Consider the following 72,089-nt stretch of genomic DNA (forward strand, 5'->3'; position numbering starts at 1 on the left):
GGGATATAGGTATGCATGGGATTATGATGAATAGATGTATTTGACACTTTCTGTGTGTTCATGTGGAGGATAGTGCGAATGGCAGTATTTTGAGCCACTTCAAGTGAATGTAGCAATATTTCGTAAGTAATTCCATATATAGCTGCACAGCAGGCTAGACGAGGCTGGATAAATGCATTATATATGGTTAGCAGTGTCGTTAGGTGAGTGTCTTTAGGCAGGTTCAGGGTAACACATTAGCAGAAACATGTCGCCCCGGAAGACACACGCTTATAACACTGTGACATCGATCAGTTTGATATAATGGTCATTGAATGGTCCTTCATATTTAAAAAAAAAGAAACTTGTCTCGAATATGTACACGATTAAGCAGTAAATAATGTCATGTTGGCGACATGGCATGTGATACCATCACCGAACAAGAGCATGTCATGTTGTACAACACTTAACGTATTTTTTTATTTCTTTCAGAAGCACATAAATTGTGGATGGCAGTTCCTTGCACTCGTTCCTGTGGAGCAACCTTTTCAGAATGCACACCAGTAGTTTGCTGACAGAATCAATCCGTATATGAGTAGCGTGGTATAACGACCAGGAGGCTGCTTTTCTTGGTATTGAAACAAGCACATTGCATGAAAAAAAATACAAAATAAAGACATTTTTACCAGACACACCAGCACGTCCGTATTTCCAAACTCTGAACTTACAAAAAAAGTTTTCGTTAAACAAAACAGCAAAGAAGAAACACACACACACACACACACAAAGAAACGGTATCTTTCTCGTAGCAGGTGCGCTTTTCTGAAACAGCAGTATACTTGGTTGTCACACATTTCGCTCGCCACAATTGCCCTCTGATGCCGTTTGCCTTGTATGCATTACAAGCACCGTCAGACACACCATACTGGCACATTCACCTCCGGGACACATTGGGACATGTACGACACATTCATCGCAAGCATGACTAGCACGCCGAACCATATTCTTTAACGAAATGGGAAGGCTTTTGAACGCAATGAGACACCTTTGGGCGAAGTGAGATTTTGAACGTAATGAGACATTTGGGGATTAAATGATTATTGGGCGTAATGAGACTTTTGATGGTAATGAGACTTTCACCGAAATGAGATGCTACCATTTTTATGTGGTAGGCCGAGAGTGGGAGGTGACACGGGTTCGAATCCTGTCACCGGCTGTGCTGTCTGAGGTTTTCCCTGGGTTTTCAGAAGACTTTGCAGACGAATGTCGGCACAGTTCCCCCTGAAGTCGGCCCAGGACGCATACTAACCTCCCTGTCCCCCACTCCTTCCTGCTGTCCTCTCTCCATCTGTCCACGCCTGTACGCCGCTCATAGCCACAGTTGCTTCGCGGTGCTAACACGAAATTAAAAACATTATAAATAAAATAAATTGATGTGGTAGGTAAATTGCGCCTGTAATTTTCACAGATTGTGGACAGCTACGAGTCTGTTCGGGGCACACGTACGAAAGCAAATGCAGAAAAATACACACAAAACTATGAAATACTACGAAACACGATACAATGTGCAATACAAAAATGCATTTCGTACTTGTGCCATCCAAACTCGAGAAATTAACTGTCGCACACGGGTTATCAATTACAAATAACAAAAACAAGAGGAAACAGCGGCATTGCATAAAGCACACATGAGAATGTTGTACACAACCGAATGGAATGCAACGAAAAGGTATTCCAGATTTCTAGTCACTGGCTACACCGCCTCGACTCCTAAGAGGATAACGGCAGGGTGGAATAAGTCGTGCACTCCTATACGACAGACGGACCTCGATAATTTCATTACAGACATCTAACCGCTGCTGTGCGTCCCCCAGGCCCAGCTCCTCTTCGACATGGGCAGCCAAGTAGAGCTGTAGCGCGTCTGGTCCGAATCCCGGGTGAATGCGAGAATCAGAATTGCGGACAACGAGATGGTTTATCCTGTTGCATCGCATTCATCATCACAAAGTTTTTGTTGTTTTATGTAGAGTGCCTCGCGAAACAGTGTGGTGGATAGAAGCGTGGCGCTTACCAATGTCGCCACATTCACAACTGTGCATTGCATCAGGTGGCATCACGTTGCGTGCAACGGTCGTGGTTTTGGTGGTGGTTAGTTAGGCGGACGCCGCTGGTTTTCGAGGCGGTTTGTCCATGGCATTGTCACATCGCTGGCATTGTGAAAGGCCGCTGTCTAGACTGATGGGCAGTATCAACGCATCGTTGATATCGAACAACTGTCACCGAAATTGTCAGTCGGGGCATCCGTGCACAATTGGCATCCGCTGATCAGTCATGAAAATGCCGATAACCATGAGGCAGTGCATTGTATACCTTTTCGAGCACGTTTACGAATTGACCATGCTTGCCTTAGGCGAAGACAACGAAGCTCTGCGCGTCTATACGAGTGATTCACCTTTCCGTGATTACGTTTGTGCGTCATGTTACACTTGCGCTTAGTTTTCCTCGGTGTGAAACTTTTCTTTCTTTCAAACTTTACTGGTGACACTCCGCCCTCCAAGTACACAGGGAGTACACTCTGACCTGAATTTCGGGTAAGGAAATTTCGAATGATTCGTAGCAGCCGGTGTTCGTTTGTGACCGCTTGAAAGTAAGACCGTATCAGCTCGTGTCTATGCCCCACTGTTTAATTCTTAATAACAAATTACGAAGAGAGGCACATGAAGACGATAAAAATCACGACGCTTGAATGTAGAAGAACATGAACATATGAAAGAGAGCGTGTCACAAGTTATTCGAATAATTGTAGAAATGCTTGAATGTCCGCAGTGACTGTTTTCACAAATCTGGCTGCATAGAGACACGTATGCAAAACATAGATCCCTCTTCTTGGGATCTCGACGAATGTGGAATCACCTGCGAACTTGCATTGTAATGGACGACACACACTTTTTTCCGTGCCATCATATTTTGGCGACTTCACGGTCGCCTACTTCATTTGTGTGTAGTGGCGTTGATAACTGCACTCTTAGTTCGCTTGACGATAATATACTGAGAGATATCATATTCACTGCAGCCCACCAGAGTGAGAATGGACAGGCAATCATACTCAAATTGCTTTTATCATGGTGGCCCTTGTCCCTCAAGTTCAATTGAACAAGTCCTTGTATGTTGAAGTGCCTCATCCACTACAGTGTCCTTCAAGTTCATCAGAAATTGGTGCTCCTGGTACAGTACTGTTACCTGCTCTAAAACTGCTTTGTTGTATCAGCAAGGGAACGGCATGTTCAGACACGAAATTGTTCTGCTTAATGTCTCTTGCTGTTGTATCTAACTTGCCATATCGGCAATGCATTTCGATTCACGCATAAAAAATTGAGTATTGTTCTTCTGCATCGCACATGTTTTCACCAAGATCGCCGGCAAGAACCGCACGCGCATTGCTCTAATATAGTTCTGCTGAGAAAATCCAGTAGCTTAAGAAAATAACCTGTCTGGTCAGAAATACACCCGCAGACCTCATATAGGCGCCAAAAGTATTGGTGCTGTGCATGATCTTTGTGTGTCGTGTGCAGTGTCCTACATAGCGGCGCTACTAGTAGCGGCTCTATCGTATTTGCTACTTTTTCGGCAGCGGAGTAGCGATCCCGCTACATTTTAAATTGGTGACGGGAAAAGTATTTCCGCTACAAACATGGGTAGCAGCAGACTCTTCCTCTGCTACTGCTACCGCTACTTTTCACAATATGGAAGACGTGGAACACAGAGAGGGAGGGAAATGAGTAGATAACGGCGAAGCAGATTTTTTTCTTGTTATTCCGTTCAGTTACTTGTTAATCAGGCAGACTGATGTGACAATCTTCCTCAATTTCACAAACACTCATTAGCTAAGCGCATTGAATATTTATTCTGTGCATTTTAACTTTTTAGCTCATATTTGCGAAACAGAAACATGTATATATATAACATATACTGTATATATGGGCTACGAAGCTATTTTTCGTCATGAATGCAGTTGCAAAACTAGTGTGAGCGTGTTGATAACACATTTCAAACTGTGTCTTGCAACTGTATTGTTGGGAGCAGAAAACAAACCATCGTATCTTTTGGACCAGGAACACGAAACTCTCGGGAACGCAGCGAGATTTCGATAGTGATTGCACTCAAATGACTTTGTTTTTGGTGTTTGTGCCGTAGTTGAAGCATTTCTGGCAAGATAGAATTACCATTCGCGAGGAGAACCTATGATATCGGCACCACGCGGGGTTTAGCGGGAACCGTCAACAGTGTGGATCGACGCGGGCAATTTGCATTACATGGTTTACGTTCGGTGAGTTCACCTCTGCTGTGTGGCCTTTGGTACCAACATTGTAAAAGAAAATGAACACTCTGTGAGAGGTAAAAGACGCTATATCAGTGAACACGAATTCCTATATTGTGTCGTGCGCAGGAACAACGGGTCCTTTTGACGGCACGAAATTGTAACACAATAGCGTTTGCTTGCTAGGTACTTCGAGTTCCTGAATGACGGTGACCGTGTTTATTCCTCCTCGCAATGCATTCCTCGAAGCCTTTATAGTGCATTAATTCGGTACATGAAGTCTGAGCGATTACACAAAAGAACGCGCCTAGCCCCGTTAGTGGCTCACAAAATTCATCGAGTAATCGTCTCTGGAATTCGTTGAATGTGCTGTTCACTTTGCCGTTTACTTCCATCGCCCCTTTCATTGCTCACTGTAATGGAGCACTTGGGAACAGCAGCATCTGGCGGCAGGTCATATTATCGATTGTAGTGTGCTGTGTTTTGCGTATGTTATCCAAACGTTCGGGCTCCTCAGTGACCCTTATTTAATTAGCCTACACTTGACTAGTACCGGTGAAATACGTACTGAAGCTGGTGAGCACCCGTCCCGAACGATCTTTATCCCAAACAGTGCAGATTGATTAACTGAGTAACTGTACGAGAGGTGCCATCATACGGCTACCTAGATAACACGAACTTAAAATGAGGCAGCCATATGCTAAGCTGTTATGACGTACCTAGAATAATGACCCCAACAATTTTTTGCAACACCCCTCCGTGCTTCCGATTCTGGATAAACCACTGGGTTGCACGGGTTGCACGTAAAATGTATGGCAGTCGTCGAAAAAGCCAGACAGCGGCGGGATTTGAACCACGCATCTCTCGATTGCCGATCTCTCCCTGAGGCTTGTGTTGTGTTCGTCTGTTTCTGTGTTTCAGCCTCAGAGCAGTTACTTACCATCGTGCTAATAGTGACAACTGAGTAACACCAGATTATCTCAGTATTTCTACGAGCCGCACATGCGTTGTCTTCCTTTACTGTCCTGAAACGTTCGTTGGTGATGTGTTTCTTAGACATCGTTACATATTTCGTGAGCCGTTTCCCAGTCCTGAGTTTGACACACCGAACTTTTCATGGTTTCTTGTCCGATCCGTAAAGCATAAAAGCTAATTCCCGGTCCAGTGCAATTTGTATCGCACTAAGGAACATCCCGTCGCTCTGATTGTCTTTGTCGACGTCTGCCATCTTTCTATATTAAATGTTTTAAGCTAGCTAGATGCTTTGTAGCGTTCGTCCCTACGTGTTGCAGTCTCCGAACGGAGCCCCATCATGGGGAACACAGCAACAACGGACACTTTTTCCGCAGTCGCTTCGAACGCTGCGGCAGATCTAACGCGCCATCCACACTATTCGAAGCGCCCACAGCGCCACCCATAGGCCGTTCTCCTCGCCAATAGCATACACAGCTTGGCGAAAGCGATTTAGTTATTTTTTCACATTAAATACGTTACGCTGTAGGTATGTGAGCCAGATAAAATCGAGAGATAATAACATTATTCGGGAGTCAGTGTATGGCAACATGCTTATTAATGCTGTTTGCATAGTTGCTTGGTCGTTTGATGTCTTTTCCACATGGTACCTACTGGACTGATGACTCGATGATTGATTTGGTGAATGATGGCTTATGGCGGCACAGAAAAACGTGATCAATCGGTCGACATGAAGCAGACGGAAAACTTTGAGATTGGGATTCGCGAACACAGTAGTTTATACGGAATCGCAAACATGGGTGTGTAGCAAAAAAAAAAAAAAAAAGGGGGGATCATTGTTACAACTGTGCCGTAAAGAAAAAAAAATTGGGAGTCTCGCCAGAAATTTGGGGGGTGTTGTGGGGGGGGGGGAGGGGGTCTAGATATATCACTGCGCGAACATATCGAGCAAAATACTGCAAAATAGCAAAACTTTTGCTATTTATATCTCAAAATAGGTTCCCTGGATGGAATAAAAAGGACGATGGATTTCAATAACGGCTTACTCCAATTCTGCTAACTCGCATTTACCAGAAAACATCTAAGTAATAAATGCATTAAAGGGGCAATAAGGTGACATTTAACGTCGCTCGAAATCCTGCCTCATCTGTCAAGCTGTCCACCAGGAGTCACCAAAATATTTTCGTTCTGCGGTACGTTATAGCTGTGCAATCGAATTTACAAAAAAAAAAAAAAAATCGGAGAAAGCAACTGCAGACGGCCGACACGATTCTCGCGTGACGTATTGGAGGCTCAGTGCCTTGTTTCTTTTTTTTTCTTTCTTCTTCTTCTTCGCAGCTCCCGCGCCGCTTAAACATGCTTGAGCTGCGCCGCTGTGCGTCACTTGTCACATGAGGGGAGTAGCATACGTCACGACATCCTCTCGTTCTGAGATGCGCTCTGTTCACGTGGAGAAGAATTTTTAAAAGGTTTGCGGAACAGAGCCCTCGCGCTCGCTCTGTAGGTCACCTACCCTCGTCATTCTTTTGCAGGAAGTCATTTTGTTCGTTGGAGAACACTCTGTACCGAGAGAAAAAAAGGGGGGGGTCGCCTCAGTGTTCCTTTAAACTAATTTTTCGTCCAGTAGTCACAAACGCTTTTCGACAGGGCGCCCGGCCGTCCGTGTAACCCGCATGCAGAAATGGCATATTTGCTTTTCTCGCGGCTTATTCATAAGAAATCTGTAACGCAAATAAGACAACACCCCCGTATATCTTGACTAGAAGTAACGGTATACTTTGTGCTGCATGCTGGCTGTACGAGGGAACATAAATATTGCACCGTCTTTAGACGCATTCAGCAAGTTGCCTATAAAGAGGAGGGTACAGTGGCGGAAAAGTACCGGTATAGTAATTACATTACTTTTATTTGGTAGCGGAAGCGGTATCGCATTACTTTTTCAAATATGTAGCGACGATAGTATTCAGCTACTTTTTTTGCGGAGTAGCGCGTAGAGGTATTCCGTTACTTCGTTTGGTATCGGGTACAACACTGGTTGTGTGTCAATAAAGTTGTACTGAATTTGCTTTCCATACAGGTTTGTGAAGTGTGGTGATTGGAGACATAGCGTTGTTGAAGTAGCGTATGCTGGTTGAGGCGAATAAAGCGCGCAGCACATAACACTGGGGGCGTATAGGGGCTTGGTACTGGCTTGGTGCCACTTTTGGTGTGTGCAAACGATGGAAGTAACGTCAGGTCTCTTCGGAGGGGTGTGTCGTGCGGCCGCTCGTCTCTTTTTTGTCTTCCTTTACATCTTTTTTTGTTTGTCTTTGCGCGTGAACTGCATCCGCATTGAATGCAATGCGGACGCAGCATTCAATGCGGAACTCTCCCCATTGCTCTAAAGAACTCAGAATTTACTAGATTTCTTCACGGTCCGTATAACTTCTATGAAACTGTTAGCCCTGTGCCCCTGTCTTATGTTTTTATATTGGAGCTTATGTCGAAATGCAGTGTCCACATATTCTGTCAAATCCTGTGGCTTTCCTATATGCCAATGTTTGAGTGTGCCCTAGTACATTATATGGCCCGACGAGCGGACACGATACTCCTCCGTTGATCATTTTTCTTCACTGTCTTTGGCGTGGGGGTCCTCGCCACGAAGCATTTATCAATCTAATGAATTCTGGATTTATTCAAGAGCGATTGAAATTTCAGGCACGGAAGTGCTTCTATAGCCAGTCTCTAGCGTCCGAGAAAAGACATGCATCATCTAATTAAGCACCTCCTTTGGTAATTATTCCAGAGCCGATTCCACAGTATAATTGCAGTAATGAGGGTCCCATGTCCCGCTTTAAACGGGGGCTTAAGCTGGGGCCTTCCAATTAAGGCCTCTTGCGAGTCACGTAGTAATGCCTTTCTTAATTCTGAAAGATGAAAGACAGGAACGGAATAAATTAAACGGACCGAAGTTAACTGCTGGGAGGTGGCCTAAGATGTTAAGTGATAACTATGTTCTCCGACACGGTTAAGCAGTATAGTTTCGCCATATCAACGAATGCACATAACTGACCGTACGCTTCCTAGAAAGAAAATTTACTTCTAAGATATAAAATCGCGCGCTTGTATAGGGCGCAGGACCCATTAATGCGCTGTGTCAAAACCTGTGTTGTGGATAGCACCGATACCGTATTCGCTACGTTTCCTTAGCAGCGGGGTGCCAGTTCCGGTGCGTCTTAAGTTTGTTACGGAAAAGATATTTCCGCTACAAATTCGCTACCGTCACGTACCAAAAAAAAAAAAAAAAAAAAGAAAGAAACACGCGAGCGTGGGAGACAAAACTCTTCCTGTTTCTTTAATTTACCATTTTTAATGTCGATTCGGAAAATTTGTGCTGTCTACATTGATTTCAATTACACTCACAAGTTAAGTACCACTAAATGCAATGCAATGTAATGCAAGTTGCTTGTTACCTAATATCTCAGCAATATAGCTGAATGTCTTTCACGCCTTGTATCCGCGCAGTTCCTATAGGATTTCCGTGTGCCGGTTTCTTTCTGGAAGACGCGCTGAAACATACGGAGAAGCCGCAAAATATCACCATGGTGATTCCACGAGAAAAGTAACACCAAGTTTTTTTTTGTTTCTTTTTAGTTTTCGTAAGTTATCGATATCAAACATACGTGGGTGTAGCGCTTACGCACTTGTGACGGGGTCGAATAGACCTTTTCCACAACTGCTTATGCGCATGCGCTGTGGCGCCGATGACCTTCAGTGCGACGGACAAGGCTGTTTCCGTGTTCAATAGATGGCGCTAGATGGGGCCGCAGAGGTGGGGAGTAATGCATTACAAAGTAATGCATTACCGGTAATGCATTACTTTTGAGTAATGAGTAATGGTAATGAATTACATTTTACCAGCAAGTAATGAATAATGGTAATGCATTACATTTCGACTGAGTAATGCAGGGTGGCATTACTCATTACTTTTGTCGAATGTTCATTGCGCCATGTGAAGATTGGGAACACATCCAGGTTTTTTCAACCCGCCTTTAACAACGAGATCAGGGCAACAAAGAGAGAAAAGGGCCCAGCCTGGGGAATTCTACAAGAGTTCAACAGTCGGCAGTGTGTATCACAAGTGTCCATGATGGTATCACAGATTTTCTCCTGTACGCATTTGGAGTAAAGGATAATCAACGAAATAGAAACATAGCCTCTATTAGGGTAACAAGTGACAATTGCACTAGTGATTCGCTGTTTTGGTATGGTACCGTGTTAGTTTCTCTTGTGCTGTCAGAGGTCGTTTTTCTGCAAGACAGAATTTGGGGGCTGGGCCTAGCGAAAAGGCATCATGGAGCCGGCGGGTGAAGACTTGTCCCATTCGTAGGTCGAATTTAGTGCGTATATTGAGCCAGTTAGTTGCGATGGGAGACATTTTACGGTTCGGTGAAAGCTATAAGGATCGCAGCAAAGAAACCTCTAGACGGGTTCCCGAAAATGAAGAGACTGTTCGTGCAGTACAACACAGAAATTCAGTCATTCGCTTCCGCTGAACGAGTGTTCAGTACGGCAAAAGATGTCCTGTCGCCGAAGCGGGCGAGGCTAGCGGATGACAACTTTGAGCGCTAACTCCTACTATGCTGCAATAAATCTTTTCAATAGTTTTTGCCTATCAGACTCGCTTCTGTCGGGATTTAGTAGCACTGATTTGGGGGATACTCGGGTGGCTATTGCCTATAACAAAAAAAGCAAGGAGGAAAACTTATGCGTAGCATCTTTGAGGCTTACGTCCTAAATTGTAAATGTAATGCCAGAGTAACGCCATTACTTCGTTAAAGTAATGGCATTACTAATGCATTACTAACATCGAAAAAGTAATGAGTAGTGTAATGCATTAGTTTTTTATACAAGTAATGAGTAATGGTAATGCATTACAAAATAAAAGTAATTTCCCCACCTGTGGATTGGGGACCAGTGGGGACACTGTGCGAACTCGTCACGTTAACTCCAAAACCGGTTTTGGTCCTTTATGACCAAAGTTGGTTTGTTTTGGCGCTCGCCCAGGGTGTTTCGCTGGAGAGCAGGTAGGATACGACGCAAATGTGAAAAAGGTCCATTACTTTGGTGGATATATGCCCGCTTCACCGACTGTATGGTAGGCTAGAAAGACTGGTGTGTCGAATGCAAGCTGTCATAGGTACCCGCAGATGTTCCTGCAGAGGGATGGCGCCAAGCGTATTTCGGCGATATGCGATCCGATTTCCTCTATAACGGATTATTTCGGTGCTACTCATCACGTGATTCATCACCTGCCGTTAACCCATGAGCGCGCCTTTTCTTCGCCCTGCATGCAAGACGCACCTCGAGTGTCACCTAGAGCCACAATCGAATGGCACACTTATGGTGTCATATATGGGTCGTCCCGACACTCCGAGCTGGGGCTGGTAAGCGTGGTATAACATCCTATGATGTACCGCTTTCAATAACTGGGAGAACATACCTCATATAAATGGAAGCTCCCGCTTAACCGAAACAAATGTAAAACCACGTGTTTCACTAGATCGATATGCCGTACGTTCTTACAGTGTCTCGTACATGTTAAGTAACAAGTGCCAGGAAAGAGTTGATAAATATAAATATTTATGTGCCATGTTTTCAAAGGTTTAAAATGGAACAGTCACATCAGATCTATAGCTGGTAAAGGCAGACGCCCCCTGTGTGTGCTAACTACAAACTTTAAGAATGCCCCGCCAAACGTTAAAGAAGTCTTGTATTTTGCGTTTGTTCGTCTAGTACTAGAATACGCCAGCGTTTTATGGGATCAGAACTCCTTGACTCTCGCCAATAAACTAGAGAAAGTTCGCCGCCAGATTTGTGTGTAATCGGTACAGATACGGCGATAGCGTTGCAGAGATGAAAGTTGTGCTTGGGTGGCATCTATTCTCTACACGCAGAAAGAACAACAGGCCTAAACTCTTTTATAACGTATACCATAGTTATACCGCCTTAAACCCCTAACGATACTTGTCATCCCCTGTCCGCGAGCATAGATAAAGGTCGGTATCCACATGCGGTAGAGACGTGCGCAACCGCCTGCCGCTTGCAATCCTTATGCATGCCGCCCAAGCTATAGGGACGACGCGCTTGACAGGCGGCGCTCTTACTCCTTGGCGTTCAGCGCCTCTTGTGGGAAATATGTGCAAACACTGCCTGTAGCGTGCCGTTTCGTCGGTATGGTTCGTATATGTTTGCGCGTCGTTTGGGCGCGGTGCAGAGTGTTCCTACTTAAATTGGTGCGATTTTTCAAGGCACAATGTCGAAAAGCGAAAGAGATTACCGGTATCCGGACACGTTTATAATGTAAAAGAAAAAAAATCTCCGGTGAGACATAGCGATCTCAGGAAAGCGCGTGGCACAGACAAGCCGACATAGTTACCTGCTACACACAACTGCAGCTGATAATGTATATCACTGCTTCTATGCATATTCAGCAAAGCAGCCTCTATAGGATCAAGGTCATGCTAGAATGACGATTCGTCTGACCATGTGATTACACGATAGACAACGCAGAAATCAGCGAAAAGGCTTAGTCCATCAACTTAATTACTCGGCACTCGGATCTTTCAACATTTCTTGCAGCATGTGCCACATTACCTTAGTTAGCTAGATTAACAGCAGCCTATACCCTGTAAGCATCGAATCATCTGCCCCCATGGTCTGCACTTTGTTAGTCATACGCGGATCCCAGATGTTATATATATGGAGAACAGAATTGCCGTAATTTACCAGCGTTAATGATTTCAGCCAGTTTTCATCGTTCGTATTGCACATTTGGCAAGAATTTGATATTATGAAGAATGATGGGCATGTTTTTGTACAATTGACCTTCGTTTTATGGCAAAGTATCGAAGTTTGAAGAGTACTGAGTACACAGCACACATGAAATATGTTGTCTGTATATGGTATGAATGTCTAGGGTATATGAGTATACTTAGCATGTTACATATCTTGGTGCACTGTTTTGCACATTCACCGTGAATGCAGACCTGAGCTATGTGGTATGTTGTTTCTAATTCTATTCCGGCGGCAATCCAGGGTTCATACCGTTTTGCGCGGCATCGAAGGAAATCCATACGTTGATAAGGAAAACAGCCGAACCAATCGACCAACATTAATCCGAATAAGAAAAAAAAAAAAAAACAGCACTCGTCACGAGCGCTAAAATCCCAAAACTATGGTACCAAAACGCCCGGCATTTCATCGTCCTTTATTTACAACATACGTGGATCAACGTTGCATTAGTACACTACTTATTAGTACACCAAAATACGTAAAAATATGTTCCTTTGCATGTCTAGCACGATCTGCAGTTGACGTTTTCCATCCCGCCGGCATGGAGTCAACCCAAAGCGTAGTGCGGTTCCTATAGGTTGGTTACGCCCGCTAGTGCCGTGCCGTGGCGTTAGTGGTACTCTGAAAGCTGGAGTGTGTCTTCCCTATAGTGCCTCCGCCCGAGACTCTCCACAGCGAGATCTCGCCCAACGCGAGAGCTTCTCAGGCCGAGTTTGAGAAGATGGCGAACGACAGCGAAGTCGAGTTATTGACTGTAGTGAACGGTTCCGTTCTTACATCTGAGCTTTTGCGAAATCAACATCACAGACGTAAGAAACGCAGGCTTTGGGTTCAGTCGCTGTGGCGATAGCGCATTCTTTTCTTGTGAACAATGTTTAGCTTTCAACTTCCTGACACTATGACAGTCAATATCTTACACTTTCCTTACCTGCACTCCCAAATTTTATTTCGGTGTCGACCCAAAAAGTCATTTGAATGCAACGCTCTATAATGTAGGCAGCAATGACAGTTTATTTCCTTCATAAATTCGACGGCTGAAAAACGTGAGCACAGCTGCGACATACCTTCCAGTCAACGACACCTTCAATGGTCTCCGTGCAACAGGCCGGAAGAAAACAAGAATGTCACGCGATTTCCGTTTACTTCCTGATTAGCCGAGCATGTGTGAATGCCGCTAAAAATCGTGCACTGCGCAATCGCCAAAAAAGCAGAAAGCGGAGGTGGCTTTTCCCGCCCAGCGGCAAGAGTTTACCGCGCTGCGTTCGCGTTTCCGCGCAGATTCTCCGCATGTGGGTACGCGGCTCAATGGTAAAAATGATAGAGAATACGGTTGCCGAATTGATGCCTTTACGTGCTCTTTTTTCCCGTGGACAATAACCTAGTGGAATGGTCTTCCTCACAATATTACCAGCCAACCCAATGTAAATTTGTTTTTTTCTTTAGTAATATATCTGATATTAAAATGAAGTAACAGTATATGATGTTCTGCGTTATTGGTGCTATTATAGCATATAAGTGCATGTCGTGTATTTGTAATGTTCGTGCGAATTTTTGTGTGATTTATATATCCCTACTGTAATGTCTTCTGGCGCTGTAGGTACACAAATAAAACGAAATAGATATGGTCGAACTTATAGCGAACAGCGCGCTGCCTAAATAATAGTTAAATAATTGCAAAGAGTTTTGTTTTATGCTTAGAATGTACCCACCTTCATGTGCAGTTCGGTAAAGCCTAACAAATGCTACTATAATTAAATTTGCTCATACAGGATACGTACTTGCGCGATATAAGCGTATTTACAAGCTCGTTGTCCTTCAAATTCCTGCAATGGAGGGAAGTCACAGGCAGAGACAAAATTGTGTGCTTCATTCGAAATTCAGGACATCAGATGTATGAAGTTCAAGTTGAACAAGCCTGCCAACCTGTTAACAACGTAAAAGAAGGTAACGAAAAGTTTAACGACGTTTTAACCTATTACAGAGCAGCGTATGCAAACTTCTTGACGCACAATATACTTTTACGCACAGTATGGCGTCGAGGAAATTGCTCTTCCGATGTCAACATGTTCGCTAGGTCATATAGCAGGCACAGCCGTAACTCAGCAGGACCTCGTTTCTTTTTAGTGAAAGTGAAGTACTACTCCGACATGCATGGTAGAAACTGTTCAGTGAGGCAACTAATTTCCCTTCAGCCACAACAGGAAATCTGCGTTTCGCGTACAGGAAGTAATTACACGATCGGATTATTGGGGCTTCTAGTTCCAAGGAGCAATAACTTCCTCTGTCAACACCAAAGTGCGCAGTAGCCCGACAAATGATGTCTTTCTGTATGTTTGAGGATGCTTTTCTTCTGAAGGACACTAGAGGATATCAGAGCTCTTGTGATGTGGGCCCCCCTCTTTTTCCTTGTTTCGCATCTGCTGCTTGTCGCTGTGTTGCACATTTTCAATTGTATGAGAAACATAGCAGTAGCTGTGGCAGATCCTTATCTATATTGAGAGGCGCCATATGGCAGCTACGCGTCTAACGTCGGTGATTTTAACTGAGAATATGCCCCTTTAAGAAGCAAAGCACCAAGCATTCTCAATCATGCAGAAAAACATCATTTGTCTGGCTACTGGTGCTGATAGCCGAAGTTATTGCTCCTTGGAACTGGAAACCCGTATAATCCATCTTGTAATTACTTACCGTATGCGAGACCCAGATTTCCTGTTGTGGATGAATGGAAATTAGTTACTCCACTGAACAACTTCTACCATGTATTTCGGAGTAGCACTTCACTTTCACTAAAAAGAAACGGTCTCCTGATGAGTTACCGCTGCGCCAGCAATCTGACCTTTCTTCGCGAAGATGTTGACATGGGAAAGGCAATTTCCTCGACATCATACTGTGCTAATAGTTTGTAAAGCTGCACAAGATAACTTCCATTGTATGTATGGTTTGTATTATGCCGTGTTATATCACTCCTACGGTAGCACGCACAGGTACGCGTAGTATTTCAAATCAACGAATAAAGAAACAAATCTCGTTTGCATGCGCAATGAAGTCTGCATACTCTGCTACGTAGTAGGTTATCAACATCATTCAACTTTTCGTTACCTACTTTAGCCTGTCGTTAACAAGTTAGCGACGGGTTTGTTCAACTTTTCAAATATCATACATCTGATGTACCGAATTTGGAATGAAGCGGAATTTGTGACGCAGGGAAGATATTTTGAAAATATATAGTCGCAGGGTTATTGTCAGTGTGGACGAGGAGACCCACGCTTATCGCGAACCGCCGTCAAATGACCGAAGCCACCATGTTGTGACCCAGAGTCGGCCCGGAATTGGTAAAACCCACTATAGTCACAGGAAAGAAATCCAAATGATGTGATCGCTTCATGGTTATTATGTTCCAGTGGTCATATAAAACGAAAGTTTCTTAAATAAGTGAATAAAACGACAAAATATAGCGACCCTGATGATGATGATGATTAACGTTGAGTCGTGTGGTGTGCTTTTTACTCTTCGGTGGGATCTTTAAACCGTTTAAACCGATCGTGAAATGTTCTGGCTACGGCGGCTGTCATTCAGATTGGACTTGGATAGGAGTCGTGGCACACTGCAATCCGCTACGAGATAGCTTCGGAGCGCAGTGTATTCAGACAAGTTTTACTTCGACCCAAATTTGAGTGGGCATTTTAGATGTTCATAACAATGGGTGAGCGTATAGCTGCCGTATGGTGGGCTAGAAAGACTGGTGTGCTTACCGCCATATTCAATACATGGAATGCGCGATGCCCCTGTTTTGAAGCCAAGCTCCTGAGCTCCGGCGCTATGCGCTCGCTGCGAACCAAGCGGATTCTCGTTGAACTAGTCCAACATGTGCCGTGTGTGACGGTGTATGTGTGCTTGACTATTTTTATAGCGAATATATTTGGACCAGCACTACGTTGGTTTGCCGCACTGACTGTTTACTAGCATCCGCAGTTCTTTGTAACTAAACCACGTGACATTTGCTACCGTCACGCCTGCCTAGCCGACGATCCCTGCAAGCGAAAGATATCGGAATGTTGCGAAGCACGTGACCGCATGTCTTATCTTCGTTGGATGATGACAGCCGGGTTGAAAAACAAAATAAAGGGCGGCTACTGCGTCCGAGAGCTCGCCTCCTTGATGGTTTCTTTTTCTTCACTCTTTCTTTTCAGCCTAGATTATCGAGTTGCTGTGTACAGGAAGCTGGGAACACTTTGTCACGGAACATAGGCCGATGGTAGATTGTTCAACTAAATTGTCATTTAGCTAAACTATGGCGCTTTCTATACAGTGTACCTCGCCGCACATCTTAGTTGTTATGTAATTCTTTTGCTCCCTATGTAACTATAAAGGAACATGGTATCGGCCATAAAAAACGAAATTGTAGCACCGCAGTAGTATTCTCTCTGCACGCACGGTTTTACTGTTGACCAGTAGAACGACCGAGTCATATATATATAGCGCGAAAGATATATTCCTTATTACCTTGCTCCTTCTTCCTTGCTCCTTATTTTGTATATATATATAGAGAGAGAGCGAGAGAGAAGAAAAGAATGCACACTTGTATTATTAACCGAAAAACCTTGAATGGAATTGATGTTATACAAAGGGTTCCTAGAACATCATGTTAAACTCATTTTATCCACTGATTGAGCGGCCTAAGAGCGCTGCTAGCGTGACATTATGCAATAACAACGAATACACTGATGATGATAAATGTTGAAATTCGCCACCTGGGTTTGTGGTCCACAACCGACAGTCATTATAGATTATAAAGATTCAAGTTGAAAAGCGTAATATACATGTGCCCTATGACTTGCGAAGTGCCCGCTTGGTGTGCCCCCCCCCCCCCCCCGCCATATTACTTGTGTGGTACTACCCTCACCTTTGTCCTACATTTTGCAATTGATCCGTTCACCGTATGTGCATCTGTTTGCATTTTCGTCGCTTGTAGGCGTCCTGGGGTGGCCCCGACTCTGTCGCGACTCATATCCCCATCTTTTTCTGTTACCTCATCACCGCCATCATCAGGTTATATTAAAAAGGGTGTAACATAGTTACAAATGAAACCTATTGACATTGAACACGGTTAAGGATATAATGTCATGATTGTTCAGTATATGGTCCCATGTTGAAGTGTAAATTAGGAAACCCCAACCGGAGTTTGAGACTTCATAAATGAAAATGCACTACTTGATATTGCCTTTTGCTATGAGGTACACTAGAAGTCAGGAGTCTTCTGCTTCAATACGTGATCTGTTCCTGGTGCCTAACACCCTTCACTGGAAATGGGACTGCCAAGTACTTGGTTGACATTCAGATCACAAGATGGTTCTTGAGATGCACCATATAAAATTTAAGCATAACAGACCTAAAATCCAGATATTCCACGATATTCCTTGGGCAGATCCTTGTACAAATTTTAACTGGATCTGTAGCATCTCGAGAAATGTTAATATGGCCTGAAATTTTTTCAAGGCCACTGTACACATATCCACAAGAAAGTTCGTGTCCCAGGGGAGGGGGGTAATATGTTTATTAAGAAAAAAAAAGAAGTAAAGGCTAGTCAGGCAAAGAGCCGACTTGCTATTCAAAAAAAAAAAAAGGGAAAAACGGAAAAGAGAAGGAAGGAAAGATAAACGAAAAAACGGGAAAAACGAAAAAGACAAGGTTTACACTCAAAGACCATGGCTGACACGCGAAGCTTAGCATCTTAAACGTCGCATAAACAAAATTAGACGGCGATGGAAACTAACCCTGGTTTCAGGTTTGACGAAGGCACTGAAGGAGGAAATGAGAAAATTAAGTGAGACTAAAAAGTAATATTATAGCTACGTCTTTGTTGCGTACTCCCAGCAAATTTGGCATATGACTACTCAAAGTATCGAGCAAAAGAGGAACAAAATGACGCACAGCAGAGAACAGATTATATAGAAGATGTGGGAAACTCCTAATAGATCTATCACCGTTGTCGCACAACTTAAACTTCCGAATTATTATTAGAATGACATTACTTTAAAGCAGCACTTGTATCTCTATTTCTTATTATGCCACTGTGGGAGGTAAATATGAAGAAGTCTTCTGCGGGTAGATTGGCAAAGGAAAAAAGTGGATATGCTAGTCCAAAAAGTCTCGGGACTGATTACTTCAGGACGCGATATTGTGGTCTTCTGGGCAAGACAATATTCCGAATGGTTTTCTTAGAAGGTACGCCGAGTAAGCTGTGCAATTCCTCAAAAATTATTTTCCAGATATCGCTGGACGAAGGGACTGTCCCGAACGAATGGAAATGCGCTCGTATAAAACCGATACGTAAGGCAGGAGTCCCGACTTTGGTTTCGAATTTTCTCTTCTTTCCAGCTTTTGTGAATTGCTAAAGCACATCTTTTCCAAACAATTAACATCATGATCAAGTAACAGCATTCCTTGCAGCATATCTTTCGTGAGGGCTACTCCGCTGTCATGGCCCTGTTTGATTTCATCCACGACTTTGCATTTGCTTTATATAATAACATACAAATTGAAATATTGGTTTTGCATCTCTCCAAGGCATTTGACCGTGTACGTACCCTATAGAAAGCTGACACATAATACCAATATCATGGATTGGCTTCGGGACTGATTCCCTGTCTGATTGAACCCCATACACCTGGGGTATACGACAGGAGTCAGTCTTGAGACTTTTGCTATTTCTTGTCTATATGCACGATATGTTAAGTAACATTAATTGTAAAGCATGTTTATTCGCTGATGACTGCGTAACATATCGCGCGATATATTCCGAAAAACATAGGGATGTCTGAAAGTGCGTCCTCAATATGCCGATCGTTCTCTCTCTCTTTTTCTTTCTTTTTTTTCTGTGTGCTTTGCTTATGGCTCACCTTGCTCGCCTTATATTACGCACCTTTGCAAAGCAGTTTAGAACACATCAACGAGTGGTGTTACAAATTGCAAATCAATTTGAACACCGACAGAACTGTGTCTATGCTGTTATATGTAGAACAAAGGCTTTGCCAACATCATAGTATACTTGCAAGGGAGTTTAGTACAAATATCTTGGGGTCGCTGTCCCGTCCGATTTTAGATGGAATTTTCACGTGCGCTTAATAGGCATCACAGTCAAGAGAAAGCCTCTTCTATCTCAGAAGAACACTTCATTATGCTACTGCTTAGGTCAGACTACCGGTATATAGAACACTCGTGCTACCGATCGTCACGTTCGCGAAGGTAACTTGGGACCCCTTTGCTGCGTCTCTTTTGCGGGTTTCTTTCGAATTGTCGCCACTATACGAGTGTATTATGTGTATATATTATATAATTAACGTACGTTCCCTACTCCTTCCCAGGTTCCTTCTGGGACCAGTATTCTGAAATAAATGTATAAATCGTTATATTTTCGTGTCGTCTCCTTTGTCTTCCGGATTCCTTCCCTCTGCTGACTGCTCATATGGAGACTGTAATCAGCAATTCTATCGCTTCCGTTGGTTAGCTGCAGTTAACGTATATCTCACGCTTTTTCTTTCACAATCCCCCGTCACCGGACCTCGCAACCTGGAAGGTAATTAAAGGTCGCTCAGATGAAGGGAACGATGAGCACATATCACGAATATCACTACCTACACTACATACACACTCGAACACGTCTTTATCGTTATCAAAGTACACGTGTCCCAGACCCGAGTGCTGATAGGGACGCGCCGACGAATGTCAGCACTGATATCTGGGTGTGCCATTCGTTTGCTCCTGCAGGTGACACTCAAGGGGCATTTTGCATGCAGAGCAAAGAAAAGGCACGCTCATGGGTTAACGGCAGGTGTGTAATCACGTGACGAGTAGCACTGAAATGAGCCGCGAGAGGCGATTAGATCGCATAGCGCCGAGATACGCTTGGCGCCATCTCTCGGCAGGAACATCGGCGGGTACATATGAAAACCGCCGAATGGCTCACCAGTCCTTCTAGCCCACCATAGCTGCCGCTAGCGCTTCACGCGCCGAACAGGAAAAATACATGATAACATGTCGACTTAGACCCATCTGGTATGCAGCAGCTCACCTGCATTCTTCTGCTCTTGCCTTTAATGCAACGTTGAGACAGAGAGAAACGAGACACAGGCAGATCAGTGTTTGCCTTTTAATTAGTGGCTATACAGGCAGAGATGTACGACTGCCCTCTTCCATTTCAATTGCACTCATCAGTTAAGCGAGCGATTATGAAAAATAATGCAGTACTCTACTGATATCTCACACTCCTCATGACCATCTAGAATTCTAGCTTATTGTGTTTACTTGCATATATCTACGGATTTTTCGGTGTTCTGTAAAAACATGCACCAGTGTCTCATATTGAGCAATATGGACAATGGAGCTAATGTTTATTTGTAAAAGGAATTCAAAAGCTGATGTGTCCGCGCGTATGATAATTTCAAATTGGGTTTTGCAACATTGTTGTTCGCATCAGGTAAACAAAAACAAAATATTGCGTATTGTGGAGTACACCACACAATATGCTTTCATGATCATGCTTTGCAAAATGAATTGCGTTGTGATGCTTTTCCGTCTATTTTTTTTTTTTTTTGTGTGTGTGTGTGTGTGTGTGTCGTGCGTGTGAATGAAAGATATCAAGCAGATGTGTTGAAGTTGTCAGATTAACTTCTTTTAACTGACATTGGCCGTGAAGTCTTGAATTTTTGTTTCTCGCGAGGCATGTACGCCTGAGGGTATTGAGCTTGAATTTTTCTTTACGATTACCTTTTGTACTGTGGGACATTGAAAGTGTTTCGTTTTAATTCTTCTGTGGCGTTGGGCTCGAGGTGTCTTTTTTTATGTGTGTACCAGCCCTGAATCTTTCAACGTTTCATCTGACGGAGATGGTATTCACGGTTGGTAGAGCCTCGTAAAAACAGAAAGAAGAAAAGAAACAAGTCCTGAAAACAATATTTCAATATTTTGGAGAATATGCGATGTATTTAATAGACGTACACACATGGTACTTCTTTAAATTATCTGATGATAAAAATGCTCGCTTGCCGAACGCGGAACTTCTGTGGTTGTTCGAGAACATATCTTCTGTCCAACAAAAACGAGAAGCATACCGTTTCCCAGTCACTTTAAACTACAATGAGGAGGCGTTTCCTCCACTGTGCGAGAAGCCGTTCTACGTTTTATGCACTGCTTTTGTCCCTTGCGCAGCCATGTGAGAAACCACCCCCGATGTGTCCGCTGAATGTGGTCGCCTTAGGATAAACTTAGGATACCTTAGGATGACATCCGTACAAGGACAAAGGACATCAGGACAAAGGATGTCAGAGCCACACCTAGTTTCTGGAATTTTTTATGTCGCATCTTCATAGGGCAAATGAACTAGTCACTATTGCTCAAATGAATCTTCCAACGCCCCATCAAAATCTCAAGATTTGCCTTCTTGGGCGTCACTAAGTTGATGCACTAACATATTATATAGAAGGAGGGACTTCACTCACTGAAACTTGCATTCACCTCAGTGTGCTTCCTTTCGCCTTCTTGGCGTCTGCGTTCTGACAGACTGGCACAACTTCGGCCAGCGTCTAAACCTCTAAAATCGGAACTATAGAAGTACGCCACGCCGCCGCCGCTGTCGGCGCCGGGGCACTTCCAAGTTGCAAATGGAAGGACTGAACTACTGTGACAGGCGAGTCGCGGCCCACTGCAGCAGCAGTGCAGTGCAGCCTTATTGAACATGGTGGTTCTTTGACTACGTTTTTAATATTCCACATGATGTCGTTACAATGCACTACTGCTGCACACTTTCGAAGGCAGGAATGACAAAACATGTTTCTTCTATAAGCAGCGGCAAGAGGACAACTTCATTCACCATTGGCCTTGTATGTCCCGCGCTACCGAATGGACCGCCAGATCCCGAGTATTATGTCACATAAAATGGATGTCGCCAACAGACGATGGGATGGATAACAGGCAGCACACACCAACCCGAACCGAACCGGTATCCCGAACCGGTAACCGAGGTTTTAGATCGGTTCGGTTCCAGTTCAGCACTATATCGCGGTAGTAATTAAGGTTCAGTTCGGGTCCAGTTCCCGCTAAAAATAACGGTTAATTCTGGTTTTCGGTTTCGGTTCCGGTTCGGTTCGACGCTTTGCTGAAAACACGTAATCGGAGCCAAATTTTGTTGCAAGCAGAGGTCGGCACTTGTGACTCACTCATGCTTACTCTCCCGCTCAGCTCCTTGTTTGCTGAGCTCCCATTCAGCCCTCCGTTTGCTCAATCATGCTCGGCTCATTACACAGTTCCCCTTGAAGTCTGCCCAGGACGCATACTAACCCCCGTGACCCCACTCCTTCCTGATGCCCTCTCTCCATCTATCCACGTCTATTCGCCGCTCATAGCCACAGTTGCTTCTTGGCGCTAATATGGAATTAAAAGAAAAGACGCTAGTTGGCCACATTGAGCATGAGTGAGCATGCTCATGAGTAGGGCCCGGGACTTCATGCAAATGCGTATTTTTTTGTAGGCGTCTCTTCGAGTGCCCTGATTGTTCTTGACTATCATCGGAAGGCAGGGACAGCAACTGAGAAAGGAACTGAAGAGACATCTGAAGAGGAATTGGATCGAATCATCGATCCAATTCGTAGGAATTGAAGTGGAAAGCAGAGAAAAGATCGGTGTTGGTCTCAGAACGGATGTGCAAGACCGCCGACAGAAAAGCCAGACGGCCAGTCAACGGATACCATCGGCGTCAGTGCTCCACTCAGCAGTCGCCGTGCGAAGAGATTGTTATTTCTGCGGTTCTTCGTCGCATTCTGCAGAACGATGCAACGTGGACTTGGAGCTCACGCAGAAGAAGGAGAAGCTCAAGGCGGAACGAGGATGCTTCAGGTGCACTATGCCGGGGCATCGGTCCAGCGAATGTCGAAGAAGGGTCAAGCGTTCCCGTTGCCAAGGAAGACACGTGAGGCCCATGTGCAATCCTGATTGGGTTCGCGCGACGGCAGCACTACGAAGCTGTGGTAATCGGCTGCGTCACGAAGGTTAGTAACGAAGAGGCAAGCAAGCGCACATAAAAGAACAACGAATGCCGTTCAATGTCAACTCTGCAACAGACAAACCAAGAATGTCCGAGTCCGAACAATAGTCCGCGTGCATCTCCCGGCCACTGCACGAGCACCGTCCTCGTTCTTCTCTTCGCTTCGTAACAAGCTCCAATGCCGAGTCCACCATTCATAACATCCTCCCCCCGGATGACCATTAGCTCATTTCCATGGGGGAGAGTAACTGCACTGGTCGACGTAGTCTAGTTCCGTTGCTGAGCTTAATCTCGCAGGCTCGGATGTTGCCGTCTCGCCCAATGAATGTCTTTCCTACCCGACCGAGCTTCCAAAAAAGTCAAGGACGTAGATTGTCCTGTAGCATGACAACGTCCCCCGATTTCACTGAGTATCCAGGCTTGTGTGGGAAACGATGTGCAGAACGTAGGCCAAGCAGGTATTTCTCGGTCCATTCATCCCAAAATTTGTCCATTAAGCGTTGACAATGTACTAGTCTACGGTGGCTGTCCCGAGCAGTTAGTTTCTGAGTGCACAGCCATGGACGTCTGCAGATTAGGCAGAGTGCCTAAACTGCGCCCGACGAGGAAATGCGTGGGTGTCAATACTTCGCTGTTAGGCTCGCTTGTGTCCTGATAGGTGATCGGACGTGAGTTGAACGGCCTCAGCCTCCACCAGGCACGCGACGAACTCTTCTAACTTGAGGGACCTGCCAAGTACATTCCGCAGTACGACCTTCACACTTCCAATCATTCGCTCCTACCATCCGCCCCACCACGCAGCTCGTTCTACAATAAATCTCTACTGGATGCGGTTCGCGGATAGATGATCTTGCTCTCGTGTGCTCCTGATCGCCTGCTGCAGGTCCTGCATTTCCTTAGATGCTCGTTTGAAGGTGGCAGCATTGTCCGAGTAAATGACATGTGGCCTCCCTCGATGCGCGATAAACCGACGTAGAGCCAGAAGAAAACATTCGTTCACACAAGTTCCAGGTGCACTGCACGTACTCCTGCGCATATGAAAAGGGCTGTGTACACCTTGCTCGTTCCGTTTCCAACCTTTGCGTGCACGGGTCCAGCGAAGTCCACTCCCGCCACTTGAAATGGATCGGTCTTTGTCATACGTTCACGGGAAAGTGAAGGAACAGGTGCCGACATAGCCTTCACTTGAAAACGTTGACACCGGCAGCATTGGTGCACGATCTTACACAGCTGACGAGATCGTAACACCCAGAAGGTCTGTCGCACTGCCGTAAGCATACTGTTTACGCCGCTATGTAGAAGTCGGTTGTGTATGCTCAGTGCTATCAATTCGATGAAACTTTGGTCATGCGGCAAAATAATCGGATGCTTACTGTCCTCGTCTACGTCTGCCTCCTGAAGACGTCAATGAAGTCGCATGATACGATCGTCGTCCAAAAAAGAGTGTAACTGGAAGAGGTGATGAGGGAACATCTTGGCCTCTTTGTAAGTTTGATATCTCGCTTCTAAAGGATGCACATTGAGTACTCTTGAACCAGTATTTCTCTGCTCCCTATATCACGTCGGCGCTGAGGGGACCTGTTGAAGCCTCCTTTGGCATTCATTTGCATTTTCATTTGTACCCACTCTCTGCGTTGTAGCACTTCGTTGTGTCACTTCGTTGGAAACGACATAACTTGTGCTACAACGCAGAGAGTGGGTGCAAATGAAAATGTGTAAAAGAGCGGCTTCATAAATTTCATAGCCCACAGCTTTTATTTCTTTCTTATTGATTTAATAATCTCGCGCTCGTGGTTCAAGGTAAGCCGTGAGCAGATATCTTCCGCTTCCCGTGTTTTGTGTCGCTTCACGCCTAAAAAACAAAGTAGACAGGAAACACACAGCGCGAAAACAACAACCACGGGAGGAAACATAAGACACACACGGGCGCTAACTCCAACTAAACTTTACTGCACTGAAGGGTGCGCAGCTACAGGAAAGACACAGGAAAGAGCTAAAAGGGAAAAAAAACCCAGGTAGATAAGAACACAGTTTCCTGTCTACAGTAAAAAACAAAGAATCAAGAGATAAAGCGCCGCAGTGACCTCGCTGGTGTCCCCGCACCCGTGACAGATAACAGCATAGGCAGGACGGACGACATCAATGCTTGTTCGTCAAGCGGCCGTGAGAAAGCGCTGCAATCAAGCGCTCTTTTCGCGTGACGGAAACTGGTTCCGTCGTTGTTTCGGAACTCCGGGCCCTTTCTTCTGGCCCGGGAAAAAAAGACTCGTATGAGCTGGAGAGTTGCAACACACTGCATTCGCTTTCTCATGTCAACGCCCACAACTTCACAGTTGACATCTCCGGTGTGATCCTCCTAATTAAAAAGTTAGAAAATTAAATTAATTAATTAATCAGTTAATTGCGCGACAAAAAATACTATTAAATGCTCCAGGTCACTGGTAACACTATGTACTTGGTTTCATTCTTCTGCGATGATTCATTATTTTTTAAAGGTTTGGACAATCTTAATAATAATAATTGGATGTTTACGTCGCGAGACAACTGATCTGGAGAACCTTAAATGGAACACCCTGTATATATATATACACAGATTAGAAGCTTAGGGGGCGGTTGACCACGAGAATGAAATAAGCAGGAAAAATCAGAAGACGACAAAGAGCTTACAGGAAAACACAAAGGGGAGTTTATTAACACATATAGGGATAGGGGTCGACGTTTCGGCAGTCAGCGCTGCCTTCGACGGGACTGGGGTTTGGTGACAAGAACAAGCTTTATATATGGGAGAGGGTTATGTACAAGGGAAAGAGAGCAGCGCATGCGCTTTTGTCATGACTAACACAGGTTGGTGACTAAATGAAAGGGGAATGACCGGGTCTGTGCAGCAGGACCTTGAGGAAATACCCGTGAGCCTGAAAAGGAGACAAAAGAGCGTATGTATTGTGCTGGATTAGAAATGCAGGTTGCGAATAGTAGAAAGGATTCCTGGATCTTCGTTTATCTGACACTGGAATTTATGAATGAGATAAGATTCGCGCTGTTCCCTGAGCCGCTGGGAAGGAAAGCCTGACTGCAGGATGAAAATAGATATATTCGTGATTGAGTGTCCTGGTTTACTGAAATGGCGCGACACTGGCAGATTAGGTTTCTTCGCGACGTTAGATTTGTGGTTATTGAATCGCGTTCTAAATGACGTAACTGTCTGTCCGATATATTGGGCGTTGCATTCATTGCATTGGAAGAATTACAGTTAAAGCCGCCATTAATGTTGACCCGATAATTAGAATTAGTACTTTCTGCAGAGTTAGCGGCTTGCATTGATTTACAAATTTGGCATCTACTTGCATTACAAGGGTGGCAACCAATGTTATTTTCTGGAAGTTTGTTAATTTTGGCATTTACTAGTCTGTCTTGGATGTTCCGCGCCCGGCGATAACTTACGCGCGGTTGCTGTGAGAATATTTCATTCATCCGATCAGATTGTGAAAGAATTGTGTAGTGGCGGTTGAGTATCCGGCTAATGTTAGGAACGCTGCCATTGAATGTGACAGTGAGATTTACTGCAGAATTTCCATTGGCTGGAGGAGATCTTTGGAGCCATTGTTGGCGATCTGTAGATCTTGCTCTGGCTATAGCGTCTTTAACAAGTTTGTCCGGGTATTCACGATCGATGAAGGTTTGTTCTAGTCGTTGGAGATGGTTGTCTAGTTCGGCATCGTAAGTGCATATTCTGCGGTAGCGCAATGCTTGACTTTAAGGTATGGCTAACTTAGTATGCCTTGGATGGCAACTGCGGAACGATAAGTACTGCTGAGCATCTGTAGGCTTCCGGTATAAGTTGGTTGAGATACCGCCGTTTTGTAACTTGACTTCCACATCCAAGAAGGTAACAGTGGAGGCGGAGTAGTGGGAGGTAAATTGAATGTTAGGGTGAATTTGGTTGAACCGGTTGATGAACGTGAGAAGGTCGCTTTCAGAATGAGGCCATATGATAAAAATATCATCTAAAAATCTCTTGTACACAAGTGGTTTCAATACGGAACATTCGAGAAATGTTTCCTCCAGGGATGCCATGAAGATATTTGCATAGTTGGGGGCCATTCTCGTGCCCATAGCTGTCCCGTTAACTTGCAGATAATGTTTGTTATCAAATTCAAAGTTATTGGAGGTCAAAATAAGTGTTAGCAGTTCGGTGATGACAGTCGGATCATACGGCTGGTCAGGTTGATTTTTGTATGCTGAAACGGCCGCTGCTATACCATCTGCGTGGGGAATATTAGTGTAAAGGGACGTGACGTCTAACGTTGCCAAGAGACAGCTTGAGGGAACGGTTACTTGCGATACAGTTTGAAGGAAATGGTTGGTATCTTTGACGTAGGAAGGTAATTTAGGGGGGATAGATTTAAGAACGGTGATCGACGAAGGACGATATATTTCCTGTAGCGGTACCGTTACTGGACACAATTGGTCTTCCGGGATTGCCTGGTTTATGTATCTTAGGGAGCATGTAAAATCGGCCTGGTTTAGGGTCTTTAGGAAGTAAGTATTCGTAGAGCGCATCGCCAATTTTCTTAGTGGCCTTTAACCGTTTTAGTGTTTTACATATATCTGCGGCAATTTCATTGGTGGGGTCGGATTCGAGAGGTTTGTAAAAGTCTGCACAATTAAGTTGACGGAGTCCTTCCGCCACATAAGCTTGCTTATCCATTACGACTATGGCACCTCCTTTATCAGCCTGTTTGATGATGATACCTTCGTTGCTTTCTAGCGCGGACAAGCTTTGCTGTTCTGCTTTCGTAACGTTGTGCCGGAATTTCCGATTCGTTGAGTTTGCATAAATACTGAGAATTTCTTTCTGAACAGCTTTGATATACATATCAAGACTTTTATCTCGGTTCGGGTTGGGAGTAAAATCGGATTTTATACGGAAAGGATTTAGATTTGATTGCGGTTTGTCGTAGAAGTATTCCGTAAGGCGTAGTCGCCCCGCAAAGTTGTCAAGATCCAGATGTAGCTGATATTCATCGATTTTACTGTTATTGGGACAAAACGATAATCCCTTCTCCAGGAGAGCGATTTCCGCGGGTGTAAGGTCACGTGAAGAAAGGTTCACTACGCTACATTTGGTTAGCGTGGGGATGTCGGGGGCAAACTGGCTGTTGCTGTCTAACGGGGTATCTGGATGTAGTTGTGAAGTATTGCTACGGGCTTCGGGATTAGGGGGTGCCGAATCTGTGGAAGTATTATGAGTTGGAGGGCACTCGATTTTGTCTCTAAATAATTTCTTTTGCTTTCGTACCTTCAGGTGGATGTTTTTCTTTTGGAGGAATTTGTCTAACTCTGATCTATGAGAATGTGACAACGGGGTAGTGCTGTTAATGGCGTCGGCGTCTTCGGATAGAGACTGGATAGTATCTTGGCAGTGAGAAATTAGAATTTTAGTTAGGTCTAAAGATGCTTTGTTAAGAATGGACAGCCTCACAGGCTCACGGGTATTTCCTCAAGGTCCTGCTGCACAGACCCTGTCATTCCCCTTTCACTTAGTCACCAACCTGTGTTAGTCATGACAAAAGCGCATGCGCTGCTCTTTTGCCCTTGTACATAACCCTCTCCCATATATAAAGCTTGTTCATGTCACCAAACCCCAGTCCCGTCGAAGGCAGCGCTGACTGCCGAAACGTCGACCCCTATCCCTGTTAATAAACTTCCCTTTGTGTTTTCCTGTAAGCTCTTTGTCGTCTTCTGATTTTTCCTGCTTATATATATACATATATATACAGGGTGTTTGCTGTAACGTGTTGAGAAATTTTATTTAAAGCGAGCGATAAGAGAGAAACGAGCACTACTTTTCAGCTACTTGACTAAGAAACAGGTGCTACTAGTGAGGCAGTACCTGTTTCTTACCCAAGTAGCAGAAAAGTACCACTTGCTTTTCTTTTATCGCTCGCTTTAAATATAATTTCTGGACACGTTAGAGCAAACACCCTGTATATATATATATACACTCATGGAACGATGCAACAGTACCAGAGGACACGTGTTTCACCGTGTTTGCGGCTCGTCAGCCCTGGGTAGCTGCGCATCGTTCGGGATTGGCAAACGAGGGGTCACTCAGCGAGCGATATACACCTGGGAGGGTGACTGAGCACTCCTCAATGCCACAGTGCAAGCCAGTGAATTATAATGAGGGAAAAAAGCCAATAAAGAAACAAGTAAACGACACTAGACGTGTTTGAAATTCAAAATTACAGATTAAGATGGCTTCTATGGCTGCACGTAGAGAAACAGATACTCATGGAACGATGCGACAGCACTAGAGGACACGTGTTTCGCCTTGTTTGCGGACATATATATATATATGCATATATATAGTCTTCTTGTTTGTGTGGGATGAGAGTGGTCACGGGCGAAGCATCCGAAGGTGGAGAGCTATACGCTGTGGACACTGTTTCGCGCTACGCGGACGATGATGTATGAATGTGGGTTGTGAATGTGGATTCTTGTACTGTCGTGTATTTTATGTTTAAAGTGGTTATGACGAAAGTGGTTATGTTTAAAGTGACGAGCCGCAAACACGGCGACACACGTGTCCTCTGGTGCTGTGGCATCGTTCCATGAGTATCTGTTTCTCTACGTGCAGCCATAGAAGCCATCTTAATCTGTAAGTTTGAATTTCAAACACGTCTAGCGTCATTTACTTATTTCTTTAATGGCTTTTTCCCCTCTTTATAGTTCACTGGCTTGCACTGTGGCATTGAGGAGTGCTCAGTCACCCTCCCAGGTGTATATCGCTCGCTGAGTCACCCCTGGTTTGCCAATCCCGAACGATGCGCAGCTACCCAGGGCTGACGGGCCGGAAACACGGCGAAACACGTGTCCTCTGGTGCTGTCGCATCGTTCCATGAGTATCTGTTTCTCTACGTGCAGCCATAGAAGCCATCTTAATCTGTAAGTTTGAATTTCAAACACATCTAGCGTCATTTACTTATTTCTTTAATGGCTTTTTCCCCTCTTTATAGTTCACTCGCTTGCACTGTGGCATTGAGGAGTGCTCAGTCACGCCCCCAGGTGTATATCGCTCGCTGAGTGACCCCTGGTTTGCCAATCCTGAACGATGCGCAGCTACCCAGGGCTGACGAGCCGCAAACAGGGCGAAACACGTGTCCTCTGGTGCTGTCGCATCGTTCCATGAGTATCTGTTTCTCTGCGTGCAGCCATGGAAGCCATCTTAATCTGTAAGTTTGAATTTCAAACACGTCTAGCGTCATTTACTTATTTCTTTAATGGCTTTTTCCCCTCTATATATATATATATATATATATATACATACAGGGTGGTCCACCAACCATGATAGAAATTCATGGTAAAACACGTAGGCCCCGGAGAGAGATGCGGTCAAGGGATTTTTTTCTGCCAATAACTTTTGCCACATATTGGCAGCATTTGTATGTGAGCGCCCGCGTATTTGTATGTGAGCGTGGAGCGGCGTTGGTGATGTTGCAGGAGCATTGTTGCTAGTCGTCCATTGAGCACTTGCAGGGGCGTTGGCTGTCTTCCAACAGAGTTATCCCTGGTCGTCCGATAAACCTGAAATGATAAAAAGAGACAGCAGAAAGAACGGAAGCGGATCGCGGGACTTGGTCTATGAGCTAAGGCTGCGAACTGTAGACAATATGTCGGGGTCCTCGTTTATCGTGGACTGGAATGTGTGGATTAGGAATGATTCACGCTGTTGTCTGCTGCGGTCTGAGGGGAAACCGGATTGTAAGATCTACACGCTAATGTCCTTTAATGAGTGTCCTGTTTGATTGAATTGGCGCGACACAGGGAGATTTTTTTTTTTTTTTTTGTAATATCGGATCTGTGATTATTAAAACGAATTCGGAATGACGTTGTAGTTTGGCCAACATATTGTGCTTTGCATGTGTTCCCCTCTCGTTTCCCCTTTCCCTCGTATATAAGCCCTTGTCACCTATTTCCAAGTTTAGTCCCGTTGAAGGCAGCGCTTACTGCCGAAACGTAACTGTAACTGTAAATCTATTTCTAGTACCTCCCCATAATTTTTAATGTAATAAAACTAGCAACAGTTTTTAATCGTTATACGGGTTCCCAAGACTCTTGATTACTTGTAGTCTATATATATATATATATTTTTTTTTTTTTTTTTTTACTGGACCACTGTTGGCACTATAGGGGTACTTTTATGCCCCCTTGTCCCTTTGTGTGTGAGTGAATAAGAAATACCTCGGGAACAAGCGTAATTCTACTTAATCCTTGGCGTGTGCCTATCTAAACGACTTTCTAATACATTTCTAAGTAAAATTCTAGCTTCTCCAAACCAGCAAACTCAGATAGCCTATATTTTGTACAAATCTATCTAGATCAATAACCGAATAGCGGACTCGTAAACCACCCTTTCACTCATGAAAAGTAAAGGAACTACACGAATTCGCGCCCTTTTGGCAAGTTTTCACCGTCGAGGCATGAAGGGAACGTTTCTTTCCTCTAGTCCTATTTTCTCCTCTTCTTTTTTAATGCACGAAACCATCAGATGAAGGGGACTGGTGGGGACACCTCTCAGTTTCATGCAGTCCGTTACTGCAATACATGGGCCAAGCAAAACAATGGCGCGTTTTACTCCGCGTCTATTTTATCCCCTACCTTACCGTACTGCTGCAGGAACCTCCGGGTGGATAATCTTGCCGCTGAGCAATCGGTCTTTTTCTTTCCTATTTCTGTTTTGTTGTTGTTATTCTCTGTTCCATTTGTGCGTTTTGTGTATTTATGTGTGGATTTTCCGTTGACAGTACAAATAGGAGGCGGATGCCTCAGGAAATTTCCTTTTACTTGCATGGTTCATGCACATATAACAACCTCAGGACGAATGCGACTTAAAAGTTTCGATACGTCCAAAACACTCTCACACAACAACACTTTAGCACAGAGCGACTTTCTTTTCGCCGTATTTTGTTTTTCGTTCTGAGCTGGGTTCGAAATAGTGGAATCTCCTTATGCCGTGGAATACTACGCCATGCAGTGATTGTGTCTGTCAACCATAAGCTTGCTTTCGAGGTTCGCGTTCTCCTTTGAGCATCATACAACTTCGATATCTCTCGTCCACACACACAGGTCTCTGGATGTCGGAATTTAGCTTTTCAGCAGTTGTCATAGGTTTTCTTTAGCAGCAAGTCCTTTTGCAGATCCTGCTACGAACGAAAAAAAAAATGTTGTGTTGTTCAGTTTCAATATTCATGCCAAAGAATTCGGGACAAAAAATAAAGCAGGCATCACCTGATCGTGTTCCATAGAGCCCATGTATTAGGAATCTAAAAGCGCATGCAACACATTCCGCTGACAGCACTCTGCATTCGTTCGCTACTGGCACGTAGCCTGTGGCACGGCGAAGCTTCTAGTGCATTTTTTTGTTTCGTTGTTTTTTTTTTAAATTGGGATCTTCGAGGTTTCATTTAGGTTCGAAATTATCAACAAGTAAAGAAGGCTTCATTTGCTGCACCAAAGCGGTGGAGTGCAGCCCACCAGTATCATGTGTGTGATGCGTTGCAAGAACCTCATTCCTGAAGAGTTTGAGACCCTACGAGCACCCGGAATGTTGCGTAGTATACGTGAAGTAGTCTGTAAAAGGGAAAAGTTTGCAAAATTAAAGTGTACCCAAGGAACTGGCTCTCTTCTCACTCGATGTGCGGTCTCGTAAAATGCGCCAGACGCGCCGACAACGTGCGAACAAACCCTTTCAATTCATTTCATTTAGTATATTTCCTATTCAGTACAATGGGCGGGGTCGCGGAAACAGAGGCACCTTGACGAGCCCGCTGACCCTTGCCGGCATTAGGAGGCAGCATGTACCAAAACCATTGTCACGGGAACAATGTTGAACACATCGCTATGTAGGATATGAACAATGGAAAAGCTTAGTAAATTATAATACTTCATATTACCACATACAAAAGGACAAATAGCACAACGAGGAAACAGTAGAAGCACTGACGAACTGAAACATGACACAACAGCAAATGTCATAAATGACAAAAAAGAAAAAAAAAAGCTTTCGAGAAAGCCCTTACGGTTTCGCAAACTCCCTCAACCACCTTTACCATTCGACGGTTATCTGCAGTTAGAGTGTAGAAACAAGTAATTTTACGCTACAGTACATCTATACCTTGTGAATATTGACGAGGCCGTGCCCGTCGCTAAGAAGAAAATTTCTGAATGCGCGGCGGTACAGGGAGCCTACAGATACGCTAGTAGAAGTTATCAAGCTATCATGCATCTACATGCGTTGATGTTGAATTATCAAACAGGTTTAGTTATTCCGACACTCGGATAATGCGCTATGACTCTGTCTGCGTAGATTTCTACTTTTTTAGGATCTTTGTAATACCCGAGCACAATGTGTTGCGGAATGAAACCTCGGACATCACGTTGCTTCAAACGCAAAATCCTCTTCAATGAACAGAGGATAATTTTCGCTGTCCTTAAGTCGCATTACCACTGTAGAAATATAGCAGTCATCGAAAAAGCCAGACAGCGGCTTCATCTGAACCACGCACCTCTGATTGCCGGTCAAATGCCTTGCCATGTTCATGTTGTAAGGCATTGAGGCTTGTGTTGTGTTCGTCTGTTTGTGTGTTCCAGCCTCAGAACAGTCACTTACCACCGCGTACGTGACCACTGTTCCACTTGATACTTTGGAAGGCAGCTATGTAGTTGATCAACGTTAGGACGCATTGCATTACATTCTAACACCATTGCTAACTCATATATTCAACCTTTCCTTAACTCAGTGTCAGTGTCCCACACTGTGGAAGCTTTCCGTTGTTGTCCCAGTCTTTAAGGGTGGAAGGGCGGGTGTTGTTTCCATTTACAGGCCTATGTCCCTGCTACCGTCATTTTCATAAGTGTTTGTCGTTTTTCACTGATCGCAGAAGTAGCTGCGATTACACATCTTTGTATAAATGTGTTCATAACACTTTAGATATGACATTTGTAATCAGCTTGCTGAATTTTCACGCCCTGACTCGCATCGTCCGAAATGTGTCCCTGTTTTATGTGGATGATACTGCAGCTCGTCAGTCGCCCACGCAACGTATGCAGACGTCTTTTAATTGTGTGTCAGGTCATGTTGACCTATTTCACTCATTTTATAGTCATTCGTGGCCTTCGGACTAAATATACGGAGTTCTTGACATCACTAATTTCATCGACATACACCGTCCTATGTATCACAGAGTCTTGGTTTGATACAATCATATCTACAGCGAAGTACTTCACTTCCGCCTGCAGAGTTTTTCGAAGTGACCGAGACTACGCCAGAAGTGGTCAGCGCTACGGTGGCGGTGTGTTGATCGCTATTCACTCCTTCCTAAAGGCCGTCCGTAGAAGCGACCTGGAATCATATGAAGAACGTGTGTGGGTTCAAGTACGTGCAAACGATGGCATGGATTTCTTGATAGGAACCTATGACTTCCCAACCCGCATCGATTCTGACGTATTCAAGGATCACTTTTATGACCTGCAGATGAACTTCGACTCGACTTCGTCTATCAAAATGGTTTACAACAGTGTAACAGCATGCCCAATTGTGTAGGCAATGTCGTTGATCTTGCCCTTATAAACTCACCTGTTGTAGGAATCTGTGAAGCAGCAGAGCCGATATCGCGGCTGGATAAGTATTATCCGCCCTTTATCGTGACTTTTCTTTTTCCACCAGCTCGTGCACCATTCGCCAGTCAAACAAGATTCTGCTTTCGTGACGGTGACTATCTTCAACTGTATAATCACATTCAGAATCAGGACCTCGACGGTATATTGTTAGAGAATTGTGCTACGACAGCAGTGAAGAAACTCACACATATGGTTTACAGTGGGATTGAGACATTTGTTCCCAGACACACTTCTCGCTGCTCGAAATATCCGCCATGGTTCTCTAAGGAACTAAGGTACCAGATGAGACGGAAACTGCTATCATCGACTTTTTAAGAAAACCCACCTGCTGTTCTGGTATGCAGACGTGCGAGAGCTTTAGTGAAAGGTCTGCTCTCTCGCGACAGGGCTGTCCATCTGAGAACAGTCGAAAATAGCTTGTTTCGGAGGCCCAGCGACGTCTGGAAATATGTGAGTGAACAAAGGAAGTCCGACCGTCACACAATTTTATTTCGTTCTAATGGCCAGCTCTTGTATAATCCGCGCCAAGTGGCTAACGTGTTCGCGGATTACTTTGCTTTCTGCTTCTCCTCCGATACTAGACAACCAGTAAATCTTGTAAAAAGTGACGATTTCTTGAAAGCTGGTCTTATCTTTCCTTCTTAGTCCTCTATCTTCACTAGTTTAGCACTGTATAGGTTTTCTTCCTGATAGTTTCAGTGGTTCATTGCATGTAATGTAATGTATGTAATGTAATGTATATAATGTAATGTAATGTTCTCCATTGGTTCATTGTATGCACTGTTCTTCGCTGTCTCCTTTTATCTACCACAGTTTATTCATTGTATCTTATTAACTGGTTACTCTGTATATACTGGTGTTATTCATTCTATGTTATCTACTGGTTTCTCTGTATATACCACTGTCATTCGTTGTATGTTATTAACCGGCTTCACTGTATATACCACTGTTATTTACTGCTTGCACTGTACATATCATCAGGTTAATGTAATAAATTTTCTTTATATATATATATGTACACCTGTTGAGGAGCACGAGGTGCTGTCTGCGATTCGCAAGCTGAAACCTAAGTGTACTGCCGGATCAGACGGCATACCCAACTTCATTGTTAAAGGTTGTGTAGACTTGGTTGTTCGTCCACTATGTCACATTTTTAAACTTCTCTCTTTCGTCTGGTATTTTTCCCGAACAGTGGAAGCATTCTCTTGTTGTCCCAATACTAAAAGGTGGGGATTGCGGTAGCGTTACTAATAATCGTCTAGTGTCCATAAGTAGTAGAGCGACAAGGATTAAATCGTCCAAGGATAGATTCGATCATCGCTAAGGTCTAATATCGGAGGGTATTTGGAGCAGGATACTTTCCGCCCAAGGAGGAGCGCGAGCCAAGACCGCCCCCGCGCGTTTCGCGGCCGCGCGTAGAGAGGGGTTTCCTTCTCGCGGGTTTCCTTCTCGCGTTTGAACATGCGTGAACATGCAAAATACATCTTATTCCCTTTCCACATCTTTTAATACATCCCCGAGCGGGGAGTTTTCCTACCGCACTTAACATAGCATACTTTCCTCCTGAAGACATGCAAGCAATAGACATACACATTTGTACAAGTGAAAAATATTTTATTAATGCCAATTAAAGCCAATGATGCTTAGTAATGTCAATTAAAGCCAATGGTGCTGGGGATTGCCAATTATGTTGCCAATCTGCGTGAAGGAGAAAACCCCAGCGGAAAAACCTTCACACCTGAAACAGAAGAAACATACAAGACAGTACACATTTTCTACAACAGAAAATATTTTTATTCCATATTTAGTAAATCAATTAATGATTGTAATAAACTTTCTCGAATAATGTCCCTAATGGCGTCCGGATCTGAAAGATAACATATAATCAGCATTCGCCACATTGCTTACCCAACCAGATGACTCACTGCAGCAGTAGCAGCAATGATCTGAAAGAGAACCTAAATATTAAGAACAACATCCACACTTCCATTCACATATACGTACGATGCATAGGGGGGGCAGGGTAATCTGAAAACAAATGCAACAACTATTAATATCGGCTACATAAAAACGATATGCCACTGGAACTCTATATCCTGAAAGAGAACATTCACATATACGTACGATGCATAGGGGGGCCAGGGTAATCTGAAAACGGGGGGCCAGGGTAGTCTGAAAACAAATACAACTATGAATATCGGCTACATAAAAAAACGATATGCCACTGGAACACTATATCCTGCAAGAGAACATTCACTTATACATACGATGCATAGGGGGGCCGGGGTAGTCTGAAAACAAAGACAACAACTATTAATATCGGCTACATAAAAACGATATGCCACTGGAACTCTATATCCTGAAAGAGAACATTCACTAATACATACACTGCATAGGGGGGCCAGGGTAGTCTGAAAACAAAGACAACAACTATTAATATCGGCTACATAAAAACGATATGCCACTGGAACTCTATATCCTGAAAGAGAACATTCACTAATACATACACTGCATAGGGGGGCCAGGGTAGTCTGAAAACAAAGACAACAACTATTAATATCATCATGTACATAAAATGATATGCCATTGGAACACTATATCCTGAAAGAGAATGTTCACTAATACATACACTGCATAGGGGGGCCCGGGTAGTCTGAAAACAAAGACAACAACTATTAATATCAAGCATGGTAACGAGGCCTATAACTATACTCACTGTCAGGAGGTGGTATCCAGTTAGTATCTAAAAAGATATTTGCAATTCAGATCAAGCATGGTAACGAGATCTATAACTATACTCACTGTCAGGAGGTGGTACCCGATGATCATCTAAAAGATATTTGCAATTAAGATCAGACATGCAAACAGGATCTATAACTATACTCACTGTCTGGTGGTGGTACCCTGTGATCATCTAAAAAGATATTTGCTATTAAGATCAAGTAATCAAAGTCATATGCTGGTACGTACTTTCATTTGATACCACACAAACTGATTCATCTGAAATGAAACTCATATATTAACATGAAATCTATGAAATGTCGCTAATACATACAGCTTGGTGGTGGCGACTCAGGCGCTGAAAAGAATGGAACTTTAGATACTTCTCGCTTTTCATATTCACCATTTCCTTACCGTCTTCGAAGTAAAACACAGGGCTCGACGTGAACACTGAGAAAGATAATATTCTTAAGAAAATGAACTTGATGAGAAAAACCACCAAAACTCACCACTATCATCATCATCTTCAAAACTCGAGAAAACTGAGAAAGACAACTTTCATAAGAAACCTAACTTTAAGGTAAAAACCGTCAAAACTTACCACCATCGTTGGCCATATTGCTTCCAAGTGATGCTCTAGGAACAAAATCTTCATTTTTTAAAGCTGACGCATCCTCATTATCATATCACATCCTCTCCTACTTTGTATAAACAACTTTTAGCAACAAGATGGTGGGCTAGAGAAATCCACATGTAGCAAAAGTCTTTGTAGTAAACAACCAATTGCAAACTAAGGAAAAACGCAACCAATAGGGAAAGTATGCACATCCTCTCCATCGGATTCCTTTTCAACATCCCCCTCACAGTCGACGATGGAAGCGCAGAAGTGCTACGCGGTCTCTGAGGACGATTGTATGTATAGAAAGTTTTCCCGTTTTTCCCTCTCTAAAAATGTGATTCTTTGTTAAGATTCTGATTGTCTCCTGACGGGGGATCTTCCTCTTGTGAAGACATTGAAGCCACCACCCAGAACTTTCTTTATACAATATGATGAGCATCTGCGACGCTGTCGTTGTGGTGGATTGTGGTCATCGAATCCATCTCATTGGCTAGACAATAACATCCGACCTTATCTCGGTTGCCATCCAAGCTCGGATCAACCATGAAGCCCAGTGAACGATTTGCTTTGACGGTACAATGGCTGATGTACAAGGATTTGATGAAATTAAACTCCTATCTGAACTGCAACGGACCAGAGGATGATTTTCGTCTCATTATGCAAATTCTCCCGTTTCCGATGCGGACGAAACGAGGAAAGATTAGTCGGAGGCTCCAACGCTTCGTCGCCATCAAGTGTGACTTGTTGCGACGGTATCGTCAGGGTGACAATATCTCTCCAACCATACTTAATGCTGGACTCAAGCGACCAATAATTCGAAACGTTTACATCCAACACTAGGAATACATCGTGCGTCGCAAGAAAGATAGTTGTCGCAAGGTGTCGAGTCTGGAGGACTATCTGAAAGAGGTCTGTACATTGAAGAAATAAAATGAGACATTTTTCTTTAAATGAGGTATTCCTCTTCAATCATTTTTATTATCTTGAGGTCATTGTGTACAAGGTTATTGTCAAATAAGGAAACAATGCTCTTGAGTTGGTAATTCTTACAAAGGCGGGAAGCAAAGAAACAAACAAAAAGTCCACAGTGTGAGCTGTAAATGCTTTGAATGCATTTCTCGCAATACTGATCAACAGGTAGATCTAGCAGCTCTTCTTCAATCGGTGGTAGACCAAAGCTGTCCACATAGATGTACTTGTCATTCCTGTCTCTCATGTACAATAGCCAGTGTTCTCCTGGACCATCGTGTGGGTGTGTATTGATAACTATAAACCCTTCTGTCGTTAAACTTGGTACCATATCAATTGCGAAGGTCCCACGATACATATTCAAAGTTTCATGGTTCAGAGAAAACAATAATTCCAGATCAAACACATTCATGCTTAGTCCACTCGAACAACAAGATCACCATCGACTGATAAAATCTTGGGTGCTTCACTAATAAGTATAACCGACACTGCGCAAGGTAATGGCTTAGCAAACTTCATTTCAATCCTGCAATTGCCCTTCCGCAATGGATTAAAGTAGGAACCAAAACTTTCGTCAGCACTCAAGTTCCAATGCATGATAAAGGAATTTTTTTTATATTTTTCATAACTCAACTCGACATGTTTTTCATTCAGTTGATACAAGAATTCGTAGTAGCTTGTTCTACCCAGATCATTTTCCCAGTCATAGGATAGTTGCTTCCTGTGTCCATCAACTGATAGTGTTACAGAACTAACATTAAAATGTTCGAAACAAAAGGGGCTCGACTTGTAATCACCCTGATAAGCCTCAGTGCGAACTAGACATACAATAAGTTGATCAGGAATTCTATCAGGGAATAAGTTTTCAAAGATTGCATCATGAAGGCCCGGCGAAAGCGAGCGGACTTTGCTTTCTAGTCCACGCATGATGTAACATGCCGGGGATGATCTAAGGGCTTTCTGGTGTGCAATAAAACTTGAGTTGCTAACTTTGACTTTGCGTGCTACAAGTGCCGCGCTGTGGATTTTCAATTGATGCTTATGAGTTTCATTGGTGCCAGTTAGCAATCTAAAGCTATCCGTATTATGTAGAGCAGTCACTCGAACCCCCACACCGGGTAACAAAAGCCTCCCTTGGTTTGTGAGGTCGGTGTTAACTTTCATGACAATTTCAAATAGTTTCCCCCCACTTGTCCTAGCTATGCGCAACTTTGCATCCCGAGCGACTGGATCATTTGCTGCATGCTCTCCTGTGTCATATGTATACATTGCACAATCATCTAAAGTCTTCTGCAGATGAGTATTTGTATGAAGTAGGGTATCAATCATACATCGATAGGAGTTCAAACAGTTGCTGCTTGCAAGACGTTGATTCAAGTGAATGGTTACATATTTAAATAAAGCGGCACCCAAGTTGTTGACTCGGAATACAATGTCCTCAGTGATACCGTCTGCTCTTCGGGTAATTGGTTCACTCCCGTCCGACCTCAATATCTGCATAGTTATATTAAAATACAGAGATGATAAATCGAGATACAAGTCTGAGAGATTTGTTATGTTCCATTCGATCGTCGATTCTCCTCCGCTGATTGTAGAAACAGGATAATAAACTTGCGCCTCGCATGATTCTATTGAAACTTGGGTCGGAGGTATGTTGAATAACTCACACTCCCCCTTCAAAGCCAGCTGGGACTGTGCGTGTACAACGTTGACCTGCGACATCTTTGCAAATGAAAAGGTACAATGCTTTCCTCATAGCTTTATTTGTTAGCATCTTACCCGAGCAAAAAAGACTCTTCCAATCCCCCTTTACCTTTTGACATCGCCCTCTCAACCCAACCCTACCTGGGCCACATGTATTTCGGAATGCGATGGTCGATTCGAAGCATTGTCCACCACACTTTCTACAAGTGAAAGGCGACCCATTGTCCCGACTTCTAACCAGCTTGGATGCTGATGCACACTTTTAACCCCCCACTGACCCGCTGTTTTCAGAATGCGATCCCGTTCACAATTGGAATCATTGTCCTCCAGCCCCCTTACCATTTGACATTGTCTGCTGGCGAGCATGGTCCGTTTTTGCTAACCATCAGCCGTTCCACTCCTCTAACCCCCCGCCGACCACTTTTTTGAATGCGATCCCGTTCACGATTGGAATCATTGTCCTCCAATCCCCCTTTACCTTTTGACATCGCCCTCACAAGCCAGCCCTACCTGGGCCACCTGTTTTTTTTCGAAACGCGATGACCGCTTCGAAGCATTGTCCGCCACACTTTCTACAGGTGAAAGGGGGCGACCCATTGTCCCGACTTCTAACCCCTCTTGGTCGCCATTTTCGGAGTGCGATCCTTTTCCATAGAAAAACCTTTTTTCTTTATAAAGAAGAAACATCAATGTGTGAAAAAAAAAAGTGTCTTCTTTATTTCATGGTTACAGAGGATTAATCGAAAATGTCTCTTCTCTTCCTCTTTTTCCTTCGATGTCCGCTGCCTGCAATGTCCTTCAAAATCTGTGTGCCTAATTCATTTGAGCTTGCTCTCAGTGCTTGCTTGATGTTTTGCCCTTCAGATAACTTTTTCGCCAAATTTTTCGCTGCGCTCATCGCAGTACGGGCTATGTAAGGCTTTGCACGATGCAATAGTGGCAATGCTAGCTTACGCAAAGAACTAAAGAAGCCATTCCCAGATTGAAAAAGAGGTCCTTTATACGGCACTAAATCACCAAGTCCCAATCCATAATGGATCTCCGGCACTTCTTTAAGATACATTTTTGAAGTGTAGAACTAGAGCTGTACGACCTGGTCCTCTAAAATGAAGTGGACGACCTGTCTCATCATACAACTTAATCGAAATTGACGTGATTTCGTTCTGTAACAGCTTCAAATATTGCACGTTATGGAAGCTGTAATGAATCTGGGGATCATCTTTATGTAAATATGGGACGAGTTTCAAAATGGGAAACTTTTTTGCACCTATATGAGATGATTCGATAATATCACAATAAATCACGAAATTGTGAAACAATGGTTTAAGATTGAGAGGTGTGGTTCCGGTGGTGGTGTTTGCAATAGACTGAATTGGTGCGAAACCCAACATATTACTCAAATATTCAGAAAGATCTATAGTTACTCCATCAAGTGGAGTGAAAGTAAACAGCTGTGTATCTTCATTGTACGTTAGTATAGCATTGCTGCCTATCACACCTCTGATAGCTTGTAGAAGCGAACGTGGTGTCTCGTAATAATTTGGTGGAATTTGGACTTCTTCCCTTGCAAGTGTTACTTTTTCTAGAACAACACTAAAACTGAATGTAAATGGATCTCCAATGTATTGTGTTGTATTTTCTAACAGTTTACTGGAGTTTAATTTGAGGAGTCTCTTGAGTTGTTCAGGGATAACAAAGAGACGTGGGACCAATAATGTATAGGTATTGTTTTGAAATAGTATCTTTCCATCGATTTCATATCTTTTAAAGAAGCGATTTAGTGTGACAGTGATAGGGCGACCTGGTATGAACATGATTGGAGCATATTGTGTAATGATAGTCACCTCTTCCTTTAAAAGCATCTTTGAGATAGCTTCCTCTCCCATGTACATGTTCTGACGTGGAACTTTAGCACCTGCAACTTTCAAACCCTGTATAGTGGACACACCCATGGCTTGTTGCAGTTCTTCATCCAAAAACTTAATAGAACGAATTATTTGAGGTAGTTGGAATGTGTACCTTCCATCAACATAACCAAATGCGATGTTGAATTCTTTTAAAAAATCTTGCAGCGCGTGTTCCAAAGTCGATATCACAACAACTTCCTTACGCAGCTCAATAATGCTTCTGGAAGTAATATGTATAGTAGCATCGTTAGTCCGTGGAACGTTGTAGAATACATTAGAGATGGAAAGTTCATGCAGGCCGACTTCATATTCTTCATTCACTTGTAGTGGTGCACTCAGAGTGATTGTAAAGTCATTGAGACTGTTGTTCGGATGCATATCCATGCAATCATTGGATAAGAGATACATGTAAAAATCAGAACTTCGCGACATCTTGGGCTGGAACCCAGGAATTAAATGAGTCATCGTAACCTAGCCATTTCACTTTATAATGTGTGACACCATTTATTTTCTTTCGACTTACTATGCGTTCAATCGGGTATGGGTCGTCTTGCGATTTCACTACACGTTGCAATTCATTGGCATAGTAAGTTGCATCGTCTTCGACCCCATCTGGTCCAGCTATGTAAAACACTGGTGGATCCGAGTTCTTGTATCGTGTGATCGTGTAGACAACTAAGGACCAGTGCCCAATGTAGCCCTTGTCAAAAATTGATCTACTTGTGAGTACGCGCACCTGATCACCGATATTCAATGTAATCTTGTTTGGTTTGTTGTCATTTTTACTGTGAAGTCTATTGAATAGTTCAATCTCGTTATTTTTATCGACGTCGTTCGGGGCCATCTTGATAGTCGAGTGATATGATGAATTGTAGTCAGCGATGATCTTTGGGAGAACAGCAATGTACTTGTGATGGCCTTTACTGGCGAAATAACGATAAAGTCTAGCTTTAACAGTTTTGATAGCGCGTTCAACGACCGCAGCCTTGAAGGGTGAAAAAGAGCTAAACATGTGTATTGAGTGATGTTTACACCATGCTTTCACATGTTTGTTATAGAACTCTCTCCCTCTATCTACCTGCAAGAGATTTGGATAGACTTTATGGCTCCTATACAACTTGATCAATCCTTTCTTCACATCTTCACCACGCTTGGTCTTAATGGGTGTAGCCATGAGTCGTCTTGATAAGCAGTCTATCACAATGAGTATGAAGGAAAATCCTTTATTTTGTTTCTTGTACTGCAGGAATGAAATCAGGTCTGCTTGATGAAGATCGTCGATGTGCAGTGAGATGGTCTTTCTTCTCTTAAATCTACGTCTTCCTTCTTTGTAAAGTGTGTGGACATCATCTCGCTGTAGTTCTTCGATTGCCTGTTTCTTAGAGATGTTTCGACCTCTGCAGTATCGGGCAACCCCCCCCAAACCAGCGTTTGGATCCCTATAATTCATTCTTCTTCTGTGATATATTCATCTGATGATGATGATGAAAGCAACTTTGTTCTTTGGGGCGATTTATACGTTTCCCAGAGTATACGTTTCCTTGCTTTCCTCTTCTGACGTATTTTGTGTGGCTGCAAGAACTTTGCCACTTTTTGGTACCAGGCAGGCTTCCCTTTCTTGTGTCCGGACAGATGCAACACCAATTCTTTTATATTAGAACCAGCGATTGCTTGGTTGTTATGAATGATTTCTCCCTTATCATTCCAAGTCAAGCTCCTAGGTAGCACTGAGACTACACGTCTTACTTTTTTAATGTTGACATTACAAGGAAGCGAATTGTAATCAAATGAGCGTCCCATTGGAAGTGACTCATCATTTTTTTCTTCCTGTACTGTGGATGCTGGCTCTGTTTCATTAGACGGTTTCTGATGATTTTTTATAATGTAGTACATAGCAGTTAACATTCGTTTTACTTTAATATCATCGCTTTCGTTAGATTCCAGAATTGATTCGATAGGAGTCAATACCTCAACCTTTGTAGCCATTTTTTTTTTAGACACCTACCGTCTTTGCTAGAGCACGACCTGCGACACCACCGAGCACACTGGTTAATCCCGTGAGTAATAAGGGGATTAGTGGCACTAATCCACCCCTCTGACGATAGAGGAAGGATCTTAGTCTTTTTGGTGATTTGTGCAGCGTTTTATATGCAATGTATCGAATGGTGTGTTTATACTTTTCCAGCTCTTTGAACAATCTGGGCGGTAGCTTAATATTACCATTCAATATATTCTTACAGACTTCAGAAAGAGCTTCTATGCTATGAGGTGGCGCCTCCTTTAAAATCTCATCGCGCTCTTTGGGAGTACATGTTGCAAGGACTTTTAGAAAAGTTAAATGATGACGCAGAGTTTTCATTTTGGCAAGAAAACAAACTGTCGAACGTTTCCAGTAATGCCTGTTCGCAGACAAAATTGAGACTGCGTCATAGGGTGTAGGTCAATCACTAGATAACCAAATGGTTTCTCTGTTGCCTGCTCAAATGCACTGATAAAGTATGGTAATTGAGCTTTGCCGAAGATCTGGCGTCCTAAAAGTTCCAGCTGCGTGCGTGACCTTAAATTATTAAATAATATTATATATGTGCTATTGTGAGATAATGTTCTATAGTTGACGTCGTTGTGAAATAAGTACTGACAAAGAAAAACAATGGATGCGTTCTTATGATGTGATGCTCTCGTATAGAGATGAACCATTTCTTGCATCACATTCTTCTCAGTCATGAGATCGTCGACTATAATCAAAGTAGGCACGCTCTCATCCCATGTCTTTGGTAGCTCTTTCTGGAATGTAACATCATTTGCGAATTCATTTTGCCAGGTCGCATCATATTTGCTAACGTAAAAGATTTGCTCTGGGACTACAGTGAATACTGTAAGATTTCTTAAAATGTTACGAACGAGATAGGTTTACCCGACATTGAAGGACCGCAAATAATAACCCTTGCAGGGTGGATAAAAGCAAATCGACCTGCGTCAGACATCACGATGCAAAAGTAAATGAGACAATGAATAAGTGATGGTGTGAGAAATGGATTTATTGTACATCTCACCAATCGATTTGATCGTCTTGACTTTTCGCGGAACGACGCTTCATTTCTATAAGACGCTCGTGTGCGAGGAACCTCCTCACAGCTTCTGCTTTTGCTTCATATATTTCTTGTTTAAGTCGCCATTTTTTCTCGTCCGCCGTCTCCCGCTCATCATCATATTCCTTTCCAAAACATCGAGTGAAAAGCTTCCATGCAGCTCCCATTTTGTGTAGAAAGTTGATAGGTGAGTTGATCGTTGGTAAATGACGATTAAAACTCCCCGCTCGGGGATGTATTAAAAGATGTGGAAAGGGAATAAGATGTATTTTGCATGTTCACGCATGTTCAAACGCGAGAAGGAAACCCGCGAGAAGGAAACCCCTCTCTACGCGCGGCCGCGAAACGCGCGGGGGCGGTCTTGGCTCGCTCGCGCTCCTCCTTGGGCGGAAAGTATCCTGCTCCAAATACCCTCCGATATTAGACCTTAGCGATGGTCGAATCTATCCTTGGACGATTTAATCCTTGTCGCTCTACTACTTCCATACTTAATACATTTGCCAAGGTATTTGCAATGGTACTTCATAATCGTTTGGCACCGTACTTCAGTCCAAAAATTAGTGATTACCAGCATGGCTTCATGAAAGGCAAATCCGTCGAGTCGAATTTATGCACCTTTATGCGTGGGGTTGCACCTTCACTCGGAAATCGTGAGCAGATGGACACTGTTTATTTTGATTTGACAAAAGCTTTCAATAAAGTCAATCACCCTATGCTACTGGAAAAGTTAGCGGGACACGGTCTGTCACCCACATATTGTAATTGGTTCAATAGCTATCTGTCAGTAGTAATAGGTCTTGTCCATTTGACGACATTGCCGCCAGGGCAGCGCCACCGTCGCGTCTGGGCCGACTTCACTCGCGTATTTTTCCCCGTGCGGCGCCAGTGCGGAGGGTTGTGCGCGCGCTTATCGGCGGGGGAGGGCTGCGCGTGCTCTCATCGTAGCGTATTTTTCAGCCTGGGCTGACTTCTTTGGCCATACATGGGCCGACTTCACATATTTTTCCGATACAACAGGTGAGCGGTTTACATGCAGAGACATGCAAAGAAGGGTCATACACAAAAAGTACAAGTGAAAATATATTTATTAATGCCAATCAAGTTGCCAATTGTAAAGCCAGTGCTGGGAATTGTGATGCCAATCAGGTGAAGGAGAAAAACCCGACCGAAAAACCTTCACGACCTGTAACAGAAGAAACACAATACACATAATAAAGAATACATACATTTATTGCTCTCTAAATATTTCCATTAGTGTATTAACAATTACATTTTTTTAAAACTCTTTTGTTTCCGCCCCTGAAAGAAAACACAAAATTAACGTCGTCACATTTGCTTACCACACGATAACTCACGTTGGACACAGCACTGACCTGAAAAGTAGATTTTGTTATTATGCGAAACCACACTTATATTTCAATAATACATACAATGCTGTGGTGGCAGACCCCAGTAATCTGTAAGTGAACATCATTTATTATTTTAATTATGCTATAACTTTTACTTACATTCAGGCGCTGGTCTTAGTACTGACGTGTATGCTGAAAAGATATTATCAATTAATAACACACCAGACTTCTTTGGCCATACATGGGCCGACTTCACATATTTTCCGATACAACAGGTGAGCGGTTTACATGCAGAGACATGCAAAGAAGGGTCATACACAAAAAGTACAAGTGAAAATATATTTATTAATGCCAATCAAGTTGCCAATTGTAAAGCCAGTGCTGGGAATTGTGATGCCAATCAGGTGAAGGAGAAAAACCCGACCGAAAAACCTTCACAACCTGTAATAGAAGAAACACAACACACATAATAAAGAACATACTTACTCATTACCAATTTCACAGATTCCATATGGATATGACTCAATGGCATTAAAGAGGTATCTCTTATCAAAGTGGGCCAACTTCTTTCCTCATTTTTCAATCTGCGCCGAATTTTTTCGCGACTTTTTCCCGTGCGCGACAAGCGACGCTCGGGTAGAGGGCTGCTGCGGTGGGCGGAGCGTGGCCGGAGGGCTGCGTGAGCGCTTACTTGCTCACATTTTTTCAGCCTGGGCCGACTTCTTTCATCATTTTTCAATCTGTGTCGACTTCAATCGCAATTTTTTTCCCGCTACAGCAGGTGTGCAGTAGGCGATTTACATGCAAAGGATAGCTATACACAAAAGTACGAGTGAAAATATATTTATTAAAGTCATTAGTGTCAGGAATTATATTATGACTCAGTGTGAAGGAGAAAAACTCAGTCAAAAAATCTGATGCAATAGCATTGAAGGGGTATTTTATTAGTGATAATCACGCAAGTTTTCAATTAAGCAGAAGGAGTAGCACATTTTTAATAAAAGAAGATATTTTTAATCAATACGATTACTATCAAATTAAAAGTTTTATTATAAAAAGTCTAACATGACAACCATAGCGGAGTTTTAATTACAATGTTCTGATATGTAACTTCATGCGCAACAGCTAGTATTCCATTATGACATATTTAATCAAAGAATATATTTTTAATCAATATGATTACAACCAAAATTAAAAGTTTTATTATAAAAAGTCTAACATTATTATACGTGACCACCATACTGGAGCTTTAATTACAAGTGCCGATATATGTATGTGAACAGCAGAGAACATGGAAGACCATGGGACACGAACACAAGAGGAAATAAAATCTATAACAATACATTGGTTAATCAAAACAACAGAGGAGGAGACTATCATTTTAACTATCATAAAATCACCCTCGTGACTTCCCCATACAATTTTCATTCTAAGAGACACTTTGTTTTATGAATTCAACACAGAAAATATATTAAAAAATGAACTTCACCACATAGCACGCTCCTAGCCAACAATCAGCTCTAATAATATCTGCCCTGATTTGTTGAAGACGGCAGGCGTACACCTGACAGTTATGAACATTTTCGAGCGCAATAGGGAAGATTATTCCAACATTACACAATTAATGAATTTCTTATTAAGTAAACAGCATAGACATACGGAAATAATGAGAAAAACGATCAACAGCTAATAGAGAACCAAAACAGATCACATAAACAACAGACACATGCAGGAAAATAAATGGAAAAGAATCTACCAAAACGATCAACATGCACGGATGAACAGCAGAGAACCTGGAAGACCATGGGACACGAACACAAGAGGAAATAAAATCTATAACACTACATTGGTTAATCAAAACAACAGAGGAGGAGACTATCATTTTAACTATCATAAAATCATCCTCGTGACTTTCCCATACAATTTTCATTCTAAGAGACACTTTGTTTTATGAATTCAACACAGAAAATATATTAAAAAATGAACTTCACCACATAGCACGCTCCTAGCCAACAATCAACTCTAATAATATCTGCCCTGATTTGTTGAAGACGGGAGGCGTACACCTGACAGTTATAAACATTTTCGAGCGCAATAGGGGAGATTATTCAAACATTACACAATTAATCGATTTCTTATTAAGTAAACAGCATAGACATACGGAAATAATGAGAAAAAACGATCAACAGCTAATAGAGAACCAGAACACATCACATAAACAACAGACACATGCAGGAAAATAAATGAAAAAAGAATCTATCAAAACGATCAACATGCACGGATGAATGGCAGAGAAACACTTTGAACAGCACATGATGAATAATTTAATACAGCATAGAGCTAACGCTAAGAAACACTCTAAACGGCGCATCTGCCAACGTGTAAACAACAGACAGGAAAATATTACTGAAACAGCTAATAGAGAGCCAAAATCCAAAGCGCAAACAAGAGGTACACAAAGGATAAATACTTGAAGAACAATCTAACAAAACAAGAAACATGCATGGATGAATAGCAGAGAAACACTCTAAACGATGCATCTACCAACGGTAAACAACAGACACATGCAGGAAAATAATTGAAAAAGAATCAATCAAAACGATAAACATGCACGGATGAATAGCAGAGAAAGGCTTTGAACGATGCATCTGCCAACATGTAAACAACACACAGGAAAATAATAGCGAAACATTACAATTTGAAATAATATATCTTTTGAACTATCATAAAATCAACCTTGCGAGCTAACAATATCCTACTCAGGCACTTACCTTGACAGAGGTATCCAAACAAGCACCACAGCTTTACAATAATTACAACCAGACTCGAGACACGGTGGGGTCACTCTCTCCCTCTATGCAGACCGGTGGGGTCACTCTCTCCATCTATACAGTCCAAAAAGCGGGGAGCCTGTTGTCAATCTGCGGGTGGGGAAATTCTCTCTCTTTTTCAAATTCTTTCCTCCAAAAAGGAAATATTCTTAGGACCGGTGTACAGAGGCGAAATTTTTCATTGATCGCAAATAGACATTGGAATTATTCGATTCTAAAGAACACAATAAGAATTATATTTAAAAAAATCTAAGAATAGACTTTCTAAGCAAATGAGAAATATTATCGGCGCAAACAATACCAAATGAGACGCGATGAATTTTATTGTATTTCAGATCAGACAAAACTATTAGGCATACATTATTCTCAACTCACAAATATCATTCGATTGAATATCTGAAGCAAAGAGAGAAAGTCAAATTTATTCAATGATAGAAACAATACTCATTCGAAAACGAGAATCAAATTTAATTACATCATTTTATGTTAACTTTGCAATACACGCAGAAGTCGCAAACAACTCATCTGAAATGCAAATTATTGTGTTTGCTATAGCGGAAATCAACGCACACAACATTCCCAAATAATATAATATTTTTATTAATATCAATCGAGTGATCACCTGAAACAAAGTCAAAAGCAATAATTAATTTAGGCAAACATTTTTCATAATCACACAGCGCAAATATACATCACAGAAACATGTCTTTTTTTCATTCAGGACCCACTAGTGGAAACGAAGTGAGAGAGTTCCCGTACACATTCGTTAAGGTTACGCCCGCGGGGAGTAGGGGAATCCAAACAATGGTCTCGGTATACAAAGCCATAAAATCGCTCCTACAAGTCAAGTTAGGGAAGGAGGGTCTCTTGCGTTGTCTTGTACATAGAATCACTGAGAGCAAACATTTTTCCTTTACACATCACATCTTTTTTGTAAATTGACTTTCATAATTCTAACGTCAGGTGGAACATTATGAACCTGATAATAAAATTTTAATAAATAAAATTAGCACCAATATGATTTAATTAAATGTCGAGGCGCACTACAAAACAGAACAGACAATTGCTATACATTGAAGAGATGGACGGATTTTGTACTCGTTACCATACGTCATGGGAGGACCTGATAAAAAGCTGCTTCGAAAAGGAGGAGCCGCGAAACGATTCATTTATCGCTGCATTTCAATACGTCCTAGACATGGTCGTATTCGGAGATATGGCACAAATTATGGAATTCAAGATGCGAGAACTTGTATGCCGAATCTACAATAGTTATAAAAATATTTGCACGTCATCATCGGAAGGACTACTTGGGTTGATGGTGGAGTTTTTGAGGTTTGCTAACGAAGAATTGAAATACACTAGACCAAATGTAATTGTAATCATTGCAATGGGTATTGCATTAATCAAGAAAGCAATCAGATCAAATTATCATATACAAGCAGTCTATATCGCACGATTCATTACGGATTTGTTGAAATTACACCTAACGGTTGAAATGGAAAGTACATAAAAAATCTTATCACGTGGTATATCCTACCCTAGAACCTCTACACATTTATTTTATTCTACCAGTCAAGGATGTCGAATGAACAGAAGTTCAATATTGTCGTGCAAGGTCTGATGTATCATCACTTATTGAAACTCAACAAACATATCAATTGTGGTGGGCCACCGGACGATTTTCATCTAATACTCTCTTGTACGCCATTCAAGAATCTTCATACAAAGAAAGGAAGCATCAATAAGAGACTGTGCAAGTTCGTCGCAACAAAGTGCAAGTTGTTGAAGCAATACAAACACGGCGACAACATATCACCTGCGTTAATCAACGCTGGATTCAAGCGCCCAATAATCAGAATAAATTACTTGATGTCTTCGGAATTCATCAATCAAGACAACAAACGAAAACTTCGGAGTTTGGAATAGAACTGTAATTTATCGAAATAAACAAGTGTATAATTGAAATAATAATTGTATTCTTTGTCATCATTCTAATGTATTCTACACAGCGCAACGAAAACAGCTTATGACTAGATTGCTAAGGAGACACTACATACAAGGATCTTCGCATGGAATGAGCGCCGGCAATCAAAGAGATTTTTTTTACACGACCACACTCCATACAACACCGACACCCGAAGGAAAGAATTGTAGAAGAATCGATAATAGAAATTTAGAGGCATGTTACATCAATCTTTGTTTACAAAGAGGATCACTAATATTTTGCGAAAGCTTATTTTACGAATTAAATTGCACAGTGTATATATTTTCTCAGACTATTGGGCAGTTGACAATACTATATTGAAAGGAATCTATTATCAAATGACGCGATGCAAGTGATGGACATGCATGACGCGCTAGCGGAGTCTACAATTCTAATCATCATAACATGCGGCACACAATTCCAATAAGATTTTGGGAGAATCGAATCACGCAACTGTCATCAGAAATACTTAACCAATGAAGATGTGCACTATCCATAAGATATGTAATTATAATAAGTAAATATTCCTTTTGCAAACTTAACCAAAGCAGCACCCATAAACAGAGCTCCAATTCACAGAATGTACCCAAGGTTTTTAATTAGCCATACTGAAAAACTATGAGTCTGTTCATTATGTCACGACATATGAGGCACTACAAATGGGAATGGCATACTTTAATTTTAGGAGATTTTAGCTCATAATGAAACAAAACGCAAACTGCAACACCAAAGGTTCTTGTTTAAATTTTCAAAGTCAAAACTGTATACTCTTTCTTACAATTTTTTAATATATAGATTAAAAAGCTGTCTATATAGTCACACATTGTATACAATATATTTGTTTGTACATTAATTGCTAAAATTTATCAGATCACATTCCGGAGCAGTGGTGACTATCGGTAAGTGTTTAATTTGAACTGCTGCCGCAATTTACGAACTGAGTTGTAGAAAGTGTAATTTCACGGCTTTGGCTGGCTCACTTTGATACGCGAAGGTTTTAAGAACTCTTTCACGACGACAAAGAATTTAATCGAGCGTATTGATATTTTCTATACACTCTATAATGTGATGTGAATTCTCCATGATGCGGATAGTAAAAGTTACGAATATTTTTTTCGAACAAAATTTACTTAAAACTCGGAGAAAGGGTCATCCGCGTCGTCGAACCCGTTTCTGGAAGAAAGCAACACGCTAGCGTGCGGTACCGCGTTAACGCGTCGGGCGCAGAATCGCGTTCGGTTTCGGGTACGGCATTCGGGAAAGGCGGCCCGGCGTGTTGCCGAAACGCATTCGACGACGCGGATGACCCTTTCTCCGAGTTTTAAGTAAATTTTGTTCGAAAAAAATATTCGTAACTTTTACTATCCGCATCATGGAGAATTCACATTACATTATAGAGTGTATAGAAAATATCAATACGCTCGATTAAATTCTTTGTCGTCGTGAAAGAGTTCTTAAAACCTTCGCGTATCAAAGTGAGCCAGCCAAAGCCGTGAAATTACACTTTCTACAACTCAGTTCGTAAATTGCGGCAGCAGTTCAAATTAAACACTTACCGATAGTCACCACTGCTCCGGAATGTGATCTGATAAATTTTAGCAATTAATGTACAAACAAATATATTGTATACAATGTGTGACTATATAGACAGCTTTTTAATCTATATATTAAAAAATTGTAAGAAAGAGTATACAGTTTTGACTTTGAAAATTTAAACAAGAACCTTTGGTGTTGCAGTTTGCGTTTTGTTTCATTATGAGCTAAAATCTCCTAAAATTAAAGTATGCCATTCCCATTTGTAGTCCCTCATATGTCGTGACATAATGAACAGACTCATAGTTTTTCAGTATGGCTAATTAAAAACCTTGGGTACATTCTGTGAATTGGAGCTCTGTTTATGGGTGCTGCTTTGGTTAAGTTTGCAAAAGGAATATTTACTTATTATAATTACATATCTTATGGATAGTGCACATCTTCATTGGTTAAGTATTTCTGATGACAGTTGCGTGATTCGATTCTCCCAAAATCTTATTGGAATTGTGTGCCGCATGTTATGATGATTAGAATTGTAGACTCCGCTAGCGCGTCATGCATGTCCATCACTTGCATCGCGTCATTTGATAATAGATTCCTTTCAATATAGTATTGTCAACTGCCCAATAGTCTGAGAAAATATATACACTGTGCAATTTAATTCGTAAAATAAGCTTTCGCAAAATATTAGTGATCCTCTTTGTAAACAAAGATTGATGTAACATGCCTCTAAACTTCTATTATCGATTCTTCTACAATTCTTTCCTTCGGGTGTCGGTGTTGTATAGAGTGTGGTCGTGTAAAAAAAATCTTTTTGATTGCCGGCGCTGATTCCATGCGAAGATCCTTGTATGTAGTGTCTCCTTAGCAATCTAGTCATAAGCTGTTTTCGTTGCGCTGTGTAGAATACATTAGAATGATGACAAAGAATACAATTATTATTTCAATTATACACTTGTTTATTTCGATAAATTACAGTTCTATTCCAAACTCCGAAGTTTTCGTTTGTTGTCTTGATTGATGAATTCCGAAGACATCAAGTAATTTATTCTGATTATTGGGCGCTTGAATCCAGCGTTGATTAACGCAGGTGATATGTTGTCGCCGTGTTTGTATTGCTTCAACAACTTGCACTTTGTTGCGACGAACTTGCACAGTCTCTTATTGATGCTTCCTTTCTTTGTATGAAGATTATTGAATGGCGTACAAGAGAGTATTAGATGAAAATCGTCCGGTGGCCCACCACAATTGATATGTTTGTTGAGTTTCAATAAGTGATGATACATCAGACCTTGCACGACAATATTGAACTTCTGTTCATTCGACATCCTTGACTGGTAGAATAAAATAAATGTGTAGAGGTTCTAGGGTAGGATATACCACGTGATAAGATTTTTTATGTACTTTCCATTTCAACCGTTAGGTGTAATTTCAACAAATCTGTAATGAATCGTGCGATATAGACTGCTTGTATATGATAATTTGATCTGATTGCTTTCTTGATTAATGCAATACCCATTGCAATTATTACAATTACATTTGGTCTAGTGTATTTCAATTCTTCGTTAGCAAACCTCAAAAACTCCACCATCAACCCAAGTGGTCCTTCCGATGATGACGTGCAAATATTTTTATAACTATTGTAGATTCGGCATACAAGTTCTCGCATCTTGAATTCCATAATTTGTGCCATATCTCCGAATACGACCATGTCTAGGACGTATTGAAATGCAGCGATAAATGAATCGTTTCGCGGCTCCTCCTTTTCGAAGCAGCTTTTTATCAGGTCCTCCCATGACGTATGGTAACGAGTACAAAATCCGTCCATCTCTTCAATGTATAGCAATTGTCTGTTCTGTTTTGTAGTGCGCCTCGACATTTAATTAAATCATATTGGTGCTAATTTTATTTATTAAAATTTTATTATCAGGTTCATAATGTTCCACCTGACGTTAGAATTATGAAAGTCAATTTACAAAAAAGATGTGATGTGTAAAGGAAAAATGTTTGCTCTCAGTGATTCTATGTACAAGACAACGCAAGAGACCCTCCTTCCCTAACTTGACTTGTAGGAGCGATTTTATGGCTTTGTATACCGAGACCATTGTTTGGATTCCCCTACTCCCCGCGGGCGTAACCTTAACGAATGTGTACGGGAACTCTCTCACTTCGTTTCCACTAGTGGGTCCTGAATGAAAAAAGACATGTTTCTGTGATGTATATTTGCGCTGTGTGATTATGAAAAATGTTTGCCTAAATTAATTATTGCTTTTGACTTTGTTTGAGGTGATCACTCGATTGATATTAATAAAAATATTATATTATTTGGGAATGTTGTGTGCGTTGATTTAAGCTATAGCAAACACAATAATTTGCATTTCAGATGAGTTGTTTGCGACTTCTGCGTGTATTGCAAAGTTAACATAAAATGATGTAATTAAATTTGATTCTCGTTTTCGAATGAGTATTGTTTCTATCATTGAATAAATTTGACTTTCTCTCTTTGCTTCAGATATTCAATCGAATGATATTTGTGAGTTGAGAATAATGTATGCCTAATAGTTTTGTCTGATCTGAAATACAATAAAATTCATCGCGTCTCATTTGGTATTGTTTGCGCCGATAATATTTCTCATTTGCTTAGAAAGTCTATTCTTAGATTTTTTTAAATATAATTCTTATTGTGTTCTTTAGAATCGAATAATTCCAATGTCTATTTGCGATCAATGAAAAATTTCGCCTCTGTACACCGGTCCTAAGAATATTTCCTTTTTGGAGGAAAGAATTTGAAAAAGAGAGAGAATTTCCCCACCCGCAGATTGACAACAGGCTCCCCGCTTTTTGGACTGTATAGATGGAGAGAGTGACCCCACCGGTCTGCATAGAGGGAGAGAGTGACCCCACCGTGTCTCGAGTCTGGTTGTAATTATTGTAAAGCTGTGGTGCTTGTTTGGATACCTCTGTCAAGGTAAGTGCCTGAGTAGGATATTGTTAGCTCGCAAGGTTGATTTTATGATAGTTCAAAAGATATATTATTTCAAATTGTAATGTTTCGCTATTATTTTCCTGTGTGTTGTTTACATGTTGGCAGATGCATCGTTCAAAGCCTTTCTCTGCTATTCATCCGTGCATGTTTATCGTTTTGATTGATTCTTTTTCAATTATTTTCCTGCATGTGTCTGTTGTTTACCGTTGGTAGATGCATCGTTTAGAGTGTTTCTCTGCTATTCATCCATGCATGTTTCTTGTTTTGTTAGATTGTTCTTCAAGTATTTATCCTTTGTGTACCTCTTGTTTGCGCTTTGGATTTTGGCTCTCTATTAGCTGTTTCAGTAATATTTTCCTGTCTGTTGTTTACACGTTGGCAGATGCGCCGTTTAGAGTGTTTCTTAGCGTTAGCTCTATGCTGTATTAAATTATTCATCATGTGCTGTTCAAAGTGTTTCTCTGCCATTCATCCGTGCATGTTGATCGTTTTGATAGATTCTTTTTTCATTTATTTTCCTGCATGTGTCTGTTGTTTATGTGATGTGTTCTGGTTCTCTATTAGCTGTTGATCGTTTTTTGATTAGAGTTGATTGTTGGCTAGGAGCGTGCTATGTGGTGAAGTTCATTTTTTAATATATTTTCTGTGTTGAATTCATAAAACAAAGTGTCTCTTAGAATGAAAATTGTATGGGGAAGTCACGAGGATGATTTTATGATAGTTAAAATGATAGTCTCCTCCTCTGTTGTTTTGATTAACCAATGTAGTGTTATAGATTTTATTTCCTCTTGTGTTCGTGTCCCATGGTCTTCCAGGTTCTCTGCTGTTCATCCGTGCATGTTGATCGTTTTGATAGATTCTTTTCCATTTATTTTCCTGCATGTGTCTGTTGTTTATGTGATCTGTTTTGGTTCTCTATTAGCTGTTGATCGTTTTTCTCATTATTTCCGTATGTCTATGCTGTTTACTTAATAAGAAATTCATTAATTGTGTAATGTTGGAATAATCTTCCCTATTGCGCTCGAAAATGTTCATAACTGTCAGGTGTACGCCTGCCGTCTTCAACAAATCAGGGCAGATATTATTAGAGCTGATTGTTGGCTAGGAGCGTGCTATGTGGTGAAGTTCATTTTTTAATATATTTTCTGTGTTGAATTCATAAAACAAAGTGTCTCTTAGAATGAAAATTGTATGGGGAAGTCACGAGGGTGATTTTATGATAGTTAAAATGATAGTCTCCTCCTCTGTTGTTTTGATTAACCAATGTATTGTTATAGATTTTATTTCCTCTTGTGTTCGTGTCCCATGGTCTTCCATGTTCTCTGCTGTTCACATACATATATCGGCACTTGTAATTAAAGCTCCAGTATGGTGGTCACGTATAATAATGTTAGACTTTTTATAATAAAACTTTTAATTTTGTTTGTAATCATATTGATTAAAAATATATTCTTTGATTAAATATGTCATAATGGAATACTAGCTGTTGCGCATGAAGTTACATATCAGAACATTGTAATTAAAACTCCGCTATGGTTGTCATGTTAGACTTTTTATAATAAAACTTTTAATTTGATAGTAATCGTATTGATTAAAAATATCTTCTTTTATTAAAAATGTGCTACTCCTTCTGCTTAATTGAAAACTTGCGTGATTATCACTAATAAAATACCCCTTCAATGCTATTGCATCAGATTTTTTGACTGAGTTTTTCTCCTTCACACTGAGTCATAATATAATTCCTGACACTAATGACTTTAATAAATATATTTTCACTCGTACTTTTGTGTATAGCTATCCTTTGCATGTAAATCGCCTACTGCACACCTGCTGTAGCGGGAAAAAAATTGCGATTGAAGTCGACACAGATTGAAAAATGATGAAAGAAGTCGGCCCAGGCTGAAAAAATGTGAGCAAGTAAGCGCTCACGCAGCCCTCCGGCCACGCTCCGCCCACCGCAGCAGCCCTCTACCCGAGCGTCGCCTGTCGCGCACGGGAAAAAGTCGCGAAAAAATTCGGCGCACATTGAAAAATGAGGAAAGAAGTTGGCCCACTTTGATAAGAGATACCTCTTTAATGCCATTGAGTCATATCCATATGGAATCTGTGAAATTGGTAATGAGTAAGTATGTTCTTTATTATGTGTGTTGTGTTTCTTCTATTACAGGTTGTGAAGGTTTTTCGGTCGGGTTTTTCTCCTTCACCTGATTGGCATCACAATTCCAAGCACTGGCTTTACAATTGGCAACTTGATTGGCATTAATAAATATATTTTCACTTGTACTTTTTGTGTATGACCCTTCTTTGCATGTCTCTGCATGTAAACCGCTCACCTGTTGTATCGGAAAATATGTGAAGTCGGCCCATGTATGGCCAAAGAAGTCTGGTGTGTTATTAATTGATAATATCTTTTCAGCATACACGCCAGTACTAAGACCAGCGCCTGAATGTAAGTAAAAGTTATAGCATAATTAAAATAATAAATGATGTTCACTTACAGATTACTGGGGTCTGCCACCACAGCATTGTATGTATTATTGAAATATAAGTGTGGTTTCGCATAATAACAAAATCTACTTTTCAGGTCAGTGCTGTGTCCAACGTGAGTTATCGTGTGGTAAGCAAATGTGACGACGTTAATTTTGTGTTTTCTTTCAGGGGCGGAAACAAAAGAGTTTTTAAAAAATGTAATTGTTAATACACTAATGGAAATATTTAGAGAGCAATAAATGTATGTATTCTTTATTATGTGTATTGTGTTTCTTCTGTTACAGGTCGTGAAGGTTTTTCGGTCGGGTTTTTCTCCTTCACCTGATTGGCATCACAATTCCCAGCACTGGCTTTACAATTGGCAACTTGATTGGCATTAATAAATATATTTTCACTTGTACTTTTTGTGTATGACCCTTCTTTGCATGTCTCTGCATGTAAACCGCTCACCTGTTGTATCGGAAAAATATGTGAAGTCGGCCCATGTATGGCCAAAGAAGTCAGCCCAGGCTGAAAAATACGCTACGATGAGAGCACGCGCAGCCCTCCCCCGCCGATAAGCGCGCGGACAACCCTCCGCACTGGCGCCGCACGGGGAAAAATACGCGAGTGAAGTCGGCCCAGACGCGACGGTGGCGCTGCCCTGGCGGCAATGTCGTCAAATGGACAAGACCTATTACTACTTCTGTCTAATCGCACAAACATTGTACGTGTGTCTGCTGGCCTCTCTGATCCTTTCATGTCGCCATCTGGAGTCCCGCAGGGCAGCAATCTAGGTCCTTTGTTATTTTTAGTTTTTATTAACGATATTGTGTTATCATTGCAACATTGCAGTATACTTTCGTTTGCCCATGATATTATCTACGTGGGATGATTGCGTGCTATTACAATCGGACGTTGAATCGGTGGTTCAGTGGTGTGCCAGGAACTGTCTTGTTCTAAATAGTGCTTAAACGAAAATGATATCTTTCACTAGAGAACAAAAACCTTTGTTTTATAAGTATTTAGTCAATGTCAGTGTTGATGAACGTGTTAGTGCAACCCGTGACCTGGGTGTGATATTTGACTGTGGTTTGTTTTTTCGCGAGCATGTCAGTGTTATCTGCAACATTGCAGTGTCTACTCTTGGATTTATCAACTGACTTACAAAGCACCGTGACCCCGTTTGTGTTATTTCATTGAACACAGCGCTCGTAGTAGACTAGAATTCGCTTCAGTTGTGTGGAATTCATTGAACATGACTCAAATTGAAAAATTGAGAGAGTGTAAAAGAAATTCATAGCTATATTGTATGATAGATACTTCAGGAATGTTTGTTATTATAAGTATGATATTATTCTCCGCAGGATTAATATGTGTTCATTATCAGCGAGGAGGACGTTTCGTCATTTCTGTTACCTTCACAAGCTTATTCATGGGAAAATCAATAGTCCAGATCTTTTGAGTGACATTTATTTACATGCGCCGATAGGCCCACACGTTCTGCAGTATTATTCTACCCTTCTGTCCATCTTCGACATTGTCCATTGAGCCGTGTACAGCGCGAGTTCAATGATTTTGCTCGTGACACTGATGTTGATATTTTTCAAAGTCTCCACGTAATGAAACGTGATCTATTTAGCTACTTATCCGGTTTTTGACGGTTGTTTGTAAGTGTTATCTGTTTTTACTCATTACGTTTATTTCTTTCTTTCGCTCGGTTGAAGTGCACCACTCACAAGGATTTTTTTTCCGTTGGTGGGCAGAAATAAATAAATAAACATAATTTTAGACAGGAGGTCCTCTGTTACCTCAAGCGGTGACTTGCTGTAGGTATGACTTGGTGCACTGCTGCATAGGTACTGCTGTTTGCAGGCACCTTATTCAATAAAGTATTATTATTATAAAGTATTATTGCTTTCTTGTTATCAGCATCTTCAGCTGCCCTCCAAGTATGACATTCGTTTTGAGAAGAATATGTGCGGACACCTGCTTGAATGTGAGGCACAGAAACAGCAGACCCCAAACCAAAAACCTGCAGTATATACGCTTGAGCGAGAGCACTGTGCAAACGATTGCACTGTTGTTTGCATAATGAAAAAGGCATGCCATTAAACATGACTTTAAGTAAATACAAAAAGGGCTGCCAGGTACACGTACACAGAGAGAAAAAAAAGGGGGGAACCGGTGTACCGAAGAGGGGAGCAATGAAAAAAGAGGGGTGACGTTTCGAGCGAATACTCTTCTTCAGACTAGAGGGACGGAATGAGGGGAATGTCGGGAAACATGTTGTATATATCGCCCAGCCCGCTAGGGGGCTAACACGAGAACGGCACACGAAAAGGGCGGCATGTTACAACACGTGCCGACAAACTAAAATCCTAGAATCAGTCTTTCATTAAGACCTCCGGGATGAGTCGAGTTGACGTGGTAGATAAGGCGGCTTACTTCCCGTTTACGTGAATCGGAATTCTTGAAGCCGGACCGAAGAACGATAACTCGATCGTTATCAGCACTATGGATCGAATTGGAAAAATGCTTGGTTTACACAGAGAAAAAAAAAGGGGGGGGGGAACTTTACACAGAGAGAAAAAAAGGGGTTAAGTAAATAGTAAAGTGTAGTAAATTGTAAAATGATTCAAAAATAGAGAACGGTGTGAGAATACAAGTAGAACGCAGTATTAAAAGAAAGCAATTTACTTTTGTGTTCATTTACTTTATTTCCTTTGGTTATAGGTGACCCCCACAGTGGCGAAGGAGGTTGTGAGTAGAAAGTACATAGCCACAGCCAACCTGGATGGCAACACAGCTGCATCATGCAAAAGCATCTTGCATAGTACAACGAGGACGCAACAACAACAACTTTATTTTTACGATGAGGAATGGGAAGTTTCATCGCTAGGGGCGATACTCTGCCCCATTGCTGATGGTGATGTGGGGAATGAAATAATGAGCCCCTTCACAATAAGGATCGAAGTGCTATGGTGTTCAAAACTGTCAAAAGAGCTTTGAGGGCACAGCCTACGCCTCTTGTCCAGTAAGACAAGGGGTGTTACCTATAAGACCTTAAGGCCTTACCTATAAGGCCTTTCTGACATCGGTATTACCTGCCTACCTGCTCGGACTGAAAAGCTTGAGGGCGGACAGCCGAACACATGCAGTGGATTCGTAGTGTGCAGCATATTCCTATATGGTCCAGACATACACAGGCTCAGTGATCCTACACAATTTTCGTCTTCCTTGTTCGTTTAGGCTGGTCATGTTCTGTGTTGATTAAAACTGTCTTGAATTATAGCTTTGTACCGAATGTGAACTCTATCAAATTTGCCAAATTTATCCTAGCTACCCCTAGTAACCGCATTGTGAAGAGTGCGGTATACTCAGCCCACTGCCGTGTTTTTCAGCAGCTTACTCATGGGTTTCCCCTCGTTCAGCAACTTTAAACAAGACGGAAAATTACAAATATTGCTTCTTACAACGCATGATATTCGGGTCATGAGCTATCAAATATTTTGATGGCCGAGGTTATGGTTCCCTGTACCAATTGCATGTACATCGTGCGAAGAGTAGCCAGGGTTCAAACTGCGCAGGGCGTCATGACACCACTTTAACCCTATTTACGCCAAAGGTATAATGAGAACAAGTTAAAGAGAAGCACTTTCCGTACATGATCCAGTGAAAGATTAATCAAGTAACGTGACGCACGCATATACCCAAGAACAACGACATACAAGGAACAGCACGGAGCGGAACTGTTTTTCACTACCGCTCTTTCTCTTTTTGCTTTCCTTGTGAAGGGACTATCGAATGAGTATACCTGCAAGAAGTAAAAAGCAACTGTGAACAGCTACAATCCTAAAAACGTACGTTTGGCTCTACATGGCTGGTTTTAATGTGCACACGCTGCATTTGATAGGTGTTCGTTTCCTCATACTGAGCTAACATATATGTTCATCGGGACAAAGATTGTGACTTCCAGAAAAACACATAGCGTAACCATGGAATGAATTGGGTTTCAATAGTTCATTAATTCATATGAAAACATGAAAGAACATAGTGATACAAAAACACTGACAATGAAAAATTACAATTCATTAAACGATACATATATTTCTTTTGTTATTCTAGTTTCTTTTCTAAGGAAGCAGTGCATCGAGGTTAGCTAGCACTGCTATGCTAGACCAGCCCAAGTCCATGGAAGCATAACTCACCAGATTTGTTGGTTGGCTTGGCCTTGGTCAACATTACGCGATGTAAGTTGAGGCTGTGGCCATTCATCTACCCAAATTTGCACTTGAACAACACGCGCTTCTCGAAAGACAACGACGGGAACCAATGAGCATGTTAAAGCAACGCTAATTTGCACGTTCCAGCAACCACCAACAACAGATAAATGGATTATAATGAATAGCAACCAAAAAGGATAGAAACACATTTGCAACTGCCACAGTGGCCACAGTCGAGAAACACGCAATGTTGCTAGACAACAACTTTATATTGCCCTGTATCGTGGTATCTTAGTTCCGAAGTGAACAACTTTATTTTCGACCTTGGAGAGTGGGGAGTTTCATCGCCACAGGCGATACTCTACCCCATTGCTGGATGGAATGGGGGGAATAAAATAACGAGCCCCTTCACAATAACGATCGAAGTCCGATGGTGTCCAGAAATGTCAGAAGAGCTTTGAGCGCAGAGCGTTGCTGGGCTGGATTGGGCCAGGGACCAATCAATTTCGATAGGGAGAAAGGGCGAGAGTCCAGCTGACGAAGAGACTCGGAGAGTGTGGTTCGGGAACGTTCGTAGTGAGGGCAATGAAGAAGAATGTGCTCCAGATCCTCAAGAGCACCACAGTGGCAGCAGGTGGGAGAGTCAACTTGCCTCAAGCGGTAACGCCACTGAGCTGTAAAGGCCACATCGGTGCGCATTCGGTGAATTAATGCAGCATCTTGACGAGAGGTGTTTCGTGGCATGCGGAAAGCGAGCGTGGGATCAACTCTGTTCAACATAGAGGGGGGAAGAATGTCGGTTGTCCGTTGGCGGGAAGCCAGGGGTGTCACTAGGCGTCGCAGAATGGAACGGCGGTCTCCTCTCAGCAGAACAATACGGGTCCGTTTCCAATACGAGAGTGCTGCTTCTGCGGCGCTGTCGGCCTACTCATTCCCCACGACACCACAGTGGGTTGGGACCCACTGGAGAACTAGCCTGTGGCCTGCGGCGTAGATAGTGTGGTAAGCCATTAGCACGTCTGTGACTAGAGGTGCGGATGGGCCTCGTATGCCGGAATTTTCAATTGCTTGAAGGGCAGATTTGGAGTCTGTAAAGACTGCCCATTCCCGGGGTGGAAAATCAGCGATGTGTTGTAGAAAGAAAAGAATGGCATAGAGTTCCGCAGCTGTGGAGGAGGTTGGATGTGAGAGGCGTCTTCCGTGCACGACGCCTTCGGATGGAATGACGAAGGCTGAGGCGGGCTTGTTGTTTCGGGATGCGCCATCAGTATATGCTGCCGACTTCGCGTCTACCAGAGCATGAAAATGGGCTCGGAGGACTTGAGGGGGGACCTGATCTCTTCTTCCCAGAAGGTTTGGGAGGCGTACAAAAGTGGGCGGTGCCGGTAGAGACCAGGGGGCTTCCGGTGGTATAGTGTCCTTAGTTATGAAGCCAGTGAGAGTCTGGCGTGTCCTCTGCGCTACTCGATAGAAGTCGCTTTCAGGGCGGTATCGAATTTTCCTGAGTAGCGGGTGGCGGGGAATGTGAGCACGAAAACGGAGGTAGTGCCGAGCCGTTTCCCGTTCACGGAGAACTTCAATCGGGAGCTCACCAGCTTCAGCAAGTACTTGCCGTGTTTCAGCCATTCTGGGAACTCCGAGGCATCGACGAAGGCTTCGAGCAAACAGGGACCGAAGTGTAGTTAATGAAGTTGTTGATATCCTGTGCAGAATAGGAAGGCTGTAAAGCACAGTTGCCCTCACCAATGCCGCGTGAACCGCGAGCAGGGAACGCTGATCACAGCCCCATCCTGAGCCAGAAAGATGTTGAATTGCGGGGAGCCATCGCTGCACTTTAGTTTCAAGATGTTTAATGTGCCGAGCCCAGCGCAAGTCCGAGTCGATTACCACGCCAAGGAAGCGGTGAAAGCGTACCGGGTCAAGCTTCTTTAAGCCAAGCCAAAGAGGGAAATTGGCCATAGCTTTACGCGTGAAAGGGAGCTCGACACACTTTTCGGGTGAAAGGTCCATCCCGAGGTGCGTGAGGTACGTATGGATATTGTTTAAAACGAGCTGCAGGCGGCGCTGGAGAGCCGGGCGCGATTTTCCTACTGTCCAAAGGGCGACGTCATCTGCATAGACGGAGAACGACACTTTGCGAGGAATTACTGATTGTAGGCCGGCCATCACCACGTTAAAGAGTGTCGGGCTGAGAATGCTTCCTTGGGGGACTCCTTGAGGAACAGGATGCTGAGGGCTTTGGCCTTGGGACGTACGGACAGCGACAGTTCGGTCCGTAAGGAAGTCTTGGAGCCAGATGAAGAGCCGACCGGATACTCCAAACGAGCGCAAGGCGTGCAGCACACAAATGTGCGAGATGGTATCATATGCGCGCTTGATGTCGAGGAAGACCGATCGGACGATCCGTCGATGGGCTCGAGCATGTTGAACTGTGGAGACTAGGTCGAGAACTGGATCCATGGAGCTTCGGTGGCGACGAAATCCAGCCATTTCGTGAGGGAACGCACGTTGTTTTTCAAGCCACCAGTCGAGGCGATGCAAACCCATTCTCTCCATCAGTTTCCCCATACAGCTTGTCAGGCTCACCGGGCGAAAGGAGGATAATGAATTCGGGGGCTTGCCTGGTTTCAGGATGGGAACAACCAATGCCTCCTTCCATGTATGTGGTAAAGATCCTTGTTGCCAAGACGTATTATAGACATGAAGGAGAGCTTGGAGTGACCGCCCGTCAAGGTTTCGTAGGGCGGCATAGGTGATCTTATCGGGCCCAGGGGACGAGGCGGCGTTCACAAGCTTCAACGCTGCCTTTAGCTCGATTAGTGTGAAGTCGCGGTCCATAACTTCCGGGGGAGGGGGTCAGTCGTGGTGAGGTTCAGCCGTCAAACTGTGGACAAAACTGCGGTGTAGGGGCGTGGTCGAGGCAGCCGCCGGAGTCGTTAGTACCACACAGAAGTCCGTCGCAAGCGTGTTTTCGTCTACACGCTGAACGATAGCCAAGGCCGCGAGAGGATTCTTTTGAGGGGGCGCCTCTTTCAGAGATCGGATTGTCCGCCAGATCTTCGTGGCCGGATCGAACGGTGAAAGGTGGTGGCAAAACTTACGCCAACGCTTCCTGTCCTCGTTTTTAAGTTCTCGTGTTACTTTAGCTTTCATCCGGCGGTATTCCACAATGTCCGTAAGTTGCCCTGTCCGACGAGCCGTTCTTTCTGCTCGGCGACGTAATACTCTAAGGTGATTAATGGCTGGGGAATGGCCGACATGGCCTGTTACCCTTTTAGACATGACCACCGCGTCCTGAATACCGCGGGTAATTGCTTGAGAGAGAGCCTCTGGGGACATACCGGTGTGCACAGATATTCTGAGGCCCGCACGAAAACGTCTCCAGTTTGTGAAAGAAATCAGTCCAGCAGTGGCTGAGAGGGGCAGTCTGTCGTGCGAAATATATAGAGGAAAATGATCGCTACCTCTAGTGTCGACGTCCGTAGCGCACGACAAGTGGCGAATTATGTCGCTTCAGCACCACGAGAGGTCCAATACATCAAGTGACGTTGGGGATCGCATGTAAGTGGGCTCGCGGTTGTTCAGCAGGCACATGTTACTATTCTCCATTGCCTCCAACAACCTCCTTCCCCTACTGTCCGTCCTTCGGCTTCCCCAGGCCGAGTGATGTGCATTGAAGTCCCCTAGCACAAGCGCCGGGGCTTCCAGAGAACCAAGTAAGCGTTCGAAGTCACTCCACGGGACCTGTACCGCGGGACGGATATAGATACTGACAACCGTTAGCAGCATGGGGCCAAGGCGGATCCTGCAGGTGACGTAATCATAAGAGCGTCCGAAGTGAGAGTAGCGCCTAATAACACGATATCAATACACTAAATGATTCCTTTTTTATTGCATGCATAACGCAATTGGCACTGAAATGAACATACTCGTCCGTGACGTAAGCCATTTTCACTGAAGAAAAGGCGGTCACGCGGGATTTTTCCAGTTACCGGTTACCGGTGATTGCAAACACGAAACGCAACTTGCGGATGGCGCATTGCATGGTACGCTCCCAGAATATCGAAGTAAATTTACGAGACATTGGATTTCATGTATGTTGGCATCTTTTTCATTCCTACACGTCATTTCACATTAGACTGTAACCGTGACCATACGTAGATGCATGGGGCCTCGCGATGCTGATGGATGTGCATGGTTCAAGGCATCAGGGAGTTTTAGTACAACAGAAGAACTCTACGAAAGCGATACGATAAAGGAAGTTATCAAATCGAAGCAGAGCAATGTGATGTCACCCGCTTCAAAGAAGCAGAGTGATTGGCTTGTCATGTTTTCGAAACTGTTATCGTGGGCACCGCGGATATGAGTCTGAACGCAAGAAGGAGAAGTTAAAGTCGGCAAGGTGTTGTTTCCGTTGTACATTTCCTGGGCACAGATCTAACGAATGCCACAAGAAGTAGAGATGCTCTCGTTGTCAGGGAAGGCATGCCACAACTGGAATCCTTCCAAGACGCAAAGAACAGTCACTGGGAGCACTTCCGCAGCCTGTTCTTCATCGACCGAGTCTAGCCGTTCAGAGGCTGTACACCTTTAAACGTTTCGAGCATGAGCGTCGTCCAACGATGATTGTTTGCACGTTAGAGGACTATTTGACAGCTGAAGTCAAAGAACATATATTCGTGAGGACGTCGCGAAGAAGCTCAAGCTGCCGACGACAAGAGAGATTGAAGTCCACATTAACACTTTTGCCAGCACATCTTCCAACCCAGTGAAACGCAGACTTGTGCAACTCAAGCTTCACAGTCAGTATCAGGCGGAAGATATTACGATCGACGCAACAGTGGTTCCAGTGATATGCAACGACATTCTCGATGTGCCTATAAGTGACGAACACCTAACACACCTTGAGGAGTATGACATGGACATGGCAGATGCCGTACTTTTTCCAGGGGCTCCGAAGGTGCTGGGCGTCAGTGTCCTGATTGGAGGGGACCAGATATGGCAGTTTCTCACGGATTAAATCAAAAGATCAAGAACGACTGGGATCCTTGTCGCAATGAACTCGAAACTCGAGTGGACTTTCTTAGGCCCCAGCATTGTACGTGGCTTCGTGGCGCGACAAACAAAGGGGATGATCTGTGTGCGTCATGCCGGCGTGGAACCAGGGCCGGCTCTCCTTGCCGACGACTGGAAAACGTTTTGGGAGCTGGAGAACATTGGCATTACTGACGAAGTTCAACCCCCAGAGTATAAGGGTGTCCTGAAAGCCTTCGAAGAATCAGTGGAGCTAAGCGAAGGACGATATCCGGTGCGACGTCCATGGAAGACGCTTCAAACTCCTCTCGAACATATTTTGACTTAGCAAAGACAAGGCTTAAGAAACTGGTCACCAGGCTATCTAGAAATAATGACTTACTTCAAGGCTACGACCAAGTCATTTGTAGCTACATATGCAACGGACACGCCGAAGAGGTGCCACGCAAAGAAGACGTTGGGTACCCGGCCGTTAATTCTGAAGGTATCTACTACATGTCAGACCGTGAGGTGATCAAGGAGCAATCTGCCACAACTAAGCTCCGTATAGTTTTCGACGCTTCATCTCACGCCCGCATATGCAAATCTCTGAACGATAACTTGGAGAAGGGTCCAAAACTGCATCCAAACCTTCTGGATGTCCTCATACGTTTCCGAATGAAAGCCATAGGAATGACAGCAGGCACGCAGCAAGCATACCTGCAGATAGGAGTAAGCCAAGAAGATCACGACGCACTCCGTTTTCTTGGGTTCTATGAACCTCCAGATCACCGTTGTGCAACGGGCAAAGTTCTAGAGTGGCGTATGAAACGAGTGCCATTTGGGACCACAGCAAGTGCTTTTCTCTTCTCGGCCACTCTGTGTCATCATTTGTCCACCGCACAGCAACGGACTGCAGATATCATGGCACAGTCATTTTACGTGGACGATCTTGTCTATGGAGCAGATTCTACGGTCGAGGCTCACCGGCTATACGATGAGGCAAACATGGAATTAATGAAATGGTAATCAAACTCTGCTTAGCTGCAAGAAAGATTCTGACATGATGGAGTCGACATTCATGGTCCTTCTGCCGTTTCCAAAGTAAAGGTTATCGAGATTATTTAGGACACCAAAGATGATTCTCTCACGGTTGACGTAGAAGGTATTACCTGTTTCATAGTCAGAAATTGCCAAACGAAAAAAACAGTGTAGCAAGCGCTAACGAGGATTTTTGATCCTTTGGTATTTCTGTATCCCTTCGCCATAAGAGCGAAAATACTATTTCAAGATCTATGGAGATATGAAACCGACTGTGACGAGGAAATACCACAATGTACACGAGACGTCTGGGAGCGCTGGTCTGCAGAAATTCCAGGCACAGTGGTGGTGGAGGTTCCTCGCGGCCTTTTCAAGCCAGGGACGTGTGATTTCCAAGTTCATATATTTTGCGATGCAAGCAAACGATATTATAGATGTCCAGCCTATTTACGCATCGACTTTACGCTACTGATGTACTAAAGGTGCCTATTTTTTCTGGATCGCGTTGTGGCTTACATGTGACCAAGGGTCGTGCCCCCCCCCCCTCCATTAGCGCTAGCTACAAACGACAAAACCAAACGTGTGAGAAGGTATAGCGGTTGTAGAAAGCTGTTTTTGAGGTTTCACGTTTTATGAGAAAGTTATCTTTTTCAGGTTGCAGCTACTGTTCCACGTTTCATGTGCCCGCAATTGTCCTCCAGGTCACCTTTCTTGCTTTCCTTTCTGACATACGAATACTGTATTTACATCTTGTTCCTTAGGGTAATTGTAAATTTCCGAACCAGATAATACATTACTAAAAACATGTCGCCCCTGATGCCACGCGCTTACAATGTTGTGACATCAGTGCAATACAATGGTCATTGAATGGTCGTACATATCTAAAGAAAACTTTATTGAATATGTACACCTATAAGCAGTAATAAATGTCTTGTTGGCGACATGACTTGTGATACGTAACCGAACAAGAGCGTATGTCACGTTGTACAGCACCTTATATACTTTTTATTTATTTCAGAACGACATAAATTGTAGAAATGTGTAATTGTAGCTCCCTGCACATACTCCTGTGGAGTAACCTTTTGAGAATGTACATCAACAGTATGCTCACAGAATCAAGAACAACTTTATTGTGAGACTATGAATGGGGAGTTCTATAGTCAGAGGCGATACTCTACCCCATTGCTGGTGGTGATGTGGGGAATGAAATAATGAGCCCCAGAGTCAATGAGTAGCATGTTGCTTGAATACTGGGATTGCAAACATGTAACAGATACAAATGTCCGATGACACAGTATGAAAATAAAACAATTTTTCACAAGAGATGCATGAAGGACTGGCGCGTAGTACTGTGTGCAGGACACGCGTTGTCTTAGCCTCGCCTCATCACGCGTAGAACAGTTTCCTGGACCTTCCGGAACTGAGCTGCTAATCTTTACAACCATTCTTGAAACAATATTGGAAAAACGTCCTGAGGTTACCCCAGAAATCCTGAGGTTACCTCAGGATACCTTGAGGTTCTTTGAGGTTACCTCAGAACTGCCTGAGGTTCTCCTGAGGTTACCTCAAGAAATCCTGAGGCCGTACCTCAGGACCTCAAACCCGGCTGTGGGTCCTCTAAGCTTACCCCAAGGAATTCTGAGGTTCTGCCTCAGGACCTCAGACCTCGTTTTCGGTCCTTTGAGGTAACCTCAAGCAATTCTGAGGTTCAATCTCAGAACCCCAGACCTGGCTGTGGTTCTTTTAAGGCTCAGCCTCAAGACCTCAGACAGACCGTAGCTCACCTACGGTTACTTCAGCGCATCTTTAGTACCAACATAGGGCCTCACACCTTGACACACCTTACAGCTTGGGGAATTTCGGTGGGTATTTCTCAGGTACCCTTTTCGTTGGAGAGGTTCGCAAGGCTTTTGGAGTACAATTTGGTTTGGTGACTTAAGTTAATCATGTTAACTTCATTAAATTGATAGCGTTAAGTAACCCTACGCGAAACCGTAACGCCAAAATGTTACATGAAATTTCATTCGGGTCATCCACATAGGAAGGCATAAATTCATTTATATCCGGTTAAAAATTAAAGCTCTGCTAGCACAGTAAACGCAAACAAGTTGTACACCAATACGGATGTTATACAAAAACCACAATGAAAGAATTGCTAAAAAGCAAGTGAGCTGGTGATTATAATTCATATTGTTAAACCCGGAGACTATATACGGAACTGCGAAACGAGACGAATACTTCCGCGAGTGTCTGTTCAGCTTCCCAGTCTCGGGGGTTTTGATCATATGCAAACAGAAATCACGCTACTCGAGTGAAAAATACACGAAGATTTTTACGTGATGAATCAGCCCTGAGTGTATTATAAATATAAATTATAAATAAAAATAACAAAATAAATAAATAAATCATCTTAAAACACAATGAGCACGAATTTTATAGCATAAACGGAAGAAGTTCATGCGCTTAATTTCTGGTAGAGGCCAGAAATAGATAAATTGCAAACAGGAGTTGATGCGATACTCTCTGCTCCTATGAGCTTCAAACAGGTTGGCGATGCCATTACAATGAAATGTTCTGCAAATAATCTACAAAAGATTAAATATTTGGTTTACGAAAATCAACGCCGGTGTCGTTTTTACAGCCGCACTAAGTTTCTCCGCTCGAGCGAAGCATCCCTCTTTCTCCCTTTTTCCTTGGTTCGAGAGGGGCCGTACAACAAGTTCCCGCTTTTGTGGTTCCTGGAATCGCCTCCCCTCTGCTTAGAGCAGTTACACGCCGGCTTCCATGCCGGGGTGTTCGTGTGTGTTTATTTTGTCCTGTCT

General features: G+C 42.9%; 1 protein-coding gene and 3 long non-coding RNA genes across 4 annotated transcripts; 1 reads left to right on the top strand and 3 right to left on the bottom strand.

Moving 5' to 3' along the window:
- Positions 1-36,422: 36,422 nt before the first annotated feature.
- LOC135401605 (uncharacterized) lies at positions 36,423-36,984 on the bottom strand. The gene is made up of 3 exons (XR_010424862.1): positions 36,828-36,984; positions 36,749-36,769; positions 36,423-36,690 (listed from the first exon to the last, which is right to left on the bottom strand). It is a non-coding gene; the product is annotated as an uncharacterized LOC135401605 (long non-coding RNA).
- Positions 36,985-37,091: 107 nt separating this feature from the next.
- Positions 37,092-37,476, bottom strand: LOC135401618 (uncharacterized). Its single transcript, XR_010424864.1, has 4 exons — positions 37,453-37,476; positions 37,331-37,354; positions 37,211-37,234; positions 37,092-37,114 (listed from the first exon to the last, which is right to left on the bottom strand). It is a non-coding gene; the product is annotated as an uncharacterized LOC135401618 (long non-coding RNA).
- A 63-nt stretch (positions 37,477-37,539) lies between these two features.
- On the bottom strand, positions 37,540-38,435 carry LOC135401611 (uncharacterized). The gene is made up of 8 exons (XR_010424863.1): positions 38,146-38,435; positions 38,054-38,086; positions 37,959-37,994; positions 37,879-37,902; positions 37,794-37,823; positions 37,711-37,737; positions 37,626-37,652; positions 37,540-37,566 (listed from the first exon to the last, which is right to left on the bottom strand). It is a non-coding gene; the product is annotated as an uncharacterized LOC135401611 (long non-coding RNA).
- A 30,097-nt stretch (positions 38,436-68,532) lies between these two features.
- Positions 68,533-69,255, top strand: LOC135377717 (uncharacterized). Its single transcript, XM_064610339.1, has one exon. It carries the CDS (start codon positions 68,533-68,535, stop codon positions 69,253-69,255), a length of 723 nt encoding a protein of 240 aa, XP_064466409.1.
- Positions 69,256-72,089: the final 2,834 nt, after the last annotated feature.

Source organism: Ornithodoros turicata, chromosome 1, assembly GCF_037126465.1.
Source record: "Ornithodoros turicata isolate Travis chromosome 1, ASM3712646v1, whole genome shotgun sequence".
Classification (NCBI taxonomy): domain Eukaryota; kingdom Metazoa; phylum Arthropoda; class Arachnida; order Ixodida; family Argasidae; genus Ornithodoros; species Ornithodoros turicata.

Coding starts and splice junctions, on each gene's coding strand:
- LOC135377717 (XM_064610339.1), top strand. CDS start 68,533: ATGGAAGACGCTTCAAACTCCTCTCGAACATATTTTGACTTAGCAAAG.